Source organism: Lupinus angustifolius, chromosome LG15 (assembly GCF_001865875.1).
Source record: "Lupinus angustifolius cultivar Tanjil chromosome LG15, LupAngTanjil_v1.0, whole genome shotgun sequence".
Lineage (NCBI taxonomy): Eukaryota > Viridiplantae > Streptophyta > Magnoliopsida > Fabales > Fabaceae > Lupinus > Lupinus angustifolius.
Window position 1 is genome coordinate 4983769 of NC_032023.1, and position 71496 is coordinate 5055264.

The following is a 71496-nucleotide window of genomic DNA, read 5'->3' on the forward strand; positions in this document are numbered from 1 at the left end:
CAATAAAAAATAATAAGTCAAGCCCAAATTTATGGTATCAAGTTCACATAAAAACATGTTTGTTTCAAAATAATATGTTTTCAAAATGTAAAGTTTACATTAAAAAATCAATAAGTATATTCCAAGACTCATGTTATCAAGTGTGATTCACATAAATATTTATTTGAATATTAATAATATATCTTTTGAAGTTTGAACTAAAAAAAGAATAAATAAAAAAGAGGAAAAATAAAATTATAAACTATGAAAGACTAATTATATCTGATATTATTTTACTTTGTTCACATATAGCAGTTGGTATTCCAAAATCTAATTCAACATTTTGTATATTCATATCTCATGCTTATCAACAATATCAACAATATGTAATACAAGAATAAGTGGTTTGTTAAATTTCACAATATCAATATATTCTTTCCAAACATTTAAATCCAATACTTTTTCCACAAATTTTACTCTTTAGAATATTTGAATAAGCTCAACTTGTACATTCTCTATATGTTACTGAAATTCTTCATGTATCTTTTAAGCAAAGATACTTTGAAGTGAGTTGAAAACATGAAGTATTTTTTTCCATGAATGTGCTTTCTCATATATAGAATGAATGACAATATAAATATTTGGTAATATTTGTAGTATGTGATATTGTTTCATTTACTTCTCTTGACTTTCCAATGTTTTCCCATATGAAATTGATAAATAGGTCGCACATGGAGACCAAAAAGGTGAGGAAGTTCTTTCTCCAATAACCTATCAACTATATAATTTGAAGAATTATGTACAACAATATGAAAAAGTTTCATGGGATTGACATATAGTACTATCTCCTTGAAAAGCTTGAACAACAAATCTGAAGTTTTAGAAGCATGAAAAGCGTCAACAAACTTTATGAAGATAGATCCTTTAGGACAATAAAGAAAAATTAATCAGAGTTCGTCTATAACGACCAATCCAACCATATACTATAAGAGTTCATTAAGTTTTTATCCAAATTTAACGATAATCATTAACAAAAATTTCACATATTGAACCCATTTTTTTAACACATAGCCATAAACAATAATTTTTTTTAGAGGTTTATAACCTGGATCCGTATTACAAATGACATCAATCTAATGTTGATAGTATGATGACTTAATTGCATTAAATGGCACAAAAGTATCGACCATACATTTGGAGATGGCAGAGTCACAATGTTCAATTATTTCTTTAGTTTGTATTATAATTTTTAAAGTGGTTGAGCACCATGAGTTGTTATATGTATAAAGTAAAATCATATGCGACCTTTCCGTTTTATAGAGGTAGATGTATGAGGCGATTCAATTTGTAAATTATGCAATCAATCATTAACTTCATCATAATGATTACTTTCATCATATTCTTCTTCTAGTTTCCTTTATCTTACATTTAATGTTGAACATCAGCTCACACATTCTCGCACTTTTCACCTTATACTTTTAATCTCACAAAATAAGCCTTAAACTGATTGATGTACTCCCTTTAATTATTTGATACAAAATAGATACAATAGAATGAATCTTCCATTATCTGTAACGACTTGTTTGCAATGTGCCCAAACTGGATCTGTTTCCCCTATTACTACTCATGCTAGTATTTTCCATTAAAGCTTATTGTGATGTTGGTATTTCAGGTTCAATAAATGTCATATGGACAAAAGTCACAAATAAAAAGCATTTTCTTCATTTAGTTACACCAAGAAATAAATACTCATTTACAAAGATAACAAATACACTATACAAAGATAACAAAGAAATAAAAATATAGATATAACAACCATATATATATATATATATTAAAATATCAATAACAATCAAAAGAAATTATGAGTTATCAAATACAACTAGCAAAAATAAAATACATCAAGTACACAAATACCAAATCCAGAAAAGAAAGCAAGAACCTAGAAATGGAAAAACTTACTTCAACATATTGGCACAACTCTGGGATTCGGTTGTCAGTGGCGATTGACAACAACTTCAAGACCTGCAGCAACTATTGATAGCAACTCCACGATACACAATGATTGTTGGCAGAAAATTGAAAAGATGCAACAATGCAAGACACTCATATGATGACGACTAGAAGGACACAACTAGTTTGGAACTGAGAGATGACCAGTTTGGAATGGAGACACGACGAATTGGAGTGGGGACCCAACGTCTTGGAATGGATAAATTGTGTCTACGCAAGAGCAATGGAAGTGAAAGTGCAAAACTACAGATTGATGAAAGCTAGAAACTCTTAAGCATATGCGGCTAACTGGACTTGAATAAAACGACATTGTTTTTTACTCTATTATTTTAATATTAAAAATAGCACCAACCCATCTAGTTCAACTGACATCATGTGGATGAACCAATTTTAAAGAAAGTTGACCGATTTTGACCGGTTTCCATATTTTGATGCTTAGCATATATAATTGATGTTTTGTACTGGTTATGATTTCTATACGCTATGATCGAACCAACCATTATGTTCAAGTTTTTGCATCACTAGTTTTATAAGACATATAACAATGTGTTTTTAAAGGACATTCTTATTCAGAACGCTTGAGAATAACAATCAAACCTTAATTTAATTATATTCATTGACAAAACATTGATCTTTATGTCTTTCCTAATCATTCAACATAAGATTTTTGTCTTTCTCTTCCTCTAGGAATTTGACTAACCTCAATTTGACTCGACTTATTATGGATTTGTGAAATAAAAACAAATTATTAATAAGAGCATGTTAGAGCAATAAAACCAAGAAAACAGAAGAAGAGAATGAAGAAGATGAATGTGTGAATGAGGAAGAGTTTCATAGAGAAATTGGAGAGAAAGAATATTTGAGATTGATTGAGAGAGTTGTATGGAATTGTACTTGTATTCAATGCATTACTCAATGAACAATTTATACACTTTCTATATTTAGAATAACAAGCATAACTATCTTCTAACTATAGCAACTACTAACTAATCCTTGAATTACTTGATTTCTAACATCCTTCCTTAATTCAAAAGGATTTTTACAACTCTACATCAATACAAAAACAAAGAAACAACTTCAAACCAAGGCAAAACCATGCTTTATTGAAACTTGACCAAGACTAGCATCTCCCTCATTTTTTCAAACTTATCTACCTTCAATGGCTCAACCTTCTTTTTGTCAACTTGATCTCTCAAGAAATGATATCTTTCTCAATATGCTTACTCCTTCCATGGCTAACTGGATTCTTGGCTAAGTTTATGGCTGATTTGTTATCAACCCTTAACTCAATCTTCATGTCTTCTCCACACTTCAATTCTGCCATTAGAGAAGTTGGCCATAAGTCTTGACAAGCAGCATTGCATGCTGCAATGTATTCTACTTCACATGTGGAGAGTGCCACCACTTCTTGCTTCTTGGAACTCCATGAGATTGAAGCACCAGAAATAAAGAAGGTGTACCCTGATGTGCTTCTCCTATCCTCCTTGTCTCCACACCAGTCAGAGTCAGAGTCAGAGTATCCAACAAGTTGTAACTCATCTTCTTTTCTCTGATGAGGAAACATGATATCATAGCTAAGAGTTCCCTTTAAGTACCTCAGGATTTTCTTGACTGTTGTTATGTGTGCTTGGTTGGGATTGGTCATGTGTCTACTTATAACTTATGCACTATAGCCTAGTTCAGGTCTGCTATGACACACAAACCTGAGACAACCTACCATTTTCCTGAAGAGTGTTGCATCTACTGATTTATGAGTTGTTGAGTCATCTTGTTTCACGCTTCCTTCAACTGGCAGCATCACAGGGTTACAATTCTGCATTTTGAACCTTTCTATAACCTTTGTGATGTATCTCTTTTGATGCATAATAATCCCATTGTGTGTTTTTAGGAATTCAATTCCCAAAAAGTAAGCCAATTCACCTAAGTCTGTCATTTCAAACTCAGACTTAAGTTTTCCCTTCAACTTCAAGATTTCATTCTCACAACTTCCTGTTATGACTAGATCATCCACATAAAGGCAGCATAGAATCACTTCATTTGTGGTTGTCACATTCACATATACTCCATGTTCAACTATGCACTTGGTGAAGCCAATAGATATTAGGAAAGAATCTATTCTCATGTTCCAGGCTTGAGGAGCTTGTTTTAGTCCATACAATGCTCTCATTAGTCTTAGTACCTTGGCTTCATTTCCTACTATCTCAAATCCAGGGGGTTGTGTGATGTAAACCACTTCTTCAAGAGACCTATTCAGAAAGGCACTCTTGACATCAAGCTTCCATAATCTCCATTTATTCATGCTTGCTAAGGCTACAATTAGCCTTACTGTCTCAAACCTGGCAACATGTGCAAATACTTCTGAGTAATCATACCCTTTTCTTTGCATATATCCCTTTGCCACTAGCCTGGCTTTGTGTTTGGAGATGCTCCCACCAGGTCTATTTTTGACCTTATACACCCACTTTACTACTATAGGAGTCTTGTCTTCTGGAAAGTCAACCAAACATCTTCTTTGATGGCTTCATTGAAAGTGATTGGTTCTGCTTCAGCCAAGAGGGTAGAGTGAATTAAGTTACCTTCTTCTATGACTACATCATTTGTAAGTATCTCAAATTCAATAAGCCTTGCTGGTCTGTTCCTTGTCCTTGTAGGTCTACATTCAACATTTTCTGATCTTATGATGAAATATGTTGCCTGTGTGATTTCCTGATCTTCTTCTGTAGGAACTTGAACCACTGATTCCTTGTTTTCAATCTTGTTGAGAAGATCTTTCCATGAACTCATCTCATCAAACTTAACATCCCTGCTGAAGACTATCTGTTTTGTCACATGGCTGAGAAGTTTGTATGATCATGTTGGATTGTAGCCAACAAAGACCATTAACTCACTCTTTATTGATGGTCTTTTTCCTGTCCATACTGTGAAGAAGATCTTTGCTCCTGACCTTGACAGGTTTTGATAAAGAAACCAACATCACCAAAAAGAAGAAAAGGAAGAATACTTATAAAGACAATAAAGATTCAAGCTAGACATGGAAAAACGGGCCGCCCGGCCCGTTTAGCCTACACTCGCAAATGCCTGCAATAATTTAAGCGGGTTGGGCATGCCTTGGTTAATGGAAAAAAAGTCATGCCCTGCCTGTTTTAAAACGGGCTAACGGGCGGCCCACGGGCATTTCCCTGTTTATATTAAAAAAAGCAACAATAGTGAATGTTAAGTTATCAAATGTCAATGCAAATTTCCTATGTAGTACATTATTCTGTAAATCAATAGATTTTACATAACCACATTACATAACAATTAAAAGTCTCCTTAATAATAATTCAAAACATGTCTCTCTAACTACATTAGATAATAATTCTCTCTAACAAGTCTGCAATAATAATTATAAAATAACCAAGCAGTAATAAAGTCTTGGATTAGCTAATATTAAAATCTTCAATCATCATTTGATCATCTTCAATCAACCATCCTTGAAGTTGTTCCATTGCCAATATCATTAGATTCATCATCATCTTCATCTACACATAGTAACAAAATTAGAAGAATGAAATAGTTAAACCCACATCGAACAATTATAAGAAGAAATAATCAAAATTTAGGTTAGGTTGCATTAAACAAGTTACAAACTTACCATTGTTAGCAAAGTCATGCAACCAATTGCGAGTACAAATCAAAGCTTGTACATTTTTTGGCAAAAGACGGCTCCTATATTTGTTAAGGACATGCGCACCAATTGTAAATGCAGATTCAGATGCAACAGTATTAATATGAATGCTTAGCAAGTCACAAGCCAATAATGATAAATCAGGAAAACGAGTAACTTTACCCTTCCACCATTTCAAGACATCTAATTCTTCATCCAACTCTTTGATTGGTTCATCTAAGTACACATCTAGTTGAGAATTCCCAGCTTGACTTATAAGAATCATATTATGTTTTTTTTAATTCCTAGCATAAAAATCAGACAATAGAAAACATTTACTAAAATAAACCATTAAAAGTAGAAACAAGTAATAACGAATCAATCTAATTCGCAGTAAACAAATTAAACTTACATCAGACATGCCTATTTTGAATGAAATTTTACTCCTTGATGTTTTTGGAAGTGGGTCACTTGTAAGATTGGTTTGCACATTCGAGTTAGATTGATTGTTGCTTGTATTAGCTGCAGCATACTTCTCAAAAAGCATGTACAAGTTTGACTTCACATGTGCTACTTTTTCATCAGCAGTACCAACATCAATTTCTGAATAACAACATCTTAACATTTCCAACTTCATTCGTGGGTCCAACACTGCTCCCATAGCAAATGTGACACTATAATCATTCCAATATTTTTCAAACTTCACAATCATTTTTTCACTCATTCCTTTATGACTTCATCTTCATCTTTTACAGTTTGATGTAGAACACATTGAATTTTCCAAACTTGCATGAAATTCAAGTTAGATGTTGGGTATGATGTACCATAAATTAATTCAGTAATCTGAAAGAATGGACACAGGAAATTACAAATTTGTTGTGCTCTTGTCCACTCTTCTTCCGAAAGACAATATCGGTAATTAGAATCATACATTGGAAAATTACTAAAAGCGCGTTTGTATTTGAGAGCACTTTCAAGTAATATATAAGTTGAATTCCATCTTATAGGCATATTGAGTTTCAACTCAACGGAATGTCAATAAGACCATTCGACTCTACAATACATTTTTTGAAGGCCATCTTTCTTGTTTCTGAACCTTTCACATATTTGACACTTTCTCTAATTTTATGCAAGGCTTCACCAGCAACTTTCAAACCATCTTGGACAATCAAATTCAGAATATGTGCAGAACAACGCACATGGAAAAACTTTCCACCAACCCATTATCATCCTCAACAAGTTTATTCCTCAATATTCCTACCAATGTATCATTTACACTAGCATTATCCAAAGTTAGAGAGAAAATCTTCTTATCAATTTTCCACTCTTTCAAAAATCGTAATATCATTGCACACATTTCAAAGCCAGTATGAGGAGGAGGCATGTGGCAGAAGTTGAGAATTTTACTATTTAACTTGTAATCTAAGTCAACATAGTGTGCGGTCAAACATAAATAGCCCTCAATCGTACAAGTTGTCCACATATCATAAGTTAAGCATATCCTATTAGGAATGCTAGCCAATGTCTGTCGAAGCTTCTCCTTCTCACACTTGTAAACTTTTAGTACATCAGTCTTTGCAATATTTCTACTAATATGAGCATAATCTGGATTCAAGTACTTCAACCAAGCTCTAATCTTTCTATACTCAATGAATTTGAATGGCAAATCATGCTCAATTATTGCAGCAACACACATGTCACGAGATATCAATTGATCTATAATGCGAGACTTCAATTTTCCTTGTCCATCTATCACCATTTGACCTACATCTTCAAACTTAGTTGTTGGACAATCATCTTAGTGACGAGTCATAGAATGTGTCCCATATTTATTCCCACAGCTTTATATTGTGCATTACAAGCATTTCACTTAACCCTCTTAACCCCATCAGGCAACTTTTCTAAAATTGTGAAGAAATTCCAATATTTAGCTCTTGTTGCTCTTGACCTTTTTTTTACTTGTACTAGCATTAGAAGTAGGATGCATATAATTATCAATAACATTCACATCACTAAGGTCACTTGTTTGAGTTGTTTCAGGCACGACAATATCTGCTACAATAAGTCAACAATAAGTCAATAATTGATACCACATGAACAACCAAGTTGTAACAATTAGAGTAACTAGATATATCAGCGATAATTTTAAAACTATACATTTTTAAAATTAAAAAATGTTGTAACAATTTGAAGGGATTTGGCTAGGTTTTGAAGCTGGAAATTTTGACAAATAAGAAGAGAATATTGTTTTAGTTGAAGTGTTGTATTAAGCGCTTAATCAAGGGCAAGTGTTGTATTAACCCAAAATTCATGACAACTCATGCAAAACTAATGTAGACCTAATTTGACTATTAGTTTTGTCTTGAGCAAGAAACTCGATTGTCATAAATTGCAGTTTTAACTAATTACTTCTTATTGTGATTAATTATCATGCACAAATAAACATGTCTCAATGATAAAGTAAAAATGAAACACAGATTCAGAGAACATAAAACAAAAATGGTTTAATGTAATGTTCATACTATTTAATAGAAGAAACCAACAAAAATTTAGAGAACACTTCAAGCATAAGTTGAAGAATATATTGAACTTCATTCATCATCTAAGCATAAATTGAAGAATAAATTGGGAAAACTGGAGAAAAAACATTAATTTTGGGGGAATTAAATTAGGGTAAAATTGATTTGGGAAAAACTAAATTAGGGAAAAACCTGAATCCACTTGTCGTGATGGTCGTGACCGTTGTCTTCTTTGGATGTGATCACAGTCACCATCATTGTGGGTGGTTGGTGGTTTATCCTCATTGTGGCCGTGAGATCTGGTTGTCATGGTGGAGAATAAGAGTTGAAGGAAGAAGAAGAAGTGAAAACGAAGATGGAATGTGTTGAGCTTTGAAGAATGAAGATGGAAGTGAAATATGAATGGAAGTGGAAATGAAATAAGAAAGAATAGAACTTAGTGAATGAAGAATTGAAGATGGAAGAGTGAATTGAAGAAACACGAACACTGTGGCTGTGGGTGGGTGGGTGAAATAAAAGGGATTGTATATTGTAAATGTAAATATGTAATAATGCAATGGAGTTTGGGCCAAAATTAAAAATTTAAGAGATTGAATGCAATGCCAGCATCTGGCCCGAGGGGTCCGTTTAAAATGCCCGCTAATAAAGCGAGCAAACGGGCCGGGCAATATAGGCTAACAAGCAAAAATACCATGCCCTGCCCGCATTTTTTTGTGGGCAATGCGGGCTGACCAGTGGGCAATGCCCATATTGACATCCCTAATTCAAGCTTCAAGATATTCAAGACTTTTAGTCTAAGTCTAAAATAGGTACTTTTATCTTATTCTCTTGATTGTACAATAGTAGTAATGGTCAAACTATTTTTAAAAGAAAATTGAAACACTTTAAAATACTTAAAACAATTGTTAAAAATAGTGTGTAACGAGTTACTTAATCTAAGTAACAGGTTACGAGTGTGAGAAAAGAGTTATCCAACTTAAAATTGATCAGAGTAATTCATTACTGTCTTTGAGTAATAGATTACTAGTGTTATTAATGTTGAGTAACTGATTACTCAAATTGTTGTAATCGATTACTCTAATTCGAAAATAAATGATCATTGGAAATAACATTTGAGTAATTGATTACTCAATGTTGTAATCGATTACTCAATGCTGTAATCGATTACTGAGAGCTGTTGCATTAGATTTTCAAATTCAAAGTAAATGAGTTTCAACCCAAAAGACATGTTTTCATTTCAATCAATTACTACCCTTTCAAAGAGACATTTGGGCTGATTGGAAAGCCTATATAAATGCATTAAAACTCATAATCACAACATACAACTTTCATACAACTCTCACACGATTCTGAAACATTCTCTCACTATTTTTCTGCACTTAGTTCTTAAACTTTCAAAAGAGAATTTTTCTAAGTTACTTGAAGTAATTGTTTCAAAGTTTTACAAACCTATTGAGCAATATTACTTAGTGTACAAGAGAGTTATTGGATTACAAGTGATATTACATTTCATATGTAAAGGCAATCCAAGCCACTGTTGTAATTCTTCATTCATTGTGAATACTTTCTTTCACGGGGTGTGATAAAAAGGGGATAGAGTTACTTGGAAAGGTATTTTAATATTAGTGAGTGTGTAAGATACATAGAAGTCTCGGAGTGAGATATTGTAATTACAATTCATAATATTTAGTGGAAAATATCTTGTGCAGCAAGAGTACTGGAAGTAGCCTTTGGTGGACAAGAAGGTGAACCAGTATAAAATTTTGGTGTACTCTATTCTCTATTTATTTCTTCAAATATTTACTTGTTATTTTCTGCAAATTATCTCCGCTACTCTTAATTTTTGATATTGCAAAAAAAGTGACCATAATTTTTTAAGTAAACTAATTCACGCCCCCTCTTAGTTGCAATCTCAGTCTTCCACATACTTCCTCAGGCACCATGTGATTGAGACTTTGTGTTGGACATCTATTGAGAACATAGGTTGTTGTTGTGTCTGCTTCACCCCAAAGGTTGTGAGTTAGACCTTTGCACTTGAGCATACATCTAACCATGTTCATCATTGTCATGTTTCTTATTTCAGCTAGCCCATTGTGTTGTGGAGTGTAAGAAGATGCGACCTCATGAATCATACCATTATCTTCATAGAATTTCTCAACCCCTCTTGATGTGAATTCTCCTCCTCCATTAGTCCTGAAGATTTTGATCTGTTTTCCAGATTGTCTTTCTGCCATTGCTTTGAATTTTACCATATTGGCAAACACCTCACTCTTTGCTTTAATGAGATAAATCCACATCTTCCTACTGCACTCATCTACAAAGAAGACAAAATACTTGTTTCCTCCTAGTGTATATACCTACATTGATCAACATACATCTGAATACGCCACATGTAACAGATCCGATGCTCTAGCTTATGTGTGATTGCTGAAAGGGGTTCTGGTTTGTTTACCTGCTATGCAACTTTCACAATCTGGTTGTTGTACCTTGATTTCAGGCAAGCCATTCACCATTCCTTTTGTCCTTGACTGACCAAGATCTCTAAAGTTGAGGTGTCCATATCTCAAATGTCATAGCCAAGTTTCATCCTTCTTGGCCACTGCATTTAGGCATTGAGAGTTCCCTGCACCTAACTTGACTTGGAAAGTTCTATTACTAGTTAGTGGAGCTTTGAGGATCTTTCTATTCAAGTTATCATAGATTTTCACGAACCCATTTAGAAGCTGCATAGTGAGTCCCTTTTCATGCAATTGACTAATGCTAATCAGATTAGTCTTCATATCAGGAACAAACAATACATCATTAATGTATGCTTTCCTACCATTTGCCATGATCAGAGGAACATCACTTGTTCCTTTAGCTGTGATTACTCTATGATCTGCAAACTTCACCTTAATCCTTCTATTGGGATCAAAGTTCACCAACCATTCTCTATTTCTAGTCATATGATTTGAGCACCCAGAGTCTAGGTACCAAATATCATTTCCTCCATTCATACTGCTTGTTGCCATCATCAACTAAACAACAATATCACCCAGGTCCTCCTCATCTTCCTTAACAAGATTTGCTTCTGATTCTTGTCTTCCATATTGATGATTCTTATTAAGTGCTTGAAACTCAAAAGAGAAGTGTCCAATCTTATCACAATTGTAGCACCTAATCCTTTTTCTATCAACCTTTTTCTTCCAATTCTTAGCCTGTTTCATTCCTCTCTTGTTAAATGATTCTGCATGATCAGAAGTGGTAACATTTCCAGTTTGTGATCCTTTTCTTGAACTAACTCTCTGTTCAAATGGTTTTCCTCGATTCTTGTTTAAGGTTCTTTCAAAAGAGTTTCCTCTTCTTGTTGTTTGAGCCTGCAGACCTTGATGAGAGTGTTTTTCTGCACCTCTTTCATTCAATCTTTGTTCATGGGCCTTAAGGGACCCCTGCAACTCCTCAACTTTCATCCTTTCAACCTCTCCTGATTCTTCAATGGCTACAACTACATGATCAAATCTTGGTGTCACTGTCCTCAGAATCTTTTCTACAATTGTGGCATCCTCAATCTTTTCTCCACAGGACTTCATAGCATTAGTTTGAGTAATTATCCTAGTGAAGAACTCGGATGTTTTCTCATCATCATCCATCTACATAAGCTCATATTTCCTCTTCATGGTTTGTAACCTTATTTTCTTCAATTGTGCAACACCAACATAGTGCTTCTCAAGAATCGCCCAAGCTTCCTTAGAAGTTGCAGTACCTACAATCTTCTCAAAATGTGCATTGTCAACAACTTGATGAATAAGACATAATGCCTTGCAATCTTTCCTTTTACTTTGCTTGTACTTAGTCTTCTCAGTTGCGGTTGCTCCTTCTTCCAGAATTGGAAATCCATCTTCGACAATTTTAGCAACATCTTGGTAGCCAAAGATGGCTTTCATTTGAATGCACCACCTTGTCCAATTCGGTCCATCAAGAACGGGTAAATTTGTTGCAAAATTTCCAGATGATTGTGCCATTCTTTGCAACAGAATTGAGAAAGAATTTTGATCTTGTTGCTAGGCTCTTGATACCAATTGTTAGAGCAATAAAACCATAGAAAACAGAAGAAGAGAATGAAGAAGATGAATGCATGAATGAGGAGGAGTTTTAGAGAGAAATTGGAGAGAAAGAATATTTGAGATTGATTGAGAGAGTTGTATGGAATTGTACTTGTATTCAATGCATTACTCAATGAGCAATTTATACAGTTTCTATATTTAGAATAACAACCATAACTACCTTCTGACTGTAGCAACTACTAACTAATCCTTGAATTACTTGATTTCTAACAGAACGTATAAGAAAAATTCTCACCGCAAGTAAAAAGGAAGTTTGTTGGCCGCTACCTTTAGAGACTACCATGTTCTCTCTTCCATGAGAAAGCTTCGACAATAATATTAATTGTTCAATTCAGAACAATTACCAAAACATTTAGTGGCATTGCTGAAGTGCATGGGAAAAAACCAAGGCGAAGAGAAGATAGGTCTCATGCAAGAAGTTTCAGAGAAGTTTTGACGACTATAGTAACGATTGTTGCATTTGTTTACGCGAGATGTAGAGTTTAACAATTTCTCAGAAAAATATTTCTCATTAGGTAAAAGCCACCCGATTTGAATTCCTTTAAAATATTTATAAAAATGTCACAACCTCTTTATTTAAATCAACAATAATACACACACTTTTAAACCTTGATATGAAATATCCCTTTTACACTATTAACTACACACAAAAATGACTTTTGTAAATAATTTTGAATTGGATTTAAATTGTAAATAGTGTAAAACATTAATATGATGGCCATGAAAATAGTCATCCAATATAATTATCATCATATAAGTTTTGAAAAATCTAAACGACCACCACATTAGTCTTTCGGGAACTAATTTGATGACCATGTCAATCTTTGAAGAACTAAATCATCCAGAGACTAAAATTTACACGATGTAGTGACCATTTTAGACTTTAAAGAATTTAAGTGATGGTCATCTTTATTTGCGTGCTAAGTTAGTACCTGTTATATCATTGGGTTACTCTAAACTTTAGATTTTAATCTATAAATAATAATCGTTTTATCAATTAAATCAATTCTAATCATTTACTAAATCAAGTCTAAAAAAATTGATAAATTATAATTATAGATCATATCTACATATTATATCATACATAATTAGATAAATGGAAAACTTCTAGGCAGTTCTGTAATTTTTATTTTATTTTTTATCAATTATTTTAAATTATATTTATTCCTTATAAAAGTAATTAAATAAAAAAGAGCAATTGTATTGGTATTATTTTCAGAATATTTGAATTTTACCACTATTATTTATTATATTTATTTATATTCTCAACTTGCATCTAATAATACCTCTAGAATTAAGTTTGATATAACCATCTTAATATATTTTGTATCTTTTTAATTGTTTTAATTTTTTGATAGCACTAATTTATGATATATAAATTTTATGCATGTCACTAATGGTAGTATTAATAAAGTGAAAAATGTTTATGTGGTTGGAGTTAAGAATGGGAATGAACCAGGGTTCTCTATACCCACATAAAATACACACAATGAGTCAGGACTCAGTTCGTGTTTTTGGACTGATTAGTATTTAGAGCTTAGTATTTTTCAAATTCGCTACTGAATGGGGCATGTCTGGATAATGTAGTATAAACATGATCTAATTTCCTTATTTTGTAAGTTCTACCCTAGCAGCTCCAATTATGTACGCCTGTGGTCTCTCATCTCTGTCCCTCCCTCACCCTCTATCACTGATTCACTCTCTAGCGTCTTCAATAACTAGAGTTTATTATCCTTCTGCTATTTTCTTTGCCTCTTCTTGTTATCTGCCTCTGTTATAAGGCATCTTAGCCATATATACGTTTCTATCAAATTGACAATTAATAATGCTTTGCTATGTTGCCTTCTATACACTCAATTTCTATTGTAGAATGTTGCCAAAAGTTGGCCTTAATTCTATTTTGAATGTTTATGAGTTAGTACTTAGTAATGCCAAAACCTTTAATAGATGAAAATTTATGTTTATTTTATCTTCAAAATTCTAAATTTTATTGTTAAATGCTATTGACTTTAATGCTATTGTTACATGCTATTCCAATTAATAATGTGGTATTGTTACATGCTATTGTTTTTTAACTTTATTGCCATTTTTTCATAATCTTTATTTGTCATTTTGTGATTGAACTTTATTTCCATTTTGTGACTGAACTTTGATATTGTTATGTATAAAATGTTTAATCCACAAGCACAAGACTATAATCCTACATACGAAGACTTATTGTGTGAGCTCCGTCAAGTGTGGAGGAGTCAAATTCATCTCCTATGAATGTGGAAATAATTACAAATCATAATGATACTCAACACTCAACTAGAAAGGAAATTGAGATAAAAAAATGAAAATTTGTTCCACCTATTTGGAAACACTTTGAGTTGGTGGTAATAGGTGGCAAAGAGAAAGCTATTTATAATTATTGTCATGCTAAACTCTTGGGTGAACCAAAGCAAAGAACATCACAATTGTGAAAACATTTTGCTAGTTGTCCACAAAGAACAACTCGAGATATAAGATAACGCTTAGTCAAAACTGAAGAACAAAGGAAAGATAAAGTACTTGTCAGTTCTCATATTTTTAACAAAGATGTATTAAGGAAGAAATTGGCCAAGATGACCATTCCCCATTAGTTCATGTTGTCAATGGTTGATCATTGTGGCTTTAAAGAATTTTGTGCATCTCTACAACCTTCTTTCAATGAGATTTCTCGTAACAACATCATAAGTGATATAGTGAAGCTTTATGAGTATGAGAAGGAGATTACAAGGAAGTTATTGTCAAATAATTCAACTCGAGTTTGCGATTACCATTGATATGTGGACTAGTAGCCACCAAAATAGAAGTTACATGGTTGTCATTGCTTATTACATTTATGGTTCATAGGTTCTATAAAGTCGAATTGTGAGGTAATAATGTTAAACGTAGTATTATTATTGTTACTTTTGTTTTTATTACTGTTCATATCTTTAATATTGAAACATTCATTTTAATATTAGGTTTATATATGTGTCTACTCCAAATACTGTCGAAGTTATTGGTGATGTTTTGTTTCGATGTTTGATGGATTGGAATTTAGATAAAAAGTCATTCACCTTAACTGTTGATAACTGCAATACAAATGATAATGTGATAAGGTTCATTCTAAGAAAGATTCCACACAGGTCATTTATTTTGGACGGTAAATTGGTTCACATGGAACATTCTGCACACATTCTTATCTCACTAAATTATTTCATATGTAGTATTTTGCGCACATTCCAAAGTTATATAAAATTAAAATGATGTTGATAGAGTGAGTTAGCTTTCTAAATATCATTATTCATCATATGGCCAAAATTATGATGAATTTTTTTTATAAGAATTGGGATGTTGTATATGGTGTGATAGTTGTGACACCATATTAGATCCTGGGTATGAGATGATGTTGTTGACTTTCTACTTTCCAAAATATTATGAATCTAAATCATATTACCAAATGAAAAATGTGAAGTGTATTTGTCAAGACTTAGTAACAAAGTATGATAATAATCCCAGAGACAATGAGGTTAATTCTACATCTTCAATATCAAATGTAAACATGAATTCTAGAATAGATGATGATATAGATTTTGACAAGTATGTTATTGATAATTACAACTCAACAAATTGCAAATCTTGAGTTAGATTGCTACTTAGATAAATTACTATCGCCTATTATAGCATGTGAATTTGACATCTTAAATTGGTGGAAGACAAATGGGGCAAAATATCCTACCTTGCAAATGATTTCTAAGAACTTGCTATCAATTCATATCTCAATTATTGATTTGGAGTCTCCATTCAATACTAGTAGTTGATTCCTTACTTATATCATAGTAGATTACTTCGGCATACATTGGAGGCATCGATGTGCCTTTAAGATTGACTATATGTTGATTTTAGAGTTAACGTAATTTATTACATTTAGTTATTCATAAATTATAAAACTATATATACTTTAAAATACTTATTCTTCTTTCTTTAGGATCTTCCAAATCAAAAGTAGACTTTAATTTTATTACAAGTACTATACTAGATAATATCGATGATGATGTTAGTAAGTTTGTTGAAATTCTTATATATAAAGTTTGTGACAATATTAATTGTTATATCTTTAAATTAAATGTTTAGAGTTTGTAGGAATCATTTAATCCAAATGATATATGTCGAGGATCCTAGACATTTGATATGAGCTATTATTTTATTTTAAATTATGTTCTTCTTAAAAAAAAAATTGTATTTAAGTACAATTTAAAGTTAGGACTTGAATACTTATATTTTAATTATGTTTTATAATTTTTATTTTTTTTAATTGAGTAAATAAATTATACCGAAGCCATCCAAATTCATTGCATTCCCTCTTTGGAGTTTGGAGCCGTGCCATGATGACCTCAATTGAAATTTTTTCCTTCAAAAATTGGTTTTATTTTAATATTTGGAATTACTGGTAGTCGGCCATAAAATTATATACCATAGAATCGTATACTCTTCCAGACGGCCCAAATGGTATTTATCCAAAGGCATATGCGTGAAGCATTTTAAAAGAATTTTGTATGAACTAACTTCCCAATAGCAAAACTGAACAGAATAAAGGAACCCAGTTCTACATATGAGTTATGCCCCAATAAGTGTACCTTTCTATTTTTAATGTTGAAAAATTGTTTTTGTAGGTGTTCATCCTAAAAAACTCAAATTGGTACACATAACGTAGTTGATCACAACAGGCTACAAATTCATAATTTTTAATTAAGTGAACATCATATATTTAATATAATTATATCGGCTATTTATTTTGGTTTAGAAAACAAGTTATCTAATTTCTAACAACTTATATGACTTTTAAAACTGATAACGGATATGAGCTTAATGAGTGGAGACCCAAACAATTGGCCTTTAGGGGATAATGAGAACCTTATAAGTTAACACATAAAGAACAATTATGCTCCCTAAGACACCAAATCACAAATAATTTTCACATCTCCCCACCAGAGAGAAAAAGAAGGTCCCAAAAAGAATTCAGGATTTGATTGAGGAAGATCATCATACCAAAGCTCTCTCAAAAGGAATATCAAAGGAGTAGATAAGAGAACATAGATTTTGGTATGATGTTGTATCCTTGTTTTATATGTGTGTGTGAGAATCATGAGATTCAAGATCCTAGGATTGACAGTTCACAAATCATCAGGAAATTCTAACAAGTGGTATCAGAGCAAAGGACTCAAGAACAATTAACTGTTATTTTGTTGGTTGAACACTCTCAAGACTATAAGTTTTATGATCTCACTTCAAGACTTTTCTTTGAGACGGGAAATGCAAGATTTATTGAGGAAGTTGATTTTGGGAAGGAAGAGAACATAAAGAATGTTGTCGTTGAGAAAGAACCTATCACTAATGGTGAACTAGTTCTTGTGCCTATTACCAATAAAGGAATAACTTTAGTAATAGAAGATAATGTTCAGAATATTGTTCCTGACAATATTCTAAAACAAGACAACAATGAGGTTTTCCCTCAAGTACCTATAGAACAAATTCAACAAGCTAAAGAAGTAGAAGTGTCATTAAGGAGATCCACGAGAGAGATGAGAAACACAATTCTTGTTAATTATATTATATTTCTTTAAGAACATGAGCAAGACATCGTGTAAACAAAGGATGATCTATTGAACTTCTGTCAAGCCATGAAAAGTTCTAACTCTCAAAAGTGGATTGATGCCATGAAGGATGAGATGAAGTCTATGCATGATAATAACGTTTGGGATCTTGTTAAACTACCCAAAGGTGCCAAACCTATTGGTAACAAATTGATATTTAAAACCAAGAGGGACTCGAAGAGTGATATTGACAGATATAAAGCTCATCTAGTTGCTAAAGGCTACACTCAGGAAGAAGACATTGATTATAAAGAAACATTTTCTTCAGTATTTTCGAATGATTCTTTTAGAATAATATTGACACTAGTAGCTCATTTTGATTTAGAGTTACATCATATGAATGTTAAGACTGCATTTTTAAATGGTGATATTAAAGAAACGATCTATATGGTGCAACCATAAAACTTTGTGTAAATTGGCTCAAAGTCTGTGGTATGCAAATTAAAGAAATTCATCTTTGGCCTTAAACAAGCTTCTCGTCAATGAAATCACAAGTTTCATCAAGTTATTACCTCTTATGGTTTTGAGGCAAATAAAATTGATGAATGTGTATGCCACAGGTTTAGTGGGAGTAAATTTATATTCCTGGACTATTTCATGAGCCCAAGAGATTTCTGACGAAGAATTTTGAAATGAAAGATCTTGGGGAAGCTTCTTTTGTGTTAGGTATTCAGATACTAAGAGATCACTCTCAAGGTATCCTAAGGTTGTCACAAGAAAATTATATTGATAAAGTCCTAAATAGACTTGGCATGAAAGACAGTAAACCAGGGGATACCCCTATAGCTAAGGGAGACAAGTTTAGTCTTGAATAGTGCCTCAAAAAATGACTTTGAAATATACGAGATGCAAAAGATTCCTTATGCGTCTGCAGTAGAAATTCTAATGTATGCTCAAGTTTTCACACATCTTGACATAGTGTTTATCATGGGAGTTTTGGAAGAGTGTCAAACATTTTATATGTTACTTAAAGAGAACAAAAGAGTACATGCTCACTTATCGGAGGTCTGAGAATTTAGAAATTATTGGGTATTCTGACTTAGATTTTTCTGGTTGTCTAGACAATAAACACTCTACCTCTAGATATGTATTTATATTGGTTGGAGGTGCTATAATTTGGAAGTCTGTTAAATAGACGCTAGTAGATCATTCAACCATGACTGTGGAGTTCATGGTTTGCTTTGAGACATCAGATCATGTCATATGGTTATGAAATTTTGTCACTGACTTATACGTGGTTGATGACATTGAAAGACCATTGAGAATTTATTGTGACAATAAGTCTGTGGTTCTTTACTCCAACAATAATAGGAGTTCTACAAAGTCAAAATTTATTGATATCAAGTTTCTGGTTGTTAAAAAAATGTTCAAAATAGACATATGTCAAAATGTTCCATAGTTGATATATGATATGGACCATATTGTATTAAGGAGAAGTCTAAATATAAATAGCATATAGAAGCGCACCTAAAGAATATGTGATATAATTGTTTCAGGAAAAATATGAAGCCCAAGTGGGAGATTGTTAGAAATTCATAATTTCTAATTAAGGTGAACATCATATATTTAATACAATTATATAGCCTATTAATTTTGAGTTACAAAACAAGTGATCTAATTTCTAACAACCTATAGGATTTCTAAAACGGATATCGAATATGACTTTAATGAGTGGAGACCAATACAGTTGACTTATATGGGCTAATGAGAACCATATAAGTTAACACATAAGAAATGATTATGGTCCCCAAGACACCAAATCGCAAATAATTTTCACCTCTCCCCATCATATAGAAAACAAATATCCCAAAAAGAATTCAAGATTTCATTGAGAAAGACCATCATATCAAAACTCTCTCAAAATGGATATCAAAGGAGTAGATAAGAGAACATGGATTCATATATGACATTGTATCATTGTTTTTTATATATATGTGTGAGAATAATAAGATTCAATATCCTAAGATTGGTAGTTCACCAATCATCATGAAATTCTAACAGGATCATAGTTAATAAATGACTTGATATAAGTATGATGTCAAATAGAAACACTATGTCAACATTAAAACTGGTTTATTAGTTTTTTTGTTGTTGTTATAATCAATGATATTTTTCACTTTATGTATAATAAACTAATTTCTTTTGGATTGTATGGCTGATTACATCTCTCAACAAGTATCACTCTTAGAAATTTAATCATTGACCTTTTGGTCAATCTGGGGATCTAGTGAAGCCTTATAGCACTAGACCGATGTGTTGATGATAAAATTATTTATTAACTGAAGTAGAGGTGAGCACGAGATGATTTGGGCCAGATAAAGTTTATAAAATTTGTCTCTCATCCGATCCTAAATGTTGGTTGTGTAATTTTTTTGAACCTGGACCTAATACTAGAATTGATTAAATATAATGCATATTCATTTTAAATAAAATATTCTCAATGTTACTTATTATTATGGATAAGTGATTTTACATATAAAATGGTATATCTATATATATTGTTAATCATGCATATATGATGAAAAAATAGAGAATAAATATTAATTTCGACCAACAAGATCTCATTACTCTGTATAAAGTTGAATAAAGACACATACAAACATAATAAATGAGTGACAACGGGATAAGTCGAGTCACTTCATGCTCGTCCCATACTCGGCCTAAATATTGACCAATTCTAATTTTTGAACTCAAACTCGACCCTAGACCCAATGATACCCGACCTTTTTCAGACTTGATCTTGATCGAACTAAACTAGATGAACGAGTAGGGTGAGGTCTTACTCACTCCTAACTAACTTGAAGTAAAATTCAATTCAATAACCTCTATGCATGTAAATAAATTACTTTTCATTAAAAAAGGTAAACTACATCATTGATATATAAAAACTAAAGAAAAAAGAACTATGCATGGTCATTTACTCAATCCTTGAAAAATAAAAAATCTGAATTTGGTCTTAAAAAAAATTCAAAGGATAGTAAATATATTATTTAATGGTAATTAAAGGGAGGATTTGTTCATTTTGTTGTTTCATGTTTATTAAATTTTCTATAAAAAGGTAATTTGATAGATGGTTATTTAAAAAAATTATTACCAATTTGAGATTATTTAATGACCAAATCTATTCCCTTTTTCTTCCTAAAATATACACACAGACACGAATAAATAGAATTGATGTATCTGCTTAATAATTACTCTTTCATTATGCTATTTTTTTCAACTCTACACATTTCCATTCTGGCCATATGATCCGAATAAGGATCCAGTGTAACTCAATAATACACAAAAGTTAAAATGTAATAACATTTTTATCCTTTTATTTATCATGAAATCACATTTTTACTCTAGAAAATATGAATAAAAACAATCACTTATTTTTCCATTAATGGAGAGTATCCCTAGGGAACTCCTTATGCATTTCCATGCAATGCATAAACAATTATAAAACACTATTCCTATTTGCTTTTCTTTTCCCATGTTTTCTGTTCTTTTGCTTTATGGTTTGCCTCATTATATCATTTCCATTAATTGAGAGACAAGTACTATAAAAAACAATATGATAAGATATTTTTATCATTTTATATATAATAAAATAACATTTTTATCATTAAAAATAAAAGAAAAATTAAGTACTTATCTTTCCATTAATGAAATCGATCCTTGTTGAACTGACAGGTACATGAATGTGGAAGAATCGAATCTCAATTTCAGGACCAACCCACAGTTTTAATATTGCAAAAGCTTAGCGAATTAGATTCAACTTTTAATACTTCGAATATTGAAAAGAAACTAAAAAAGCATATTTTCTACCTATAAATATATCAACCTGCTAATATCAATATTGTGCTTGATCATATATAATTGTGACAATATATCCAACACTACAACTAGAATCAATGGACTACTTCAGCCCTAGGCACAACACTGAAGTTCACAGAACTTCCACTGTCTACGATGATGTTTCTCAATACCCAAATGGTCACTTGACCAAGAAGGTTGTCTATGAGGAGGACGAGATCGAAGGGTCACGCCGCCACCACCACCACAACCCCGAGGTTCGGGAGAGGGTTGAAGTTATAGAATATGAGCAAGTGCCTACGTATAACAATAGGGTTAGTGAAGTTGTCTATGAAGAAAATGTTGTGGATGTTGAAAGTGCCCGATACTACCCTCGAAGGAACAAGGGTTGCATCTTAAGGCGGTAAGATTTGTTGTTATCATGTGGCTATTTTGCTAGGCAGAGGTACCTTAATAATATCATCAAAATCGCTACTGTGGTTGTAATAAATAAATTCCTGCTAAGCATGCAGTCATGCCTTGTGTTATCTTATGTCTAATATTAATAAATAAAGCTTACTTCTCTTCAATATATTTAAATTAGCATGTGATGTTTTTAAGGGAATCATTTGAATTATTAGATAGGTTAATAAGTGAAATGTTTACTTTATGTGAATAATATTTGTTGGGAATTAAAAGAGACAATCATATAGTTAAAAAGTGATTATTTACTTTATCAAAAGGCATACAAAAAACAAACTTCACCGAGGTGAGTATTAAGATCTTTTCATATCATTGTTTTAACGAATTATATAATGTATGCATATGGTGTATAGAATAAATAACAAGTAATATCTCATCTTAACTACCATACTTTTAAACGGAACTAGCAGGAGACCCGTACATTCGTACGGGTAACCGATAATTTATTTTGCATAAATTTAATTAAAGAATGATAACTTAATTTGATAATAAAAATATTATAGAGGGTTACCTCATAAAAAATAATTTATATATATTTTATTATTAATGTAAAGTTTTCAATGAATAAGATAATGTTGAACATGTTATGTTAAATAAATAAATAATTGTTTTGAAGAAAAGTTTGGAACACATGTAAAATAAATTTTATAATATATTCTACATATTTTGGAAAACATGTTTATAAATCATATTTATTGTTATCTTTCGTTGTTGATCATATTTATCATATATCAATATTTCAATTTTTTTGTTTTTAACTCTTGAAAACTACGTACAAATGTACAATTGATTATAATTGGATATTACTCTAGGTAAAAATAACTTTGCGCTTTCTAATGTTTCACATTGAGATTTATTGATTGTTATAGTATAAAAAATCATTATAGGGAATTGTCTTTGATAAACTTAAAAGACTATGAAGATTGGGATGGAGACATTGACATCCCGAAAATATATATGATATTTTCAATATTTTTTAGACATCATCTTTGTTTCAAGTACACAATTTGTCATTTTAGTGGCAACCAATCTTGTATCCTTATATAATTCTTTATACTGGTCTAAATTCCTCAATAGCATTATTGAAGCTCCAACTTTCAAGTTGATCTTATGATGGGGAAGGCCAAAAGTTGTAAGTGAGTTTAAAAAGTTAGGAGTTAGTATATTGAATACTTTGCCTTTTATTAACATCACATATATCAACTAAATCTGAACTCATGTATTTCTTTTCATCACCTATAGTCATACATTAAAATAGTTATTAGTATAAGTTTAATAAATCTATTATGTCAAACATAATAAAAATTTAAAGACAACTAAAAAATTTACCTGAATATTTACTTAGAACATATTCATTGATTTGATCAACAATCTCAATCGCTGATGAAGTAATGCTCTAGATTGGAGAAATTGTTCATACTTGAAGTGATGTTATAGACTTGATCAACAATTGCACGAGTCTCTCTTCCCTTTATGTAAGTCAAAATAGTAGAATAAAAAATATAAAATAATTCACAATCAACAATTTGAAGTAATAAAATCAAATGAGATAAACAACATTGTTTAAATATACAATTGATATTTGATATTTATTGACTTGTCTACACTAAAAATTCAAGATATAAAAATGGAAGTTTAAAGAATCACCAAGTTGTGAGGTATTTTAAATATTTAGGCTCACAATAAAATTACATGAAAAGTATCACCCTATTTTATCTCAATCCACTTTTCCTTATAACATAGGATTATAGATAGTATTTTACATAGACACTAATGGGCTTAGCCTTTTCCATAACATAAGATACTTATTACTCTTGAGTCTTTACTACTGTAATGGATTAATAAACCACAATACCTGCATAACAAAGTTAGGATATATTTTATTAAATCTAGTACAAAATTAGCCTTTGTCATAGTTAATAATGATTAGCATTTTCAATAGCATGAGTTTCGTATGAGTTTTGATTTTTTACAATGCATATTGTAATACGTGATTTTTTCTCCATAATAAACTACATAAGCATGAAAAATATCAAAATTCACTATCAGAAAACATTAAAAAAAATGCATAATCTTATAATGATAGAACCCTTCAATCTAACGTAGTTTTTTTTTATGAAATTTAACGTCAATTTTAATGTCTCACAGTTAAAATTTATTATTCTAACACTCTCTAAATTATTAAGTACATATTCCTTTACTTTATTAATTATTCTTACATTCTTTGTATTTTATTTCACCACTTTGTTCAAAGTCAATAACAATTTTTTTAAATATAAAATTCGTTCAAGTCCTACCTCTCCTAATATATTGAGAGCTACCTCCCAACTTTATTAATATTACCTTATTAATTAATCACTTGAATCTGACATGAATATTAAACTAAACAACAACATAAATAAAAAATTAAAATAACATAAGCCTACTCACAAATAAATAAGTAAATTTTTTTAGAAATTAGATTATACTTTATGTACCACAAAATAATATTTTCCAATTGAAAGAAAATAATATAACTTATATGCTACATATAATGAATAATGCTAGATTAGACAAGATAATGCTTCCCATGTAATGAATTACGTTAGATTAGGCTAAGGCACAAACGACAAAAAATGATATACTCATATATAATGAATATTCAAAGACTCACATATCATAGTCTCATAAAAAATATAGGCATGATTTACTTAACTAATGATCATTTTTTTAAGAAAGAAAAGACGAATGAATTTCAAGATGAAGAAAAAAGAGAGAGATGAGTTTGAATGCTTACCAAGAAAATAAAATAAAATAAAGAAATCACTGTTAAAAAAGATGTGTTAATGTACACATGCGTCAAACCACTCTTTTACTTTAAAGGCCTAATTAAAATATTATATACTTTTCACTAATATGATATAGACAATTGGATTTTGGTAATGGTAATAGTCACAACCCCTTCAATTCTTATTAAAAAAAAGATAGTAGATTTAGTTATTTTCCCAATGTTATGATGAAGGTATGTTGACCTGCAAGAAAACCAAAAAATAAGTATATGTTATTTAGATATATGGTGAAATGAATATTATCTAAATAAAGTAATGTATAAAGAAAAGATATGCAAGATATGGAAGGTTGAGTGTGTAAGAAGGTACAGTAACATCTCTATTGGTTAAAGTGATGCTGGAAAAAAATAGTGAACATTCATATAAAAAAATAAGAAAGGATTTGGTGGCACAATCACTGAAAATTTGTCAAAAAAATAGTGAACTTTCATATAAAAAATAAGAAAGGATTTGGTGGCACAATCACTGAAAATTTGTCAAAAAAATAGTGAACATTCATATAAAAAATAAGAAAGGATTTGGTGGCACAATCACTGAAAATTTGTCAAAAAAATAGTGAACTTTCATATAAAAAATAAGAAAGGATTTGGTGGCACAATCGCTGAACATCTGTTTAAAATGTAGCATAGAAATAATATACCAGAAATACTAAAATATCATCTTAAATAACATTTGTCAAGTTATGTGAGTGTCTAATATATAAATGGTATATCAGACTATTCATTTTGTAGTACTCTATAGATCACTTAAGGAAATTTTGCCATACACTACTTTATACCTCGTTGGTGTCCTAGATTTCTTCATCTCCATTAATACTTGATTTAACTTCTCCTGCAAGTAGAATGCAAGTAGAATACATGAGTTCATTTCAAAGTCTATTAACTTGTAGAATCAAACAATAATTCACTAATAAAGTTAAGTCCATAGCCATAAAGCACCAATCACTTAATACCCCATTCCTTCAAATAAGAAAAATCAAAGGATATCCTACATGCAAATTTATGTATTCCTTTTTCTTCATTTTCAACTCATATTTGTTGAGTCCTTACTTGCTATGGCAAAATTCATATTCACATTTGTAAGAGTCAAAGTTCATCCAATTTGAAGTTGGTGTTTTGCAACAACACCTTGCAACAATTAAGCAAAGTAGATCTACTTTCTAACCTAGTTACCAATAACCATTCTCTGAAATTCACTTTGCTCTTGTTGTAGCTTCTCAGTTTTGAACTTGAGAGCTGTAGTATTCAAAGCTTCCTAGAAAAATAATAACTATCACAAGAATGAACTTCTCATAAAAAATTAAATTAAATATAATAGCATAACTTTGTAACAAAAGAAGTTGTGTACTTGCAACAAAAATAGCTAAAATTTGTTCTTTTCCTTTGCATAAGATAAAATAATGCTTTAAGTTTCTCAAATACATATTCTGAAGCATGTTCTCACCATTCTAGTAATGGTTACAATCTCATTGTCTTTGACATGCAATTGTCTTTCAAGCCTCTCAACCTTAGCCTCCAATCTTGATATGTTAGATAATAGTCTATGACATTAAAAGAAGAAACACTGTCATTTGTCATATACTAATGTTATCTTAGACAATCCAAATAACGAAAATGGAACCTAACATCATTCTATTCCATTTGTTTTTTTATGTAAGAATTACCTTTGTCTTTGTTCATGAGAAGACTCTCTAAATTCAAAATCTTGTTGTCTCTGTTGAATCAAGAAGTATATGCCATTGCAAGTCCCCTTAATTGCAAGAAGTATATGCCAAAAGTTTCCTTAATTGCAAGATGGCTGAAAACAAAAAGAAATCCACGAAAGTTAGTTTAAAAGTATTAATAAAGTGGAAAATTCGATAATTTAACAGATAAAAGATTCATATTCAATGTCATACTTATGACATGGATGTTTTTGCAAATATCATGCTCCATTATTAATGTGAGAAGTGCATAGCTGGGTATGGATGAAAGATTCACTTATGTGAGTATTAGATAAATATTTTATGGCCTTCCCTTGAGTATTTCTCATGCCTTCAAGCCATCTGGAGGGACAAAGTTTCTCAAATCAAAAGATTCAATAAAAAGGAAAGGTAGATAGAAGAAAAATCATATGGCAAACAAATAGAAAAATAATTATGCCAGTGTTATGGCTTAAGCTCTTATCCCTCATCAAATGAACTTATACCATACAATCCTTGAACTTATACCGATCCCACATCCCTCATCACATGCATGTAGTAAAATATATATTTTCATTCATTATCTTCATAGGGATGAATTTATTAAACACTATAGAGAAACATTAAACACAAATAAAACTTAAACCACAATCATTCAGACATTTCATCAAACACCTTATGATTATTAACGTAAAAATGACAAAATGTGAAAATACCTTTGGGTAACATTTGCCCCAATTAGAACAACGAATGAACTTGAATGGTCACAGCAATGCTTCTTACATCCACAGAGAAAGTAACACAGTTGAAGGAAAATCACATACAACAAAATCCTAAGATTAACACAACATTTATTAAGAAAACATAGAAATCTGAAAATTTTGATATTAGAAAATGGGATAGTCATACATAGCGAACATAGCAAGTAAAAATACATACTTTCTTTCAAAACATAAAGTAGAAGATGAAGAAAGAAGAAAAATATATGTTTCAGTAATAGAGGATATGAAAATATGGGATAGTGATACACATTGAGAATACATTAGGCAAATGAAAATGCATATTTTCTTTCAAAATATAAAGAAGATGAAGAAAGAAGAAAAAATATACTTCAGTAATAGAGGATATGAAAAAATGGGATAATCATACACATCAAAAAAATGCATACTTTCTTTCAAAATATAAAGAAGAAGATGAAGAAAGAAGAAAAAGATAGGTTTCAGTAACAAAAGAGAGAGATGAGTTTTTTTGGTAGAAAAAGAGATGAGTTCTATTTGATTAGTAGAAAGATGTAGCCAAAGAAAGAAAGATGACTATTTACACGTGTGAATATAATATTTAGGATTTCAAAATTCAAAATTCAAACCATCCTGATTCCACGTTTCCACGAAACATTGTGCACTCAGTGATTGTTTTTGTTTGTTTCTAGAAAATATATGCACTCAGCAATTGCTTTTTGTTATTTTTAATGAAAAAAAATTGGAATGACAAATTTAACCCTTGAAAATGCTAGGTGTCAACCATAGGAAATATCCATTTTCGTAATACCACTAGCCTTTTCTATTCTTATATAGATAGTAGAATAGGTGAACTATATGCATGTCATGGAATTAATTAAAATTAGATTGTGGTCTTCATGCTCCTTTAACGTAGGAATTAGATCTTTAGCTTTTGCTAATTGGTGCCTTAATCCTTGAAATTGTATTGTACATTCCTGTATTCCTAATTATTAACTGATCTTTATCTTGTATTGAGTTAACACCTCTTGTGCCTATTTAATACAACTTTTGTTTACCAAAAATATGGGAGGGTCCTTTTGAGTTGGAGCTTTAGTATTAGATATGGGAATGAGATTTTGAGGAATGTAACTAATTTTAAAAGTGAAATGTTTAAGAAAGTTTCTAGTGAGTGTAAAGAGTTAGGCAATCTGAAGTTTAAGTGTACTATAATAAGAACTTTGTTAAGATATGTTCTTTTGTGGATGAACCCTTTGGTCGAACTGGAGGTTCGGGTAAGAGGCCTTCTGGAATTTAGATGAAAGTTGACTTGGACTCGCTGGTGGAGGTACCTGAAAATGTTATCCAATGATCAAGCCAGTAAGACTAGATAGGTAATGCATGAGAGCAATAAATGAGAGACAATAAGTAAGTAGAGAGTAATAATGACAAGTGATGAGAGAATAATAATACTTCCTGTTGGAGGAGACCCCTATTTATAGTGGTTGAGGTGATGACATGACTCTAGAGGGTACTGCTGGCATGACTGACCATTCTGGCTTGCCGGGGGCTACTTTTCCCATGTTAGGTGGTTTTGGAAGGACCGTACTCTATGCATAATTGACTTATAGCCTGTGGCAGGTCTAGTAGCCGTATTGTAGTCTACCCTTGTCATGTTGGTAGAGGGTAAGTGGAATTGCAGAGGGCATGGCAGTGCATTGTTGGCAGCGTGTCAAACAGAAGTAGTGTAGAACCGACCTATCGGGGCTGGTCGATGGGCATGTATGATCCCTTGACTAGTGTGTCGGGATCTTGATCAATTAAGAAATAAGACTATATGGGCAGATGCGATACCCATATAACCGGGATGGAATAATTGTCCCTAGTCTAGTAGGATGCTCGGCAACCAGGCATGTTGGTAGACTCTAGGTAATCATTAGGGTTCTAAATTGGTTGACATGTGGCTGGTCGACGCTAGTCTTGTCACTGAGGCGTTTCGACGGGCTCGTTGGTTCATTTCTTCCCGCCTTTTGTTTTAGTTATTGGGTCTCTATTGGATTGCAATCTAGTATTTTTGGATGGGCTGGCAGAATCTGGGCTTTCCCTATAAATAAGGAGGGTCATTCCTTCAGTTAGTCTACGTTTGAAAACTCTTGCTAAAGAAACCGCTCTTGTGCCGACCAATTATTAATCGTCCATCTTCCTCGAAGTACTTTGCTAGGTAATTTATTTCTCCTTTACTCTTCTGGTAATGGTCTACTCTGCCAAGTATGAGCCTAGCTTAGATAGCATGGAGGTTTTGTCTGAGCCTCCACCTATCTTCACTATTCCTTCCTGACGATGTCGGTGCGTCACGTCGACCTTTGAGAGGAGGTCGAGTGACCTCTCACTCCGGACCTCTATTGTCAAATGGTGAGAGAGAATGGTGAGATGGGAATAGACGTTGATCAATCGAGTAGCCGCAATCAAGAAGCGATTATCAGTCTTGAATAATAGCTCTAGTTCAGAATTTGATGTTTCGTCTGGTCCCAGGTCCTTTATGGCGAGAACGTACGATGCAAAAGCTGATCAACTGGTCATCCCCACCGGCTTGGATAGGCCTAGCGTTTGGTATTGGTGGGTGGACTAGGAAATATTAGGGTTGAGCAGCCATTTCCCGGCTGACGATCGACCTAACATGAATATCCTGGAGCGTATGGGGAACATTGTTGCCCTGGAGCGTCTTCTAGGATCTCTGGGTCGAGGCGAAGATCGACTATGACTTCTACTTATATGACATATACTTCCTAAAAGCTCGAGTTATGCCTTACGGGCATTCGCTATATGGTGTAGGGTCAACAAATATCTATGCTCGATCAACCTCGTCTTCTCGATGTTCTGAGTTACCCACAATAATAACTTGGACAAGGAGAAGCAACATCGCCATGGGTGTGCCTCTAGTCAAGGAATTAGCAAGCATTGTTCACCCTTTTTGACTAGTCACTGAAGAATTGAAAGATGGGGTTTTACCGGGTGGAGATAAAGGGCATGTTCAGTCACCCTTGGGCTTACAGATCGAATGGAAGAAGGCAGTCCCCCTTCGCCTGGAACAGTGAGTTCAATCAGAAACATGTTAAAAGATTTTCGACAAGTGATAGAAGTTTGATGAGTTGGGAGGTGGAGGCTGCCAAGGAGATGCTATACTGGTTGGTGGAAGGTGCGATTGTGCCTTGTTCGGCCTTACAAAAGGGGGATACGGTCCTAGAGTAGCACATTGGTAGGTTGGTCGGGTTATATATGTATGCTTGGCCGGTTATTTGCCATATACTAACGTCTTTGTTTTCTTTTTCAATCGACTTGAGCAATAACCTTGATAGGAGTCGTATGATGGCCAAGACACTCGGGAGGGGACGACATGGGGCATATGCAAGCAAACATGCTCAGACCTATTTTCCGACGATGACTTCATTTGTATCTAGTCAAGGATTAGGCCTTCCTCGTTCTCAAGAAACAAGTGAAGTTGCTCTCCCTACTCCTATTGCCCCGCCTGCCAGACCAGCGATAGATCTGATTGGGCCTGACCTTCCTTCAAGGTAAGAGGACATTGCTGGTGATGAGGCATAAACTACCAGGGAGAAGTCGTCTAGAAAGGGGAAGGAGTCGAGCATCCGGTCTAGCTGAATCCTCTCATCTTTCCACGTTTCCAGGTTGGTGGAATAGGACCTCCAAAGTCCTCCTGTGAGGGGGTTCTGGGTGGGATAACTTTGCCTGACTTTCTGAAACATCTTTGGATGTCATCCCTCCTCTCGGTTGCGACGACAAAATACTATGAAGATGATGGAGTCCTCCTCGGTCGTATGGAGAGCAACATTATGGCCACTCTTCAAGAGCAGCAATATGATGACCTCCAAAAGCTAAAAGAAGCTCATGCTGAGGAGCTGAAGGGGGTGGAGGCTCAAGCCATGTCGGCTAGTGAACAGTTGTTGTTGATGTCTCACCGGCAGAAGTGTACCCACCGGGCGGCCATGGTAAACCATCACAAGGTAATTGAGATGACCACTCTGGTCGAGGAGGCAGAACTTGAGCTCCAATGTCTGAGGGCCAAGCTAAAGCAATTAGACGAGATGGGGAAGGTTGCCCAAGGAGAAGTTGATCTCCTCTCAAGCCCGACCGAAGGTGCTTTAAGGGAAGCTGCCCATCTGGTCTGGGAAAACAATTTGAGCCAGGTCCGCGTGGTCCTCCCTGACGAAGACTTCTCCTGGACGGACATATAGACCCTCGTTGTTGATGGGGAACTGGTATTAGAGGGACCATATGACACTGTTAAACTACCGGTCTTAGATAGAAGTGGGTAGTATAAGGTAGATTTATTTACTGCAAGTACTTGTATCCAGTTAATACTTTAATGAAGTATTTTATTCTATTACTCGTCCCTCTTTAATATGTCTGCCAAGTATTTTTAATCACGCTATCTACTTGGTCAAAATTGATATTAACTGAATATGGACCTGGATAATAACATAAATCGGAAGTATCTGACAAAACCCAAACATAAACAAAGCCAACTACTAGTAACTGTGATGACCGAATCTTGAATTTTGACAAGGTAACCTTGGTCAGAAATAACCCAAGGATTTTGAATATAAACAAGACGTCATTTATAAGGGATACCAATAAGTCGAACCTTTCAACTCGGATCTAAACAAGTTGAATCCCTTTGCTGGAAATAACTTTAATAACTAAAGATAATTTAATCGGCATTAACCTTCCATTCTTAATTTGTCTACGGGCATAATATTGGTCGGAACGTGGCCTTTATGTGATATGCCATTTTAACACTTATCAAAACTGGAACCTGAATAAAATAAGTCTGGTCGGAAGTAATTCTAGGTGGTTTGAAATTGAACAAGCGGAACTTGATTAGTATTCAAACCGTAGTAGCCGAGATAATTTGTAACAACTTTAGATAAACGAAATTGCCAAAGTTAATCCTAGTCAAGCATTATACAACGAAAACAATTGAATCTTGAACTTGCCCAAGGTTGCCTTGGTCAGGAGTAGTCATAGAACCCGAACATAAACAAGACAACCTTGACCAGAAGAAACAGTAACATGAATAACTGTGACCAGACATGGTCATTTAGACATTTAACTTGAGCTTGGGTGAGTTGGTCCAGTTGAACACAAATTCTACCAATAGGGCTTGGCCCACACCTTGGGTGAGTTATTCGATCACCGTCAAAGGGGCCATGGACCACGCCTTTGAGGGGTGGTGATATTGGACCACCAGTAAAGGGGGGCTTGGCCCACGCCTTGGGTGATTTATTTGAACACTGACAAAGGGGGCCATGGATCATGCCTTTGAGGGGTAATGATATTGGACCACCAGTCAAGGGGGCTTGGCTCATGCCATGGGTGATTTATTTGACTGCCATCAATGGGGTCATGAGCCGTGCCTTTGAGGGGTATTGATATTGGACTATTGGTCAAGGGGGGCTTGGCCCACACCTTCGGTGATTTATTTGACCGCCATCAAAGGGGGTCATGGGAAGCGCCTTTGAGGGGTATTGATATTGGACCATCGGTCAAGGGGGGTTGGCCCACGTCTTGGGTGATTTATTTGACCCTCATCAAAGGGGGCCATAGGCCGCGCCTTTAAATGGTATTGATTATTGGATGGAATCCTTGCAATAAAGACAAGAAATGAATAATACATCGTTACCATATATATATTGTGTTACAAGGGGCTATTCGACCGCGAAAGAGGTCGACATTACATTTTTAAGCGTAAAAGACTCAGAGGTTTGCAGCATTCCATGTTCAGGGGATTTCTTTCTCGGATAGGTCTTCCAGCTTGTAGACTCCCTTGTCAATCTTATTGACCACCCGATAAGGCCCTTCCCAGTTGGATGCCAGTTTCTCCTTGACCTGACCAATATCCGTTCTACGGAGGACCAACCACTCAACCTCGAAGTTCCTAAGGACAACCAATGAGTTATATTTGATTGTGGTCCTCCTATCGATGGTCGCTTTTCTTATCTAGGACAATCTCTCTTTTCCTCGATCTAATCCAAGTTTTGCCTTATTAAGGTTAGATTGGTCTCTTCATTAAAGTGCAAAGTCTTCCATGTAGGTTTTCTTATTTCCACCAGAATCATGGCCTCTGTGCCATATGTGAGGTTGAAAGGGGACTCACTAATTATAAAATGTGGAGTTGTTCGGTAAGCCCATAGCACATGGTGAAGTTGGTAGGGCCATGTTCCATTGGCCTCATCTAGTCTTTTCTTGATTCCCCTCAGAATTACCTTGTTGATTGCTTATGTCTGCCTACTTGTTTGAGGGTGCTCAGAAAATGTGTAGTGTCGTTTGATTTGCAAACCAGACAATAGTTCTTGAAATTTCCGGTCGAGAAACTAGGTTCCGTTATCTATTACAATAACAGCCGAAATGTCGAACCGTGTAATGATATTTCTCCAAGTGAACTTCTGGATGTTGGCCGATGTGACGATGGACAAGGTCTCGGCCTTAATCCACCTATTGAAATAATCTACAACTACTATTAGAAACTTCAGTTGGCTAGATGCTTTAGGAAAAGGTCCCAGAATATCTAGGCACCACCAATAAAATGGTTAGATGCCGGTATAGTAGTTAATTCTTCTAGTGGGGCCTTGTGGAAATCGGCAAATAGTTGGTACTAGGTATATTTCTTGGTTAGATCACGCGCATCTTTCTCCATGGTTGGCCAAAATACACGGATCACAAGACTTTCTTTGCTAGAGAAGCTGCATCGAGGTGGTGTCCATAACTTCCCTCATGGACTTCTCTAAGGACATACTGTACCATATTAGGGCCAAGTCATCTGAAGAGAGGACTAGAAAAACCTCGACGATATAATGACCCTAGGGCCAGGGTGTACCAAGAGTAGTATCGGAGAAATCTTTGTCTTTCTTTCAGGTCGTTAGGCAGATCACCATGTAGAATGTATTTGATAAATGAGCTTGTCAAATTATCTGGGATGGAAATGTGTTTGATGGCAATGACACTAGATTTGAGGACAATTCCCTAGATGACGGACCAATTGTTTCCCGGGCTCTTAGTGCTAGCCAGCTTAGAAAATATATATGTTCATGCATTTTGTTCTCTTGGAACATGCTGAATGGTTGCTTCTTCGAACTTAGACATTAGTTCCTTTACCTTTGCCAGATACTTACCCAATAGTGTGTCTTAGGTTTGTTTGGTAAGCACCGGTAACCTGTGAGACCGCCAACTGAAAATCACTACAGATGGCAATTTTTCAGCCCTGACCACCCTTGCTAATTGTATTTCGGATATGCAGACTTTTTACTCGGTCTGGTTGTTGGAGGTTGGAAAAGTTAAAGTCAAAGAGTGTTCAATGGTTATCGTTGCCACTATCCAACAATATCCTGGCCCTGCTTCCCTAAGGTTAGAGGATTCATCGGTAAAAAATTGTCAAGGTCTGACACAAATCATTCAGTTATGTGGTCAATTCGACAACAAAGTCTGAAAAGACTTGACTCTTGATAGTTGTTCGGAGTTCATACCAAATATCTAATTATGAGAGTTTATTGGACTACAATTTCATTCGACCAGCCAACTATGGTTTGTGCAAGATCTTTCTTATGGGCTAGTTGGTTCTGACCATTGTTGGGTGAGACTGGAAGTATTGATGTAGCTGCTTGTTCGCCATTAGGAGGGCATATGCTACCTTCTCCACTTGCTGATATCTGATTTATGGACCTTGCAACACCTTGCTTTTAAAGTATACTTGGCTCTAACCTTCTTCGTTTCACGGATCAGAGCGACGACCATGACTTCATCGGCCATTGCAAGATAGACATATAACACCTCATCGAGTGTTGGCTTAGTTAACACTAGTAGGGCAGCCAAGTATTGTCTGAAGGTTTGAAAAGCCTTTTCACAATCAACAGACCATTCAAATATTTTGCTTTGCTTTAGTAACTAGAATAATTTGAGAGAATGTTTGGTGACTGATGGGAGAAATCTGGACAGAGCGGCCAACCTGTCATTTAGCTGTTGGACCTCTTTCACTGAACGAGAGCTTCTCATGTCGATGACTGCATGGCATTTTATGGGATTGACCTCTATTCCTCGGTTGGTTAGCAAAAAGCCGAGGAATTTTTCAGCTTCAACACCGAATGCACATTTCTTTGGATTGAGTCTCATATTTTACCGTGTTCATCATTCTTTGATGTGTTGTCTTGCGTTCTTCAGATCGAACGACATAATTGTGTAACAAGATGTTGCTCGGTCAATAATGAAAGCGGTCTTCTACTAGTCTGGTGGATACATCGGGATCTGGTTGTAGCCAGAGTAAGCATCTATGAAGGATAAGAATTGATAGCTCGGGGAGTTATCTACTAGATGATCAATGTTGGGAAGAAGATATGGGTTTTTTGGGCACACCTTGTTCTGATTTGTGTAATTTACACACATACGCCATTTCCTCGAGGGCTTCTTGACCCAATACCACGTTTTCCAACCAGGTGGTGTAGCTGATTTCTCAGACAAATCTGGCCTCTAGAAGCTCAATTGTCTTTTGAGCAACTTTAGTTGTTGTCTCAGCCCCCATTTTCCCGCGCTTCTCAGCAATTGGCTTCGCCCCTGGATTGGTCGTCACCCGATGGCATATTATTGAGGGGTCAATTATGGGCATGTCAGACGCATACCATAAAAGTTGTCATTGTTGGCCTTCAAACATTCGACAAGCTTCATTTTCTGAGTTTTTAGGTGGGTGCTGCCCATATACACCTGGTTGGTCTCCAACGGCCCCAGCTGCAAAGAGGTTTTTCCTCCTTCTGGCTGTGGGCGGAATTCCTCTTCATCATCTCGAGCATCCAATTCTACTTTGTGTACGCCCCTCATTCTCTTTACTGGGGGTGGTCCCCTTCTTTCTGACTGGCTAGGGCGAAGGCTCATTTGGTAGCAACTTCGAGCGCTATCATGGTCCCCCCGAACTGTGCATACCCGATGATTAGAAGAAAGAACTTTCATGCACAAATGTGTTGTGGAGACCACTACTTCAAGGCAGTTGAGTGTTGGATGACCCATGATGGTGTTGTAGGCTGACCAAGAATTTGGTATGGATTGTCATATTCAAGGGCTGATGGTCAACCAAACATCCACTTAACCTCGTGGAGTTATACCCTATCTAGTGAATCATATTAATTGTCCATCATAGGGCACTAGGTCAAAGTCTTTTAGTTCCGTCTTCTCAAACAAATCCTAGAACATGATGTATGTCGATCTCCCTTGGTCGACAAAGATTTTGTTGACCTTATTGTTGTTTAACTTTATGGTGATGACCAAAGGTCATCTTGCTCTCGGACGATACTATCATAATCACGATCGTCAAATGTGATGGGAGGAGCGTTTCTGTTGACATGTTGTGGGCGAGCATCTCTTGCAGCCACTTGCATGATCTTTCACACATATCGTTTTTGGGTTGACTTGGAAGTGCCGCCTGCAGGGAATCCCCCTGATATGATGTTAATGTCAAACTGTTTCGGGGGACACCCTTGTTGAATTCTTGGGGTGGATGAGCGATTGACGGAAGATGTGTGGTGGTTGGGAGGCATGCGTGTGGGTGCTAGTTCTATTTGGCTGGCGGGGTTTGATTGGTTTCGGGTGGTCACCATGGTGTAGGTAAGCCATAGACGACATTAATGTTCTTTTATGGATGAACACTTTAGCTGGCCTGGAGGTCCAGGTAAGAGATCTTTTGAAATATCGATGAAGGTTGACTTGGACCCGCGATGGAGGTACTTGTAAAGGTCCTCCAAAGATCATGTCAGTAGGACTAGAGAGATAATGTAGGAGATCAATCAATGAGAGGCAAAGACTAAGTAAAGAATAATAATGGCAAGTGATAAGTTCTATATGATGAGGGAATAATAATACTTCTTGTTGGGGAGATCCATATTTATACTGGTTGAGGTGGATGACATGGCTCTGGAGGGTACTGTTGGCATGACCGAACATTCTGGCCTGTTAGGGGTTGTTTTTCTCATGTTAGTCGTGTTGCAGTCTACTACTTTCGTGTTGGCAAGGGGTAGATGGGATTGCAGATAGCGTGACAGTGCGTTGTTGGTGGCGTGTCAGGCGGAAGTGGTCTCGGAACCGACCTATCTAGACTAGTTGATGGGCATGTGAGATCCCTTGACTTGTATGTTTAGATCTTGATCGGTTAAGAAAGAGGACTATCTGGGTAGATGAGATACCCGGATGACCAGGATGTAACAAGGTAATTGGAAAGGGTTTCAGGGTGAGAAAAAACGTAATATTTTGGGAGGATATGAAGATAAGAAAGAAAAATCTCAAATCCTCATTTGCATAACTATTTTTGGTGGCTAAGGTGATGATGGCTTTTGTCAATAACATTGGAAATATAGTGATGGTGGTGGGTGTGGAATATGGATTAGAGAAGAATACTCTTCCAAATAGTAATAAGAAGAAGATGAAGTTTATTCAATTTATTAAAGTTAACCAAGCCTAAATAGGATTGTGAAGATCTAGAACATATTCGATAAACATAACATATCAATTTATGTAGTAGAAGGTAGCATACAACACTATGATATTCTTTAAAAAAAAGAGTATGAATAGCAAGAAAGAAATAAGAAAATGGGTGATTAGAATTATTGTTTGGTAGGAAAGAAATATGAATGAAATAGAAGAGAAATAAAATATGTTTTTACTAAAAAGACAAATTTACCCTTTAAATAATAATGATGATTTGATAAAGCTAAGGGCATTATTATAAATGCAAAAAGAATTCTCATCCTTTACCATTTCTTCTCACATGAGAGAAAACACTAAAAGTTAGTGGGTCCCACTATTTTTATTTTCCTTCTCTTACTAAATGAGAGAAAAATTCTCATTCTCCTTCAATTCTTTTGCTAATTCTCTTATATCAAAGACAACCTAAAAGGGAGAAAGATCCTCTGTCCCAAAAAGACTATGTCTCCATATCTCTATTTAATAGTATTTTACCTAATAATATAAAATATTAGTTTAAGTTTTTTTATAAATTTTTTTTAATTAAATAATACATTTTGATTGATTTGAAATGACATTGGAAATATCAATGAGAATAGGAAATCTTCAACCACCTAAAAAATAACAATTAATAGATTATCAAAGGACCAACTTAAAAAGAAGATGCATTCATTATAAATACTAATTGATTAGTGACATGTGTTTTATACACAGAGTCAATGAATCAACTAAAGCCACATTTTTTCTTAGTTGAGATCTTACACATTATGGCAAAAGTGGTATTCTTGGTTTGCTTTCCAATTAGTTTTGGATACAGAAATGGAGCACCATTTCTTGTATCATGAAGACATAATGAAGAAGGCGAAACAAGCATATACTTCCTTATGTTTTATGATCTTATGGACAAATTGTATATTAGGAACAAGGTAATCTTTCATCAAGTCTTTTATTTTCCTTGAAGTTGATATTCAAAAAGTAAATGAATAAATAATGAGTTTAAAATTTATCCAGCATCAATATATAATTTTTTACTACATTATCTACCATTAATTTGAAGTAGTTTTATTTAAGAGTCAGTGATAATTAACATATGAATGATTGAAAATTGTATAAAAAACACTTATACCATCAATATATACATATTAAATCCATAAATAATATGAAAAAAGATAAAAAAATATAAAATACAAATATTTTGCCTAATTTGAAATTTCAGCCATTAAGAGATGGATAAAGTTATCGCCACTTTTTGGTACTACAAGGATATTCTCTTACCGTTTTTGTAAGGAATTAATCATTTTTGAATTCATGCATATTTCTCCTAATAAATGTCGCTCACAGGATTTGAACTTTCGATCTTTAAGGATCCATTAAAATCTTACACTATTAGACTAACACTGTGTTAGTTATTATCAACAATTTAGTAAGTAGGATATAGAATTATAGATCACTTATTTCTAATTGTATATGGTTTGTGTCTCGGCCAATGACATAGATTGAGATGGACAAAAATAAAAATTAATATTCTGATTTAACTTTATATAGAGAAGAATACCCTGTTCGGAGAACTCATCTCTGTCCTCGTAAGTAGTGCAGCATTCACATCGAGAATTTCTCCCGCCGGTTTAAAAGAAAGAAAACCCTTCCTCCATTTTCTCTTCTCTGTCCTTCGTTTCTCAAATTCCAAATTCTCAGATAAACCAGTTCTAACAAATGAGTGTTCCCATGGAAATCTCTCTGCAAAAAAACCCAACCAACGAAAACTCCGACCAAAACGGCGTCGTCACTTCCCAACAACCACCACTACCTCCTTCTCCGTCACCTTCTCCGTCACCTTCTCCTATTCTTCCCCGGAAGAAATTTCTTGTCCATGGTACGCTACCCTTTTCAACTCACCTTTTTCATTCCTTATTGCAATGCTTATTCAATTTGTGCTGTGCATTATTCGTTTTTGTTTTCACTTTGTATTGCTATGTGTAATTTTTTCCTTATGCCTTATATATTAGCTTCGTTGGAAAGTAAGTCTCTAAGTTTAAATAAGTATATGTTTGGCTACTCCTCTCATTCTCATTGTCAATTGGTTTTGAGATGAAATCTTGATATGATAGCAGAGCTAGAACCTAATTTCTTTCCGGTTGTCACGGGGCAAAAAATGCAATTTAATCATGGGTCAAATGTAACCCTTCGTCTGATCCGACATGCTTCTGTGGAGGGGACATGTTGATAAATAAGTCTCACATCACCTGCCTCATTCTCCTAGGCATGGAGAGGCATGTTGCCTATTGGTTTTAAAATGAAACCTTAACAAGCTTAATGTAAGCAAAACCTGACTGTCTGAGTGGTAAAGAGCTCTATTTCCCTTAAGAGCAAGATCTAATGTTCGAGTTTTGTAAATGAACAAAACATAGGTGTTGGGAGAATTTGTTCGCCAAAATGGTTGTTCCCTACTGGGATCATATTATTAAGAGCGTCTCTGACAAAATATTTATTGTTTAATGTGAAGGCAATTAGAGACTGAACTGAAGCTTGATGGCATTCAATTGTTCTTATTTTTTGTTGACATATTTATAGTGGTTGTATTTATTTTCAGGATGCTTGAAAAGAGGAGTTTGAGCTATAATGATGGGCCCATTCCTGTTCCTCTTGATGAAATGTTTCTTGTAGATAACGTGCAAAGAATTTGTGTTTGTGATACAGGTTTTCTTTTCTTTTTTACTTATGTTGATTTTAATTACCTGCTTGTTTACTTGTTGTCATGTTGGGGAGCTACAACAATGAGAGTTCACTTCTATGATTTCAAGCATTACTATTTTTGCCTATCTGAAACAGTGAAGCTCCCATATAGAGTAATGAAATGGTATATTGGCATTAGACAAGAATGATGAATTTTACCTCTTGAGATCTTGAAGCAAGCATTTCCTAGAGATATATCGATTTCTGCTTCTTTGGTTCTGATTTTGGAAACTTATATATGTTTTGTAGATGAAGGGGTGCACAATGATAATGTTCTTTTGTTCTGGCAAGTCAAACCTGTTGTGCATGTCTTTCAGGCGATACTACTAAGTGTTGTACTGATTTTATTGAATATATATAATGTTTAATAAGTCCTAGTTTTCCTTGTTTGGTGTATCCTTAATCGAACATTGTATTAAATGAATATGTAGCAATATGATTTCTTCTGTTTTGTTTTTCTTATTCTTGTAATCTGGTGAAATGACCTACACATATATTTGTCAAAGAATCATCTAAATTGTTAGCTATGCAATGTTCATTTTATATTAATAGCAAGCTCCCTCAATTCACACCTGTCTCGTTATAGTCCATAAGCTCTTTTTTCCTGTTTTATTTTTAGTTGAAGACTTGAAGTGAAGCTCAGAACTTCATGATAATGTAGTCTGTATTTTGTCTTGTCAACTTAGCGAGGAAGGACCATCTGAGGAAATAAGTTCTAATGGTCAAACTTCCATCTTCAATGAATGGACTCTTCCTGCAAAAGAATTTGGTGGCATGTGGGAAAGGTTCATAGTAGTTTGTGCTTTTCCTCAATTAGTTCTATAATGTTATCATTTTTCTTATAGTTAACAATAAAGTTCTAAATGAATTTACTCTGCACTATCAACTATTGCTTTTGCAGCTTAATGTATGAATCTGGTCTAAAGCAAAGGTTGTTACGTTATGCAGCAAGTGCTTTGCTCTTTACTGAAAAGGGTGTTGATCCCTTCCTTGTTTCATGGAACCGGTAAGCACTGGAAATGCTTGTTCAGTTTTGCATTGCGTCTGACTTTGTGTATGCCAATATATGTTCATATGTTTTAGAGCTTTTATATGTGCAGCATTATTCTTTTGCATGGACCTCCCTGGGACTGGAAAGACATCTTTATGTAAAGCATTAGCTCAGAAACTATCAATTCGGTTCAATTCAAGGTGAACTGATCTATTATAATAATCTTTTAACACTAACAATATTTTCCCAATGAAACAAAAAAAGGAACAAGAAAGAACTCAGCGGTTTTCCCCCCACTCAGGTATCCTCTGTGCCAGCTAGTTGAAGTGAACGCACATTCTTTGTTCAGTAAATGGCTCTCCAAAAGTGGCAAACTGGTATGCATGTATGCTTTCACTTTAGATTTCTATGTCTTTCTAAGTCTTTACGCATCGACTTTTCAATTATTCATGCTCTTATTGTGTATTGGCTTCAATGTTTATTTAATTGATGTGAGTAAGTCTTAGGGCCTAGAATTTCCTGTGTTTATCATGCCTCTTCCAAGCTGATATTAAATGAGGTCAGGTGATTGGTTGATACAAGTGGCTAGGAACACTCAAGGTTTTGGTTAGGTGTAGAATCGCATCCATCAAATATGAGATTTCCATATTTTATCCCTAAGGACAGGGCATGGCCTTTTCGAGTTTGGGCTTGTTTCCAAATCTTGTCCTCCTGGATTTTGCACCTGATAAAGTTGTCCGTGTTGCGTTCTGCCTCCATGACACAAATTCGTTAGGGCAGTATAAGTCTGTGAAGTAGACTTAATTATAAAATTTCTATTTTCATCTTTCAACTGGTTGTTAGTACTGTGCATTCATGCAATGAATAAGAATAAATTTATTTCAGTTGAGATGTGTTTAATGAAAATAGGTTCATCTATGTATCACTTATTTTTGTTCGAACATATTAGAGTTTTTAGATACATCATACAGTGTCTAAGGAAATAGAAACGATAAAACTACATCTGCAAACATGAGTTGCTATCATCTTCTTCATTATAGTTGCTTTGGAATTGAAGCATGTGATTTTCATATCAGTCGGTTTTGAAATGTCTTTTTAGGATGTCGTTTCATCTGGATATACTTATATTTTATTTTTCTCCTTTTGTTATTAATATCAATTAACTGTTTTTGAATTGTTTTCTCATATTCAATGCATAAATATGTTTTCTAGGTTGCAAAACTTTTCCAAAAAATTCAAGGAATGGTGGAGGAAGAAAGCAATCTGGTATTTGTTTTGATTGGTAAGACATAACACGATGAATTTAACTTAATGCTCAAGTATTATTCTCATATGTCTACTTGAGTTTATATGCTCGTGATTCTTCAGATGAAGTTGAAAGCCTTGCTGCTGCTCGGAAAGCTGCTTTATCTGGTTCTGAACCTTCAGATTCAATTCGGGTAAAATCCTCCGCCCTCTCTTCCCTGCAGGAATTTTGTTACCCACCTTTTTGAAAATGTTCTAAAATGTTACATGAATATGTAAAAATGTAATTTGGATTTTGGAGGTGTTGGCTTTGTTTTTTTTTGTTGCTGTTTGTGTATTAATCAGTATGTACTCAATCTGAATATGAAATTTTAGGTTGTCAATGCATTACTAACTCACATGGACAAGCTAAAATCATCTCCAAATGTGATAGTACTAACCACCTCCAACATAACTGCTGCTATTGGTATGCCTAAATCCATTTCATTCATTTAATTTTGTGTCTTTTGTCCTTAAAAAGTTATGTATCTCACCCTCCTATAAATCTGAATAGTGAGATCTGTTTAACTTATCATAATATGTGTCTACTTTTCAAGTGGAGCTGCAACTTCACTGTATGCCGATGTAATGCTCTTGGTTTTATTATGATTCATAGTGGAAGTTGGAACTCAGCATTATGTATAATGGTTTTTTTAATTTCACCTAACTACTAAGCACTTGTTGGGGCATTTAGAGCCAAATTGCTACAAATATAGCTTGGAATTATATTGCCTGCATTGGCACTACGACATTAATATGTTCATGTGGATTTATATTGCCTGCATTGGCACTATGACAATAATATGTTCATGTGGATTTTTATTGCATGTATTAGCATTAAATTAATATCATATCAATGTAAGTTGTAAAAAAAGAATCACAACAAAAGCCTTTTCTCAATAGGTGGAAGCATCATGCAATTATGTTGTGCTAAAATAGTTTTCTTCAACATACCCCTTCTCTATAAATTTCCATTTGAAACACATGTTTTCACATGCTGCAGATCATACAGATTTATCAATTTTATTGCAGATATTGCTTTTGTTGACCGAGCTGATATCAAAGCATGTGTTGGTCCCCCAACTCTTAACGCTCGGTATGAAATATTAAGGTCTTCCCTGCAGGGACTGATGCCTACAGGGATCTTAAGTAGTTTACAGGTGCAGAAACTTCATAAAGTTGTATAGAATTTTTTTTTAAAAAAGAAAGGGGCCAGTATTCTGATATTTATTCTAATCCAAAAGGATATTTTGGTATATTAGTCTTACGGCTAATCATACTGAATTCGTTAGGGTCGTATGGCTGCAACACTTCCAAATTATGCTAGAGCAAAGGAGTGATTGAACGCATCGGATTCACACGAGCGTGTGCTACTGTGCAAGAAACTACTTGAAGCTGCAGAGGCATGTGAGGTAGGAACAGATGCTAGTACTGCCTATGGATCTTGAATCTCAATCTTCTGGTTGACCCCTAATACTGACTAATGAGTTTAATCTACTTTCAGGGAATGAGTGGAAGAACTTTGAGAAAGCTTCCATTTTTGGCACACGCTACCCTTACCAATAATTTCGAATGCAGCCCTATTAACTTCTTGTGTACAATGATAGAAACAGCAAAGAGAGAGTGCTCTGAGCTTCCTGACTAATAACTAAAGTTTTAATTTTGTATTAAAAGTGTAACAATTGTCTTCACTTATATCAAGTGGTAGAAGCACTTAGTGGCACTTTATATATTGGCCAGCTTACTCACCACCCTTGCAGTTTATTTGTTATATATGCGTTCATCAGGTGCTAGCAGCACTAAGTGGTTTTTCCCATCGAGACTAAGCTGGCCCATAAGATGCATTGACATAGTTAATTGCATTTGACTTCATATCATAACATGTAACTAAATTTAAGTAATTTGAACAAATCATGACATGATAAGGCAATTGAGGAAAATATAAATCATATGATTTAAGTAGGATGAATGAAAATGTCTATTCATTTAATTGTCATATGTGATAGAAATGTGATACTCAAGTTGGAGTGAAATTTTATTGTATAACTATAAGACTCAAAAGGTTATGACATTACATGCTAGATAATAAAATGTTAATAAGAGAATAAACTTTATGTAGTAGAAATAAGAATATTGTATTGGATTAGTGGACCATATTAGAGAATATAGGATTAGAGATGAATGTATTATTTAGAAAGATGAATTATCTCTTATTGTTAAAAAAAAGATGATAGGATTATTCTTAGGTGGTTTGGGCATGTTTGTATGAGATTGTTTGCCTAGTAATGATATTGTGTTAAATGGAAGTTAGTCTAATTTTTAGAGAAAAAAGGGAAGCAAAAAAAATCGTAGGAAAAATGAATATAATATTTATGATAGGGCGTTTTGTTAATGAATTTGATTTAGAATAGTATTATATCATCATTGGATCTATGTAACATATACTACTTAGTGAGATTAAAGTTTGGTATTTTTAATGTTTTGGATACTAGTTAGTGAGATATATATAACCCAATGTTGTGAAACTTGAGCTAAACATTAAACTGGGAGATGTTTTGTATTAAATTTAATATGTTTAAATAGTTAAACCGTTCGGTCATGCTAAATGATTTTATATATAATTATATATAAATGTGAAGTTTTATATAATTAATAATATGTATAATTATATTGAAGTAATATATCTCCGTCTTTTTTCGTATTGGAGTAAAATTAAATATTATAGTAGTATTCTGCCATTTTAAAAAAAAAAATGTGAACTGTTCGGTTTACTTTTCGGATAATTGTGGTTTAATCAGATTTAACACGGTGAAATCAAAACTTTTCTAGTTCAAAACAGTTTAACTCCTCATTTGGTTAATATCTTAAACAATATCCATTTTCAAGTCTGGTTCACATAACATTGATATAACTTATTACTACTGAAGTGAAATTAAAAACAGAAAGTGTAAACATGAAACAGGTGAAGATGTTTTGGATCTTAGCATGCAGTTGTTAGTAGGGTACAAGGTGTATTAAGAGGAGCAATCGAAGATGATGCATGCAGCTCACCGGCCTGATGGTTAACTGAAGTTTAACTTAAGAGAGATTTGGAAACAATACACAACTTACCATCATTAATTTCATCTCTTGTTTTATGGTCCTGGCTAAACAATTTTTTGTCAATAATAGTTCAGTCACATGTTCTTCTATATATGATTTTAGGATCTTTCTTCTATCTTCTTAGAGGCTTATTTATAGAGATCCCTTCCCCCTTTTTTTGTCTCACTCCAATTAAATAGTATCATTAACAAGAAAAATCTAAAAACAGGAAATAAATTTTTTATATTACTTAGTATAATGTGATTGACTTAGGACATAACATGAATTTTTTGAGACATGTGATCCTTCTTTATAAAAACTGGCATTCCAAAGCTCATTTATGGTGCTTAATCCACTTCTTTTATTTTAAATGAGGTTCTTCATCAACTTGGTAAATTCTGACCATGATTAGTTCATGGGTCTTCTAAGATAAATTTCAAGCTTGCTTCAGTCACAAATTTTTCCCAAAAGGTACCATTTCTACACTTTCTTCATGTTTGAGCTTGGGGAGCAAATGTCTTATCTACTTTCGACTACCTTTTAAATGTCTTTTGCTAGTCAAATTTCAGAGACTTCATTACCAAAGGGATGGTGGTGGAAAAAAAGTAGTGACTACAAAAAACAATTGAGTAAAAAAAATATTCACACTATCTATTCATCTATCTTTGCTTTTTCAAATGAGTACTTCTATATATTTCTGTCCACCAAAAATTGACATGGGTCAGAAATTAACCACTAATAATGTCACACTTATATGTTAGAAATATTTGTACACTAAATTTCCGAGAATTTAATCCATTTTTATCCAAATATATCCTCATCTATTCACACCATTATTTTACTCACATTTTCTTAAGGTTGTTTGGGTTGAAGTTGTCTAATATACAATAATAATTCAACATCAAACAATGGACTTTTATCTGGATTCAAATATATTGGACTCTAAAATGTGTAACTTGTACATTAGATAATATTTGTTCCTTTTCCTCCTATTTCCATAGCCTTTCTTATTAGAGAACCATTCAGTTCAGATTAGTTAAAATCAAAATAGTGTAGAAGGTTCTAGACTCATGAAGAAGAAGTTAGTTACAGAGTTTGTTATAGGAATTAGTTGTTAGTTACCTTCTATAGTGTTCTACCTCATCCTTGTAATTCATTCCCTTCTTTAATAAAAATCAAATTTCATTTCTTCTTCAATCCTCTGATTCTCTTTCTCTTAGTAGTGCTACATTTACATGGTATCACGCCAACAATGGCCAACGCCGCCGACGCTGCCGGGACCTCTTCTCTTTCTCCGCCACGCTCAACCTCTGATCCTTCACCACTTCACGCTGTTTCATCACCATTAGTACTTCATCTACCTTCGATGAAGCTCACCGATAAGAATTATCTGGTATGGCGTCACTTTATGATTGCTACTCTTACTTCAAATCGAGCAAATCGGTTTGTGCTCGGTACCGAAATTCCACATCGATTTCTTAATGATGATGATCGGCTAATCAATCGAATCAATCCTGCATTCCTTCGATGGGAAGAACAGGATCAAACAATATTTTCATGGATTTTGAATTCACTTTCTGAAGCTCTACGACCTAGGGTTGTAGGATGCACTCACTCATGGCAACTCTGGGAAGAACTCGATGCCTATTGCAACTCACAGACAAAAGCCAAAGGAAGACAGTTACGATCTCAATTGCGTTCAATTTCACAAGGTTCAAGTACCATTTCTGATTATCTGATGAAGATCAAGAATCTTGTTGATGCACTCACCTTCATCGGTTCTCCAATTTCTCCTTCAGAACACATAGATTACATTCTGGATGGATTAAATGAAGAGTTTCAACCGATCATAACGTCGGTTGAGAGTCAACCAGATCTTCCTACTCTCCATAACCTAGAATCCTTCCTTCTCACTTTTGAATCCAGAATGGAAAAGAACAAATCAAAAGCTCTTTCCGATGCACTCTCTGCGAACATGGTTGTTGCTTCGTCATCTTCTCCGGCTCCGGTAAGCTCACAACCTCTTCCGTCGTATCTTGACGTACCTTCGTCTTCGCTGCACTATCGTTCCAGAAACGATTCACTATCTCCGGTGTCACTTGGTGGTCATGGAGGTCATGGAGGACTCGGTTCCTATCGGGGGAACTCACGTTCTCGTCGCGGAGGACGTTTTCACGGTGGCAGAAGCTCTGGTCGACCACCATCGTCCTACTGCGAGTATTGTAGGAGGCCAAGACATGATGTTTCAGTATGTTACTATGCACCACCTGAGTTTCTGGATGAATTAACCTACTTGCCTCCTCTGCCTTTTACCAATCGTGGTCAATGGCCATCTCATAATGGGCCAAGGGTTGCTCATGCATACCGCCCCACAACCCGCCATACCTATCCACGAGAATCTCCTCATATGCCTTCCTTTTACAATTCTGCACTTCCTGGACAACATTCTTTGCTTGGGCCAGGACCAGGCCCAATTCCTCAATCACAATATAATACTCACTATACAAGGGGACAGCATTATCCTTCCCATGTAATGACAGCAAGCTTGGGACCGTATGAAACCAGAAACAACATTTGGTACCCAGATTCTGGAGCAACAAATCACCTCACAGCAGACCCATCTCTTGTGCATGAGCCGATTGAAAATTTTGGACCGGAACATATATACATGGGTAATGGAGTTGGTATTCCCATTACTCGCACTGGAAATTCCTATTTTGTTTCTCCTTCTAATCCAAATGCTACTATTGCTCTAAATAATTTACTCTTAGTATCCTCTATTACTAAAAACCTTATGAGTGTCTCTCAATTTGCAAGAGATAATTCGTGCTATTTTGAGTTTCATGCTAACATTTGTTTTATCAAATCTCAGGGTACTAATGAGGTTTTGCTTCAAGGGAGTCTCACTAAAGATGGTTTCTACACATTTCATGGCTTTCGTCCAAGATATGCTTCTCATAGCTCCTTTTCTTCCTTTAATGATAGGACATCCAGTACCAGTAAAACACCTAGTGTTCATACTGTTTGTAATATGAAACAACAACATTACAGTCCTTACTTCCTTTGGCACTGCAGACTTGGTCATCCTAATAAGACCATAGTCGCACAAATAATGAAGCACTGTCAAATCCCACATTCTAATAAAAAGTTTACTGATTTTTGTTCCTCTTGTTGTTTAGGAAAAGCACACAAAATTTATGCCCCTACTTCCACTAGTGTGTATCATTCATCTTTTGATCTCTTGTATGTTGATTTGTGGGGACCTGCTCCTGTTTATTTAGTCTCGGGGTTTAGATACTATTTTTCAATTGTAGATGCTCATTCTAAACACACATGGATATTTTTACTCAAACAGAAATCTGAAACTTCATCCATGTTTCAATATTTTCTCAAGTTTGTTCACACTCAGTTCAATAAAACTATTAAAGCTATACAAAGTGATTTTGGGGGTGAGTTTAGACCTTTTTCAACCTATCTCAAAACTTTAGGTATTGTGCATCGACTGTCTTGTCCTCACACTCACCATCAACAAGGAACAGTTAAGCGAAAACACAGACATATTGTTGGCACAGGTCTTTCTCTGTTATCTCATGCCAAATTACCTTTGTCATATTGGGAACATGCATTCACTACAGCTGTTTTCCTCATAAATAGGTTACCTACTCCTGTCCTTAATAATGTGTCTCCCTTTGAAATATTGTTTGGCACTCTCCCTGATTATACTAGTTTCAAAGTGTTTGGATGTGCCTGTTTTCCTTTACTTAGACCTTACAACAAACATAAACTAAGCTATAGAAGTACCGAGTGTGTGTTTCTTGGATACTCTACCTCTCACAAAGGGTATAAGTGTTTGTCTCCAGATGGAAAGATTTATGTCTCTAAAGATGTTCTTTTTGATGAACATACATTCCCTTTTCCACGTCTTACACCATCCACTTCATCTAAAATGTGTCCTTCTTTTGATGCTCCTACATCTCATCCTGTCCCTGTTTCCAATTTCTCTCCTACTCCCTTGATAACTAATCTGCTCCCTAACACTCCTATTTCATCATCCTCTACATTACCTCATGTTACTATCTCACCTAATCACACTTTTTCTCAGACCCCTATTGTGTCACCAGAGTCTCCTCCTCATCAGGTTCCCTCTTCTCCTGATTTGTCTCAGGATGTCTCCACTTTACCTCGGTCTACACATCCCATGCAAACCAGATCTAAGTGAGGAATTTTCAAACCTCTTGTTCCCAGATCCTTTCTTGGTGAAATTGAACCTGTTAACACTAGAGGAGCCTTAGCCAATCCTGTTTGGCGTCAAGCAATGCAAGCTGAGTATGATGCTCTTATGGGTCTAGAGACATGGACTTTAGTTCCTTTACCCCCTAAAAAGCAAGCTACTGGATGCAAATGGGTGTTCCAGATTAAAGAAAATCCTGATGGAACTATTCACAAATATAAGGCACGACTTGTTGTTAAAGGGTTTCATCAGAAGTTTGGAGTCGACTACACTGAAACCTTTTCACCGGTAGTTAAACCTGTTACTATCAGGGTTCTCCTCACTCTTGTAGTCTCTTATCAGTGGCCTATTGAACAACTTGATATTAACAACGCCTTTCTAAATGGTCTCCTTAATGAAGAGGTGTACATGCAACAACCTACAGGTTTTCAACATAGTGATAAAACGTTGGTCTGCAAATTGCATAAGGCCATCTATGGTCTCAAACAAGCACCCCGACAATGGTTTGAAAGACTCAAGGGATCTCTACTTCAGTTTGGGTTTTACTCATGCAGATGTGACAACTCTTTGTTCATTCACACTTCATCAGACTTTCAGCTATACGTGTTAGTTTATGTGGATGATATAATAGTCACTGGTTCATCTCCTTCAATGGTCTCTAAAGTGATTAAAGATCTTAGTACCACATTTGCTCTTAAGCAACTCAGAAAATTGGACTACTTTCTTGGAATTGAAGTCAAGCATCTTTCTGATGGAACCTTACTCATGTCTCAAACCAAATATATTAGAGATCTCTTAGCAAGAGCTAATATGGATACAGCAAAACCAATGCCATCACCTATGGCTAGCAATTGCAAACTCTCTCAAGAAGGAAATGATCTCTTTGAGGATCCTACTTTTTATAGATCAATTGTTGGAGCTTTACAATATGCTACTGTCACAAGACCAGATATAGCATTTAGTGCCAACAAAGTGTGTCAGTTTCTTGGAAAACCTCTTCAATCTCATTGGACTGCTGTTAAGAGAATCCTCAGATATTTACAAGGCACAGTCAACTTTGGCTTAACTATTAGGAAAGCTCATAATCACACTCCATTAGCGCTTTCTGCTTTTTGTGATGCTGATTGGGCATCTGATATTGATGATCGGAAGTCTACCTCAGGTGCATGTATCTTTTTGGGTCCAAATTTAGTTACTTGGTGGTCTAAAAAGCAACAAACAATATCCAGATCAAGCACAGAAGCAGAATACAGAAGTCTAGCTCTTGCTTCTCAAGAATTGATGTGGATAGAATCACTTCTAAGCGAACTTAAACAACACTACATAACTCCTATTGTGTTTTGTGACAATCTTAGCACAGTTGCCATGTCACACAATCCTGTGTTACACAATAAGACCAAACACATTGAACTAGACTTATTTTTTGTTCGAGACAAAATTCAGAACAAAACTCTAGTTGTCAAGCATGTCTCTTCAATTTATCAAACTGTAGACATTCTCACAAAGCCTTTAAGCAACTCTCAGTTCATGAGTCTCAGAAATCAACTCCAAGTCAAAGACTATTTCAACATGATTAAAGAACCCTCAGGTTCAGGGGGGAATATTAGAGAACCATTCAATTCAGATTAGTTAAAATCAGAATAGTGTAGAAGGTTCCAGACTCATGAAGAAGAAGTTAGTTATAGAGTTTGTTATAGGAATTAGTTGGTAGTTCCCTTCTATATATAGTGTTCTACCTCTTCCTTGTAATTCATTCTCTTCTTTAATAAAATACAGATTTCATTTCTCTTCAATTCTCTGATTCACTTTCTCTTGGTAAGTGCTACATTTACATTTCTAATCCCCATTTCTTCCCAATTCTGAAACCCATCTCTTTCCCTTTTGCTCCCATGCACGACAACTCGAGCCATTCATTTGTGATGGACACTTTAGGTTATCTTGGGAAATTCAAAACCAATTTCCCTCCTCTGTGTGATATAAAATGAGCACTTGCGGAAGCAGCAAGTGTATAAAGAAAATAGAAAAAAGTAGAAGACTAACACCAAGAATTTTTAACGTGGAAAAACCTCCTCAATATGAGAACGAAACAACCACAAGACCTAGTCCAGAAAATATCTCCACTATAGAAAGTAAGATTACAATATTCGACCATCTCTTACAAAGAGGATAACACTTAATCTCACCCAAAAAGGATGGAAAGACAAATTCTCTCTAGTATCTCACTAGGAATACAAATCTCACACTATGTGGATATAAACTCTCTCACTTTCTATAGATGTTGTTCTTTCTCACTTGCTTGTTATATCTCTTCCTCGCAAGTCCCATATATAGTGAAGGGGAGGAATGCTCCATCATAAAGACATAACGGATGATTAATTGATGTCATACTTTTCAAGACACTTTGAAAAGTGTTACTCCAACTTTCTAAGTTCGACTTCATAATTCTCAAGAGTCAAGAGATGATTCAGAGACCTTGAAATAATCATCATTGAATGTACTCAAAGGTTCATCTACCAAGATTCATTGGTTTTGCTTCCACATCAATTAGGAATGATTCCCAACAAATCTCCCCCTTCCTGAATTAATTGATGGGTATCACCAGTCATGCACCTCTATAATAATGTGTTAGCTTCTTGAGTGAAACTGTCTTGGTCATCATGTCGGATTAGTTGTCATTTGTATGAATTTTCTCTAGCCACAACTCACCATCCTCCAAAGCATTTTGTATTTAATGATAACGATAATCAATGTGCTTTGTCCAAGAATGAAACATAGGATTCTTAGTAGGTGAATTGCACTTTGGTTATCACAGTGCAAAACATATCTATCTTAAGCATGACTCAACTCATGCAATATATTTTTCATATATTTTATCTCCTTTCCAGCTTCAGATGCTGCAATATATTCTACTTTAGTTGTTGATAATGCAACACATCTTTGTAACTTGGATTGCCAAGATACAGCTCCCCCTGCAAAAGTAGTTAGATAAGTTGATGTAGATTTTCTAGAATTTACATCTTCAGCCATGTCAGCATCTGTGTATCCAACTAATATAGGATCTTCATTAGCAAAGCATAAACATCTTTTGGTAGTTCCCCTCAGATATCTCAATATCCATTTTATTGTATTCCAATGCTCTTTGTAGGGATTAGACAACAACCGACTCACAACTCCAACTGCGTGGGCAATATATGGTTTTGTATAAATCATAGCATACATTAGGCTTCCTACCACAGAGGAATAAGGAATTCTGCTCATTTCTTTCCTTTCTTCATCACTGGTTGGACATTGCATTATTGTTAACTTGAAATGTCCAGCAAGTAGAACACTAATAGGCTTTGCCTTATCCATGTTAAATCTCTTGAGAACTTTCTCAATGTACTTCTCTTGTGATAGCCATATCAACTTCTTGGAACGATCTCTATATCCTTATTCCAAGGATCTGCTTTGCAGGACCTAAGTCTTTCGTAGCAAAAGACTTGCTTAAAGCATTCTTCAAACCAACAATCTTGGTCTTGTCATGCCCAATGATTAACATATCATCAACATATAAGAGGAGGATAATAAAGTTTCCATATTCATACCTTTTAATGAATACACAATGATCACCAGTTGTCTTCTTGAAACTATATTTGGCCATGAAGGATTCCAACTTCTTGTACCACTGTCTCAGGGCTTGTTTCAGACCATCTAAACTCCTATCTAAACAACACACTAAGTGTTCCTTTCCTGGTTCTTCATAACTTTATGGTTGCTCCATATAGATTTCTTTTTTGATGTCTCTATGTAAGAAAGTTGTTTTGATATCAAGTTGTTCAACTTCTAAGTTTAGGCTAGCTGCTAGACCCAATGCTACTCTTATGGAGGAATACTTCACCATTGGTGAGAATATCTCATCAAAATCAACCCATTTCTTCTGATTGCATCCTTTCACAACAATCCGAGCTTTGTACCTTAATCTCGAGCTTCCTTCTCCAACTTTAAGCCTATAAATCCATTTGTTTTTCAAGGCTTTTCTTTCTTTGGGCAACTCCACCAGATCATAAGTGTGGTTCTCATGTAACGAGTTCATCTCATCTGCCATGGCTTTAATCCACTTTTCTTTATTAGATGTCTGCATAACATTTGAGAAGTCTTGAGGTTCACCATAATATATCAGTGTGATATAATCTTCTTCAGGATACTTTGAAGAAAGTATTCTGGCTCTTCTAGAGTGCCTCAGTTCAACTTGCATATGATGCTCTACTGGCTCGGGTTCTTGATGCATTTGTGTATCTACCACCACTTTATCATGATCTGACTCTTCATTAATATGGTCAAGTTCCGTGTGAGCAGGATCTGCTTGTTGGTCTATCAGTTATGAATCTATCTGATGATCATGATCTGTTTGTTGAGGGATCTCTCTTCCTAAATCAATGCGAACTTTGGACTTGCATTGACTTTTCTTTTGAACATCTTTGATAGTCTAATCCTCAAAGAACATAACATCTCTACTTCTCACAACTTTCTTGTTTATCAAATCCCATAGTATGTATGAAAATTCATGTTTTGGAGACCCAAGGTAAATGCACTCCTTGGTCTTAGCATCCAACTTGTTTCTCTCATCTTTTGGAATGGGAATGAAGGTTCTGCATCCGAATACTCTCAGGTGGTTGAAGGATGCCTTCTTCTTGCACCATACTTCCTCTAGAATTTCTCCATTCAAGGGTCTTGAAGGTTTCCGATTTATGAGGTCTAATGCAGTCTTCACTACTTCACCCCAGAAAGACTTGGGGAGATTGACATCTTGCAACATGCATCTGATCTTCTCCTCAATTGTGTGGTTCATCCTCTCAACTACTTCATTCAACTGAGGAGTCTTTGGTGGTGTCTTCTCTAGTTTGATACCATAAGCCTTGCAATAGGCTTTGAATGGACCACGATAATCTCCACCATTGTCTGCTTTCAGACGCTTCAACGTTTTCTCAGTCTCACGTTCTACTAGTGCATGGAACTCTTTAAATGCTGATAGTACTTGATCTTTACTTTTCCACAAGTACACCCATACTCTTCTCGAGTGATCATCTATGAATGTGATAAAGTAGTAGGCTGCTCTAAGTTTGCTTTTCAACAAGTACACCCATACTCTTCTCGAGTGATCATCTATGAATGTGATAAAGTAGTAGGCTGCTCTAAGAGATCTTTCAGATGGTGCACAAACATCTGAATGTACCAATTCAAGTACTTCATCTCTCTGTGAGGGATTGTCTGTTCTCTGAAAATTGACTCTATGGTGTTTACCATAAAGACAATCAGTGCAAGAATCTAAAATTTGACCTTTTATACTTGGAAGGTGGTCTTTGGCGAGCATCTAAAGTGTCTTCTCACTCATGTGCCCCAATCGCCTATGCCAAAGATCTTTGGAGTCGATAGCAACATGTGCTTCTCTAGAACAAATTCCTCCTTGCATAATGTAAAAAGATCCTTCCTTTGATCCTCTAGCAATAACGAGGTTGCCTTTTGCTAGTTTCCACTTTCTAGCACCAAAGTGGCTTATAAAACCAGCATCATCCAACTTACCCGTTGAGATAAGGTTGAGACGCATATCTGGGACATGTCTCACCTCCTTCAGTACAAGCTTTCCTCTTGTGTTTGTTAGCAATATAATATCACCAATTCCTACAATCTTGCTTGTAACATGGTTTCCCATTTTCACAATACCATAATCACCTTTCTTGTAGTTTGAGAAGAAACCTTCATGTGGACTTATATAAAAAAAAAGCATTTGAGTCAACGATCCAAGCATAATCACCATATGAAACATTTAGGTAATTGTCTTCTCCAATGAGGAGAACATCATCATCTGTGGTGACGACTACGGTAGACTTAAGACCATTTTTTCTTGGATCAACTAAATCTTCAGAGACATTTCCATCTTTCTGGTCTCTCTTCAAGGACCTGCATTCAAATATTTTATGTCATTCTTTACTACAATAATAGCATGTTATTGATCTCATGCGAGATTGAGAGAGGCCTTTGAATTTGCTTTTGCTTCTTCCACGAGATCCGTTCCTCCCCTGATTTTCACTTCTTCCACATCTCTCCACAATATTTGCTTCAGAGTGGAAGGATGTACTTCGTTCTTTTCTTCTGGATTCTTCATTCAATAGACTATCTAAAACAATATCCATTGAGACCTTTCCATCAGGGACTGAGTTGATGAGCGTGACCACCAATGTATCCCAACTTTTAGGCAACGAACTCTGTAGCAGAAGTGCTTGCAACTCATCATCTATCTTCATATCTATCTTTGTCAATTAATTGACAAGACCCTTGAATGAATTCAAGTGCTCTATCATGCTCTAACCATCTTTATAGTCGAGTTTCACAAGCATTCTAACAAGATATGCTTTATTTCTGGGAGTTTTCTTTTGAATCATAGATTCAAGTTTCGACTATAACTCATATGCATTTGTGTATATTGATACATGCTCAAATAAACTTCTATCAATACACTTCCGAATCACTGCAACAACTTTTCAATTCGAAAGCTCCCAATCTCTGTCACCCTTATCTTTTGACTTGTTTTTGAAAGAAATAGGCTCATGCATATCCTTGCAATATAAATGATCCTCCATCATGGGCTTCCAATAGGAATAGTTGTCAGCTGTCAACTTGAACATATCTTCATCAAATGAGATATTAACGACTCCTTTCATCTTGGACTTCACAGGCTAAGCTCCTGAATGAATCTGGGAGCTCTAATACCACTTTTGGGAAATTCAGAACCAATTTCCCTCCTCTGTGTGATGCAAAATGGGTACTTGCAGAAGTAGCAAGTGTATAAATAAAATAGAGAAGAGTAGAAGAATAACACCAAAAAAATTTAACGTGGAAAAACCTCCTCAATGTGAGAAGGAAGCAACCACGAGACCTAGTCTAAAAAATATCTCCACTATAGAAAGTATGATTATAATATTTGACTCTCCATTACAAAGAGGATAACACTCAATCTCACCCAAAAAGGATGGAAATACAAAGTATCTCTTGTATCTCATTAGGAATACAAATCTCGCACTATGTGGACATAAACTCTCTCACTTTCTCTCTATGTTGTTCTTTCTCGTTGTATATCTTCCTCACAAGTCCCATATATACAGTGAAAGGGAGGAATGCTCCATCATAAAGACATAGTGGATGATTAATTGATGTCATACTTTTCTAGACACTTTGAAAAGTGCTACTCCATCTTTCTAAGCTAGACTTCATAATTCTCAAGAGTCAAGGAATAATTCCAAGACATTGGAATAACCATCATTGAATGTACTCAATGGTTCATCTACCAAGATTCATTGGTCTTGTTTCCACATCAATTAGGAAGGATTCCCAATTTAAAATTTAATTTTAACTTACCCAAAAAAATAATTATATATATGCAATAATATATATGTTGTTGTATTATTTAGATTCAATTACACTTAGGTTTCTTGTCTTTTGTGGCTGAAGGAATTTTCTCTCTTCATTTTTATTTTGATGATTTTTTGCCTTCCAACTTTACAATTTGTTTACAATTAGTCCTTAGTTCATGTTCTATTAATTGAACTATATTTTTTTTTTGGTTTCCCACAAGTATCTTCTCGCATTGCAGACAATCCTATCCGAATCGGGTATATCTACAGGTATGTGGGGCTAACTCTCTCAGTAAACATTTATTTCATCCACAAAACTCGAACTTGAGACCTTGCTTAAGAAGAATCAAGCATTTACCACTTGAACTAACGTCCGTTGATATTAATTGAACCATATATGATATAACTAGACAGCTACTTGACATACAAGTAGTATGAGTCAAAGTTTATATTATATAACTAATATTATTGCGAGTGCTGGTCAATTTATTATTTTTATATCAGTTTTATTATTTTAAAAACTAACGGATGTTGTCGGATTGCTAAAATTCAGAATCTATTTACCACATAAATAAGTTTTGTGACTTATGAATAGACAAAGATTGATAGTGCACATGTTGAAAAGTCCAAGGACAAAGTATCGTCAAAATAAAATGGAGTAACTAAAATTATACAAACATAAAAGATGAAAGTAAAAAATGTAATTAATTCTAGTGTTAAATAAATTTCACATATACCTGTATAATAGTTTATTTTTAATATATATATTATATATATATATATATATATATATCCATGCAATTTTTAATGCAGTAAAAGTATTCATGAACTTTTTTTTTGCTTGTACCAATTTGTTACTTGAAAAATTGAAAAACCTAAAATGGTCCAAAAAATATAAAATATAAGTTAAAATGATTATTTTTAACATATTTTACAACCATTGATACTGACAATGACTATTTTGACTCACATTTATAATATTTGAATTCTAGTTTAAACTTTACTTTTTGGATGATGAAATTTTTTAATAATGAAAGTGAATATTAACTCTACTTTTTATAACTAATATATGAATCATTTTTCATACATAAAATCTCTGATATTATATTTATGTTGTATGAATGTGTTGTAATATTAGTTAATGAATTTTGTGAAGACTCCATGGAAGTATTTAGTTACAATTACAATTATTGAAAAAGCATTCTCCTCTTTAGCTAGAGATAATTGACTTCGTCCATGTGCAGGGAAATTCTTTTTCCATTATATTTGTGATGTGCTCAGGAGATATAACACTGACATGTGCGGAGACATCATTCTCCCCCACAAAGTATTCACAACAAGTAGGTGAAGATCACTATGTAAAAACCTTTTTACAAAGTCACACAAATCCCCACATGTTACAGCAACCACTTACAACAGAAAGCAACTCTTGTTTGCTTTGTTACAAATACAATAAGTTCAGATGGGGAGGAATCTGATGTCCAACTATATTCCATTCTATATGATTGATTAAAAATTATAAAATTTCAATTTAATTGTTATTGTACGGGTATAATGTAGGCCCAAAAACCAATTTGTCATGTTTATAATAATAAAGTTATATATATTATTATTTTAATATCATATTCATTGTTTGTCAAAATAATTAATATGAAAGGTCATTGATTAAAATTATAGACTTATTATTATAATAGAGATTATAATAATCAGAAATAAATCTTTTATAATTTTAATCTAAAATTGTTCTTGATTATTGGATTATTGAGTTTATGTCACTATTAATCCAGATAAATTAATATATGTGTAATAGTCATTATTAGATAAATATTAATAGATCTCATTTATTAAATTAGACATATAAATTTTGCATATAGAGATTGACCATTGAACTGACTCAAATGAGAATCCCTAATGATTAATATATTACATTTGAATTGTCCATAGGATATTCTTATGAAGAAATATATATATTTTCCTTAGACTTGAGATTATCATAGTAATTAACAAGTTACTTATTATATTTTGATATCGGACACCTAATGCCTTATGATATTAGTTGAATGATTATTGGGTATAATTAAATCATTATAGAATTAGTGATTAATTAAGAAAGAATCCATCAACACATGGTAATGAGTTTAATTAATGAGCTAATTTACTACCGGTTTAGTAATGAACCTACGGTGTCACACACTATCGAGTGTTCTGATTTTTGTTGGACGAGAAAATATCTAAACTAAATAGTTTAATTTTGTATATTTACTCTTAAGTGGAATATTATTGTATTTTTTGCTAGCATAAAAAATACAAAAAATATTACTCAGTCATCTTTAATATAATTAAGTGAGACTTAATTGTAATATTTCAAAGGTTTAAAACTCATAGTCAATTTTGAAAACCAAGAACAAAACATTTTACTAAATTGATGCGTTGTTAATTGACACTAAATGATTGTTAATTGACACTAATAAATGGATTGAATGAAGTTTTGGTTTTATATTTTTATAAAACAAAACCTCATGTAACTAAGTAATAATGAAGTTATATAGGCAAGATACAAAGGAAAGAAAAATTGTTTTCTTCAATCCTTTCATCTTGTTTTTGTTTGAAATATTATAATTTTATTTTGAGTTGAATTTTTGCTCCAGGATCAAGTTTTAATATAACAAGGATGAGTCTCGGTGTGGATACACGTGTAGGACTTTCATACTTTTAAAAGAGAATTTTTCGAAAGCCAACGCAGTCTCCTGACGTATTTTTACAACTATTTTTGTCTACTTATTATAGTGTATGCATATTTTAACACAAATAGATAACTTATTTTCCGTTATGCATGTTTTGAACAAGCTTATTAAACCCTTAGTTATTTATTAAAACCAATCAATCAAGTAAAATGAAACATAGTCAACCAATCAAATAGAGTAAAACATGTTAGTGGTGTACTGATGAGAGAAATTTTCTTTTTATTGTTAGTTTTAAAGATAAAAATATAATCATATTATAAATAAAATAACACAATCATATTTTATTTTTTATTTGATTATTTACAACACTTACTTCTCCAATAGTTTGAGAGAATTTTTACTCTAATAGGACACTAAGAGTACTATAAACCAATATTATGAAATCCGAGCCGGACATCAAATTGGAAGAGGTCAAGTATATGTTCTAACTAGTTTAACCGATTAGGCCATCCGGTCGGACAAGACAACATTATAATATCATATATAATCATATATATACATATATTATATAATTAATTAAAATACGTGAATAACATACTTATCAATATAATGTAAGAAAAATTGTTTTGCACTTAGTAGTTATGTTTTTTATTGCATTGTGTTTTTTTTTTTTTTTAATTTCTTATAGCCGGCCGGTTTAACCAACCGAGTTATTCCGGTTTTTCCCGATCTAATCCAGTTGGACCGGTTTTACCACGGCCCAAAACGACTTGGAAAGGGTTCCCGGTTTTCAAGGTGTACATGACCGTCTATTTAAGCAGGTGATGGTTGGACTGGTCGGACCGTCTGGTCCGGTCCGGTCCCAATAACCTTGCTATAAACCTTAACCAATATTTATAGTAAAATTATATATTGCATATCAATAAGAGAATTATAATTATGGAATTCAAACTACGGTGAGGGCTGATACCAAATTTGGTCAAATGTGTTAACCTTATAAAAACTCTTTGTTATTTTTAGGTTAGGATTCTCTCCATGGAGAAAAAAATGTGTAAAAAACATTTGAAAAAAATTAAGTAACATAATATTTTCTTAAATACAAAAATAGAACGGATAACTTATCTTTCAATTCCTAAAGAGAATTCTTTCTAGTTATTTTTACAACTAAGTGTGACATTTCGACTGGCATTAATTGAGACATGTCACCCTCTCTCTCAACTTTGTGATGTCTCTTTTTACTCCTTTATGTTGGTTTAGTTTTACTCCCCTAAATAAGGTCTTTTATGGAACATATAAGGTATTTTTAATGCGTTGAATGAAATATTTTAATTTACTGAAAATAATGATAAGTTGATATTGAAGACTGAAAAAAACTTACATTAAGGGTAGACGAATTATGTAATTGAACCAATAACCAACAATATATAGTTACTTCTTTCACTAAAATGTGACCTATTTCATGCATTTAAAAAAATCTATATCTTAAATATATAATGTTTACACTGAATGTATAACCCAGATGTAAAATAAGATTCTCAACTAAAGCTTCCATAAAATTGCAATACTTTTATAACACAACCGACCAAAAGTTAAAGGAAAAGAAAAGCCAAAACTTGAAGCACCATAGACAAAGACGGATTCGGAGGATGCACCAGGCTTTAACACAACTTGTTAACTTTGGACACTCCATATAGTATACAGAAAAACATTGTATATATTGTCTTTGAACAAGTTTCCTTATTCTTATTTTTCCTTCATAAAAATATTATTTCATTATAAGTAAAAGGTTTTAAAGTGTCATAATATGTCATTTCCCCCATTTATTTTTATAGTATTTATTTCTCCAATTTTGAAGAGAATCCTTACTCATTATCCTTACAATTAATATTTTTTATATTTATAGTTATATAAAATTGCATTCATCAATTATTTTAAATAACTCAATTCAACTTACACCCATGTCTAGGGTCCTAAATCCGCCATTAAAAAAGAATTCTTGAATCTTCAAACATATTCACTTTCTATATCCCTTCCCCACTTTCCTTTTTATTTTTCCCTTGTGGAAACGTGCCCGCACTGTACATTAAAGAGAAACCATTGCATGCGGGAATATAAGATTAGTCCCTCACCCTCACTATACTATGCGTGCATCACAATATTTCAGAACCATGCCTCACCACGTAGCCGCTTTTTCTGCTTCTATATGCATACATTATCTTATTTATATATATCATATACTCATACTATATGTTCATAAAAATCTATGTCTCTCTATCTATATCTATACCACTTGGCCTTTTCTCTCTTCCTCATTTTTATAAACCAAATTGATTTGTTAAAGTTCAAGAATGTCTTTTATATACACTCTAAGTTTCAGCTTCATTTCTGTGAGTATGGTCAATAATGAAGATATATAGAGGCAGTAATGCCCAGTTTGATAAGGGATGATACTTCCCTAATCTTGAAGGTACATCAACTATGAATTGGAAGGCCTAAAAAACCTTCCATGGGGAATTAAGCACTCATGGTCCGATTGGTTTTTGCTTGCTTTAATATTTTGATCTCTTCTCCCACTTTCAAATTTTCTTTTCCTGGTTTTTATAAGAGTCTTCAACCATGCAAATCAGCATGCAGCTAATGCAGCCTATCCAGATCCTCTCTATTTCTTTAAGAAAACTGATGTATTGATAATGTCTGAATTGCAATTCTCCTCCATGTTTGTTTGCTAGTTGATTATCGGAGGACAATAAAAGATTTCGAAGTCATAAAATAAAATTATTAAATAATTCTCAAGTTTTACATTTCTTATTATTGTCCTCTAAAACTTAACTCGCAAACAAATCATGAAGGTGGTGAAGAGAATAGTAATATGATGATGTTCTCATTTTCATTCAAATTTGTTGTAGTACGGACTAACATACCTATATCATTAGACTAGGTACTGAATAATGGTCGTGTTGAGTTGAATGTTTCAAGTAATATACCTTTAGTAAGGTTTTAGAATCTAAATGTATCACTTGGTAGTGATTTTTAATTAAGTAATATATATTTTAGATTTATTGCATTTTCTTCCTTTTCATTATTTTAATCTCTCTGGTTCCATTCAATATTCTATAATATGCTACTTTTCATTTCAACTATTATACACTGATATGAAATGAAATGAAAATTTCAATCAAGCTAAGTCATACATTTAGATGTGGAGTGTTGAGAATATTGTATCCAGAAGAACATGATTTCAACTATATAAAAACTACCTATTTTACACATATTCAATATTCTTCTTTTTGGCGATTTCCCCTATTTTAGGTGAGAATGGGAAGTGAGACATTGAGGACTTCCTTTTGTTCGTTAAGGTAAATAAACAGGAGAAAATGTTTACAATTTTTTTTATAAGAATATAAATTCCTCCGAACAAGCTATATAGAGAAAAAATATGTTTACACGAATTAAATCACATCAATTCTATTGTTAAGGTTCCATTTCAAAACCAATTGACAATGAGAAGAATAATCCAATAGGTATTTAAACCATTACCAAGATAATGAGTTAAGCAATATAGGACTTACTTCTAACATTTATAATAATATTAATAATAACTTTTTATATAAAATAAAGTTCATGAAATTAATCATTGCTTATCATATCGATCTCATATATTAAATTTCACAAAAACTCAACATTATTTATATGTATCATGACGTAAATATATATTTATATATATACTAAAATAAATAAAAATTGAAGATATTTGATTATTTAACTATCAGCGTTGAATTTTCTCAAATTTGAGAAAATAATCTAAATGATATATGATTATTAACCTATGAATGAATTGATATAAGTTATATTTTATAAAAAGTTGTTAACAGTATTATAATTCACATTTGAAATTTATTTATATATATACCTATCTGTTTATATAAAGTTAAAATGTGAAAATGTTTAAAAAAAAGAAGCAAATGTTGACCGAAGAAACCAAAGAAAAAATATTACATTGCAATTATAGTATGTGATATCAGCATTACTTATGTTGAAAGAGGAAGTATGTCAGTTTACTAATTGATAATTTATCACTGTTTTAACCTTATAGGTGACTAAATCAACACAAGTAAATTTTGCCTGACACTAAATTTGAATATATTCAAACTAAAAGCTTGGTTTTTAAATTATTGATCAGTGGAAAATTACACTACAATGTGTTTAAAGGGGTGCGCACTTTTTTTTTGCTTTTGTTTAAACAGTAACTATCATCTTTACCACTTTTTGTTATTATATGACTTCATATACCTGAAACCTAATCATTTAGTATCTACTTCTTTCAATGATTATAATATCTACAATACTACAAAAATGTGGTAAAAAAAATAGACTTTTTGTTTAATGAATAATGATAAATTCAACTCCGTTTTTTATGCTTAATTTCTTCATAACATTTATGTTAGGAGAGAAAAAAAAGTAATAAATGTTTTGATTTATATTTTTGTTTTATCATCTAAAAATTAACCTGGTAGGGACAATTTTAGGATAGTAAAAGTTTTTTAAATCCTGTAAAATAACATTTTATATTTTCATGAATACCAAAAAATTAACACCTAAGATGTATACACCATTCCTTCAGGTATATAGCTGTAAACAGCGAACCAGATGTTTCATCCACGTGGGTGTGAGGAATATTTTTCTTGAGGAGTTTAAAATTAATAATTATTAATAGATCAATGGTGGATAATTGACTGACAGTTTAAAAAATATTTATACCATTAGTATATACATATTAAATCTATTGTTGAATGTTTAGAATAGTGTCATATCTATTTACTGTTTATACTAGATATATTTATTCTCCCAATGTCTCATTGCACTAGCCACTAAGTGAAAGCCTCCAGCCACGAATCTTTTATTTTTTATATAATGAAAAGTGAATAAATCCTGTCTAAACTTCTTTATGTCTTTTAGTAAGAGGTCATAATAGACTACTTTTTATTGTTAATTATTTCTTAAAGTTTATCAATTTAAGAAATTGATTTATGTATAAATATATTATTATATTATTAATACGCCAACAAAAAAAATAGTGGTAGAAATGCAATAATATATATTAATTAGGGTTTTATCCATAGAAAACTGCTATTAAAATACAAAGTTGATTGATAAAAATAAGATAATTAAATTTCAGAATTAAAAATACTTAATATCATAATATTGATATATGTATATATAAAATAATATTGGTCTTGATGAAAAAACAAAATGTATAAGTTAAAAAATTTCATTGTTATTAATTTAACATTATTTTTATGTATAGGCTAATTTTATCAACTATTAAAATTCAATGGGTAATTAGGAAAAAAGAATTCACTTTTCATATAAAATTTAGAGTGTTAACATTTTTCCTTTTTATTTTTACCTAAAAATAGTATAATAGAAATAGATAAATGTCATGTATGTTAACTTGTTATTTAATCATGAAAAGCTTGCGTTGACTATGGTTGTGTTCCGAATGTGCCTACTGAATCCTGAGCAGGCTCAAAACATGGTAAAGCTAATTTTTCTCATTGTAATCATTTGTCTTTTCTTCAGTTTTCTTTGTATTTTTTGGTTTTCTATTACCTTCATGATGAAAGTGTCAATTTGGGCACGGGCTTCAAAATAAATAGGAAACCTGTCTCTGTATTTGGCGCACCAGTTTTAGATTTTATATTTGTTGATATGTTCGGTTTTTGAATTTTTTACAAGGATTTTGATTTTTTTTAAAATGAGATTTTTTTGTACAAAAAAAAGAGAATTTTTAATGTTTAAAAATGAGAAAAGTTATTATATATGCAAATGCTCCCCATAAAGCTCACTTAAGACGGAAATTAAGAATTATTTTTTGTATTTTATTTGAGAATTTGTAAATCTTATGTAAATCATTGTATTTTGGATAAATTATTTCTAATTTGTGATTGGTTTTGAATTTTGAATTTTATTTTTAGGTTAACAAGGTACACCTAGTGAATGGGGATCACCTGTCCCAAAATCAGTGTGTCCCATATCCCAAGTCAATAAGATTTTTTTAAGTAATGCACATACGTTACTTTAAGTTTTTAAAATTTTCTTTTTTAATGAAGTGTCAATTTTTTATTGGACCGAGACAGGAAAATGGACAGGAATAGGAACAGGTGATATGTGTCCACCTAGTTCACCCCTTATTACATTGTTATATTGGTTACTAACTTAGTGGAATTTTTATGGGTGTTTTTCATTTAGCTGTATCATATCATATAAAGATATTGTAATTAAGCATTAAAGTCTATAATATTGTCATGTGAAAAATAGTTGTCACAAACAATAGTTAAATTATGTTTGATAAGTTTAAAAAAATACTTATTCTAAAATATTTTTCAAAAATAATAATAGATTAAACACACAATTAAAACTATTAACAAGTTCAAAACATACATTTATATATACAAAAACAATAAAAAGAAAGGGGAACACAGTGATTTTATTCTAGTTTACTCTTATTTAGAAAGAGCTACATCTAGCTTCTTTTCTCATATGGATTTTTCACTATTTTCCAAATGATTTACAAGTATTCGCCCAAATATTATTTCTCAATCAAGTCACTAAAGGTTCTAACTTTTAAACAAGTATTCTTTCACTATGAAGCATCTCCAAGCTCTAACTCTCAACCATGTATTCTTTAACTATCAAGTATCTGCATGCTCTAAATATTGCGAAAAATATAGTGAATAATACATCTTTTCATTCATTGATTTGAGAAGCCATAAGGCTCTTTTATACTACAATTTAATATTGCTTAAGAAACAAGCTACCCCAATAAATCCTAACTAACTTAACAAACTATTTGTTTTATTTATACCCTTAATACCCAACAATGCTAATTAACAATTATGCCTAAGTAAAATATCTGGATTAATTAAAAGGATTAGCCATCATGATAGGCCAAAGTTGATTGTCTGGTTCATGTGACTCGCCTTCCTCGGTCATGCTCCATGAGCTAGTTGTATGCGTCATGATCATTCTGTCTTGGTCAGCCTCATGTTCTTGGCCTTCCCTTCCTCGGTCATGCTCATGCACCATGTCTTGTCTGCATTGGTCTTCCTGATGTGCTAAGCCCATGCACTGGTGCGCCAAGCCTATGGTGCCTTGGTCTGTCTGATGCGCCAAGGCCATATTTTCACGGTCAGACCTATGTGTCATGTTTTGCCTGTCTCGGTTATTTTGATGTGCAGCCTCATGAGCCAGGGCCATGTTTTCTCGGTCAGACCTCTGTGCCAAGGTCATATTTCCTAAATCATTGTCTGACCGAGGCTAGTGTGTTTGGGCGATATTATCTTGCACTGGTTGCTTGGCCAAAGGGTCATGTGAGTCATGCTTGTTGTTCAATATCCCCCGTAAACTGGCGAGTATATGTTTATTACTCCTAGTTTGTTAAGTAAAAATTTGAAAGTGGATGGATCCAAAGGCTTGGTAAGAATGTTTGCAAGTTTTTTATTTGTATGAATTGGAAGAAGGTGGGAGAGTTTAGATTGGAGTCTTTCACGAACCACATGACAATCAATGCCAATGTACTTCATTCCTTCATGAAAGACCGAGTTGGTTGCTATGTGCCTTGATGAATTTTTGTCGCAGTATAACAATACTGGTTTGATGAATGGAATGTGGAAGTTGATGAGTAGATATGTTAGCCACTGGATTTCACATGAGGTTGCTGCAAGTGCTCGATATTATGTCTCTGAAGATGATCTTGCTACAGTGGCCTGCTTCTTGAATTTCCATGAAACCAGAGAATTGCCTAAGAACACACAAGCACCACTGATGGATTTCCTTGAGTTAATATATGCTGCCCAGTCTGAATCATTGAATCCTTTCAAATGTAGAGGAGAGGTGGAGGAGTAGAATAAGCTTAAACCTAGATTGCTTTTGATATATCACAGAATTCGAGTGAGGGCTTGATGGTGGATGATGGTGGGTTTTCTCATGAATTGGCTTAGTTGTTGGAAAGCATAGCTCAAATCTGGCCTTCCTACAAGTCTTCTATATGAAGTTGGATCCTGGTATAGTGAGGAATCATCTTGATGCAACTTTGTTGTTTTGATGATTGGTGTTGGAGCTGGTTTAGAAGCCAAACATTTTGTGTCTGATAAGATGTCTAGTGCATACTTTCTTAGGCATAAGGTAATACCTTCAACTGATCTAAAAACTTCCAATCCAAGGAAATATTTTATAACATCGAGATCTTTAATTTTGAAATGGTTATGTAAGCAGCTTTTGTCATATGTTTTTTCATGTGAATCATTTCCTGCTAATACTAAATCATCAACATATATAAGCAAAATTGTAAATTTCATACCTATAACCTTTGTGAATAAAGAGCGATCATGGTGGGATTGTGTGTATCCCAATGAAACGAGGGCATTGGTTAGTCTTGTAAATCATTGCCTTCCAGCTTGTTTTAGCCCATACAAGGATTTATGAAGCTTGCATACCTTGTTTTGTGCCCTACATACCACACCTTGTGGTATTTTCATATAGACATCTTCATTTAGCTCTCCATGAAGGAAAGCATTATTAACATCTAATTGGTGAACAATCCAGTTTTGTGAGGTTGTTATGGCAAAAAGTAATCTAAAAGTGGTCAGTTTGACCATTGGTGCAAAAGTGTCTAGAAAATCTATGCCTTCAGTTTAGTTATAGCCTTTTGCTACTAACCTAGCCTTATACCTTTCTATTGAGCCATCTGAGTTGTATTTAACCCAGTAGACCCACTTCTACCTATAGGTTTCTTATTTGGTGGAAGATCAACAAGTGTCCAAGTTTTATTTAACTTAAGGGTATTTAACTCATCTTACATAGCCCTTATCTAGTGTGGGTATTTGATGGCTTGGTAGTAAAACCTAGGCTCAGTAGTAGTGGTTATAGAGAGGACATGTTTTAAATGGCTTGGTGTTATAGCCTGGTAAGATAGGACAGATGAGAGAAGATGGTGCACACGCTCATGTGAGGTTTTGTGCAAGGACAAATTGCAGTGAAAGTCTTGTAGATAAGTTGGTGCCTGTCTTGGACGATTAGATCTTCTAAGGTGTTTAGGTGAAGATTTGTTGGTTTGAGGATTTTGGTTAGATTGACCTATCTCTATATTGTCTTCACTTTGCTCGGTAAGACTTGAGTTGGTGGGCAAATGCAAAGGTGTGTAGTATACTGGTTGCTCAAGTAAGTCAAAGGTATTATCTAACACTTCTCCCAGAGTGTCATTATCTAAGGACTTATAAGGGAATATGTGTTCGTAGAAAATTATATTCCTAGAGGTGAAAATCTCTCTGTTTTGGAGATCAAATAACATATGGTCGTTTGCCTTGCTTGTTGCCTAAGTACATGCACTTTCTTGCTCTTGGGTCAAGTTTAGACATATGTTAGGTAAGAGTGGATGCAAAAGCCAAGCAACCAAAAACCTTTAATTCCAATAGGATAGGGGTCTTGTTATGTAGGAGCTCATAGAGAGACTTATCTTAGAGAATATGACTCGGGAGCCTATTTATGAAGTAAGTGGCATGTTGCACTGCATAGGTCTAGAAGGATTTTGGCATCTTAGATTGGAAGACAAGAACTCTAGTGACATTTAAAAGATGTTTGTGCTTTCTCTCTACTATAGAGTTTTGTTGGGGAGTCTTCACATAAGAGGTTTGATGTAGTATGCCATTGGCACTATAGAGTGTTGGCATGTTGAACTCACTCCCTTTATAACCCCTTATAACCTTAATCATTCTGTCAAATTGAGTTTGTATCATCTTAATGATGTCTTGCATTGTGGTTCTTGCCTCAGACTTGGCCTTCATGGTGTAAAGCCAAGTATGTCTAGTGTGGTCATCCATAATGGTAAGAAAATATCTATGGACATGTATGGAGGTATAAGATATGGGTCCCCATATATTCATATGCACCAAATCAAAGGCATGTTCACTTCTATTCATACTGTTAGAAAAGGGAAGCCTAGCTTGTTTTCCTAAATGATAGTAATCACATACATTGCTAGTATCAAACTTAACATAAGAACATGATTTGCCTATTGAATTCAAGGTAGTCATAGAAGGATGTCCCAATCTGAAGTGCCACAAGTCAAAGAATGAAATAATTTCTGATCTATTTACATTGTGAAGTCTACTTATTCTATTTCTAAAACTTATTTTTAGCATATTCAATCCATTTCTCACTTCAGCATGTCCAATCATCCTCAAGGTAATCATATCCTTAATAGAACAATTGGAGCTATCAAAGATTAGTTTGCAGTGCAATGAGTTCGTGATTTATGAATAGAAATCAAGTTAAAATTGAATTCAGGCACATAGAGAATATTATGCAGTGTCAATGAATCAGTGAGGTTTATTATCCCTAAGATTTTTGCCAGGACAATGTTGCCATTTGGCAGGCCAATGGTAATTGGCTTAATGTTGTGGTGAATATCAAATGTGGACAGGTCAGGGCATGCATGGTCTGTAGTGTTAGGTATCAATGGCTAAAATACACTTAGAAGGGGGGTTGAACATGTGTAGCGGTCAGAGTATCCGCTTTTCGAAAACAACAATTAATGCTAAAATAACCCCAGATTAATCGATTAACATAATAGAAATAATCGGTTGTAATCACTTTAATCGATTAAAACAGCTCAGATTACACAAACAGATTCGGTTTCTTGCACGACAATCAACCGAGATTGAAACGAATATACAGAGCTTACAAATATATCAGAGTTACAACAGTATAGTATAGAAACAGAATATAGCAATTAAAACAACTATACAAAGTAATCGATTAAAGTAATAAAGAGAGAGAGAGAGAGAGAAATCTTGAAACACGATTTTTATCCTGGTTCGTTTGCGTGTCCACTTGCAAACTACATCCAGGTTTCCCGGCTGATATGAGAGATTTTTCTTCACTATAATTGAAATGTTTTACAAGCAATTCTTCCAATTACAACACTTAGACATTCACTTGAAACTAAAGAACCTTATTCATTGGTTTGACTCCCTTCCTACCGCCCAAGAAAACCTTTCTTGCGGTGTAGCCCCAGCCAAGAACCTATTCTTTCTATCAAGAACTCTAAGCTAATGAAGATACAACACAATCTCGTTGGTGGTAAGACACCTTGAGATTCCCAAAGTTACAACACTTTTTACAACA

General features: G+C 33.8%; 2 protein-coding genes and 1 pseudogene across 2 annotated transcripts; 2 read left to right on the top strand and 1 right to left on the bottom strand.

Moving 5' to 3' along the window:
• Nucleotides 11175-11786, bottom strand: LOC109327664. The gene has a single exon (XM_019560834.1). The coding sequence runs from the start codon at nt 11784-11786 to the stop codon at nt 11175-11177; it is 612 nt and encodes a 203-aa protein (XP_019416379.1).
• LOC109327444 lies at nt 21758-22289 on the top strand. The gene has a single exon (XM_019560589.1). It carries the CDS (start codon nt 21817-21819, stop codon nt 22123-22125), a length of 309 nt encoding a protein of 102 aa, XP_019416134.1. The 5' UTR covers nt 21758-21816; the 3' UTR covers nt 22126-22289.
• Nucleotides 39634-44694, top strand: LOC109327665 (annotated as a pseudogene).

What these genes read in the sequence shown, in the direction of transcription:
- LOC109327664 (XM_019560834.1), bottom strand. Translation starts at nt 11,786, where the DNA reads ATGGATGATGATGAGAAAACATCCGAGTTCTTCACTAGGATAATTACT.
- LOC109327444 (XM_019560589.1), top strand. Translation starts at nt 21,817, where the DNA reads ATGGACTACTTCAGCCCTAGGCACAACACTGAAGTTCACAGAACTTCC.